The sequence below is a fragment of the Tinamus guttatus genome, unplaced genomic scaffold, assembly GCF_059628265.1.
Source record: "Tinamus guttatus ecotype Peru unplaced genomic scaffold, ASM5962826v1 Tinamus_guttatus_pri_ptg000678l, whole genome shotgun sequence".
In the NCBI taxonomy this organism is placed as follows: domain Eukaryota; kingdom Metazoa; phylum Chordata; class Aves; order Tinamiformes; family Tinamidae; genus Tinamus; species Tinamus guttatus.
Window position 1 is genome coordinate 499,503 of NW_028289212.1, and position 70,245 is coordinate 569,747.

The 70,245-nt window shown below is 57.1% G+C and overlaps 1 protein-coding gene across 1 annotated transcript; it reads left to right on the forward strand.

Moving 5' to 3' along the window:
* Window positions 1–23,750: 23,750 nt before the first annotated feature.
* FOXO6 (forkhead box O6) lies at window positions 23,751–53,247 on the forward strand. Its single transcript, XM_010224197.2, has 2 exons — window positions 23,751–24,246; window positions 51,690–53,247. The coding sequence occupies exons 1-2, from the start codon at window positions 23,836–23,838 to the stop codon at window positions 53,103–53,105; spliced, it is 1,827 nt and encodes a 608-aa protein (XP_010222499.2). The 5' UTR covers window positions 23,751–23,835; the 3' UTR covers window positions 53,106–53,247.
* Window positions 53,248–70,245: the final 16,998 nt, after the last annotated feature.

Genomic DNA, 70,245 nt, shown 5'->3' on the forward strand with positions numbered 1-70,245 from the left:
GATCTCTTCTTGGCATTTCACCTGGGGCATCACTGTGCTCTTAATGATTGTGTTCATTAGGGTGAACTGCTTGGAGTACCCACAGACATAAAACAGAAGTATGCTCTGGATAAAGCCTGCTGTGATCTGCGCTGTTTGTGAAAGAAACTTTGGGCAGGAAAAGTCTGCAGGAGCAGGTTTTACATGCTGTGGTTTGGCACTACCCTGTGTAAACGAAACACAATAAAATGAGAGAAAAAAAGAGCAGAAAATCTTTGTCCCAGCAAATGCCTTCCTTGGCATCACCCTCAGGGCTTTCACAAGTTGAGTGAAATTGCGATCCACTGCTGGCAACTGGCATCTCTTTGCAAAGGGGAGGAATTTCTGGCCATCTTCTGAAATGAGAACACATGCTGTTAGCTGAGGAGACCTTAAGGTTTCTTTCTGCAGAGATGCTACCATCTATATCCATTGGCTCACAGTTTGCACTCCTGGAGAGGGGAATGCACAAGGTACCTGAAGGAGAAAGCCAGGCTAGGAGCATGGGAGTGATTTGGAGAGCAGGTCACTGAAGGGGAGAATCAACTTCCCTGATGATGTGATGCAACAGCATCCTGACATGTTTTCCGGCTTCCAAAACAAGTCCTAAATGTGTGGATAGTGATCAACTTGCCTGGCTTACAGTGGCCCACCAGAAGATGTTCATATGGTCCCTTTCATTAGCTGCTTCTAAGTTGACCTGTGATGTTTTTGGCCACATACAGCATCGTGTGCTCTACACCAGCTTTCTGGCTGGCTCTGTAAAGACATTCAGTGCAAAGGAATGCCCAGAGGTGGCCACAAAGTAATAGCCCTTACAATGGTGAGACTGTCACCTTGGGCACAGCACTGGCCTGTTAATGGGATCCAGGCTGGACTAGCTGGACAGCTATCAAGCCACAGCCCAGCATGTTTTGCTCACCACTGCTTCTTCCACCTCTCTCGAGCTCGTCTGGACTTGGTGCCTAGCACACAAGTTTGCAGACAAGACCAACATGTTTCATCGCAAAAGTGAAGTATTTCACCCTGACGGAAGTTGACTACTGGGTCCTGGTAAGTTGAATGCAGAAAAGGCACTTTCTGAAAAGAAAGGGGGAATCCTACCAGGAGAAACTGCTGCTTATCCTGTCAGGCTTTCCAGCCTGGATTCCACCATAATGACCACAGTGCCATGAGAAGCAGATATTGAGACGTGCATATGTCCCTGTGTTTTGGGACAGCAAGCTGCATCATGGTCTGGGCAAACTATAGCTCTAGGATCAAGCTGCTGAAGGACGAGATACCTTCCTTGAGATCCCTTCCAGGAGAGTCACATGCAGTGGTTCTGGGAAAGGGATTGTGGTCTCTGCAGAAAGCCCCCAGCATGTCCAGTATGGCCAGCACAGGCTTGGTTTGCCTTGCCTTGCATATGTGTCTGCTCAGTGAGTCCTGGCCCTCCTCTCAGCAGTGCGTTTGCAAGGAAAGAGCAGGAGAAGAGTGAATATCTTTTCTGGAAAGAACATCTTCCAGGCTTCTCAGCCTCAGCAACTGGGATAGGGGCTGAAAGACAGAAGCAGGTTGGCTTATTAGTGAGTGCTCAGAGAGCTGGGCCAGGGTCCGGCCCAGGATCTGCTAAAGACCAACTTCCATCATTTTGCTATCCTCAGCACTGATTTACCCTTTCCCTATAATTCCTCCTCTGCTTCTCAGATCCTTCTTCAGCCCAATAGGGTGTCTACAACCCACAGCCTTGCATCAGTCAAGTGGCACCTTTCCCTTGCCCATCCTAATTCTGACCCTGGCCTTGCTGGTCCTCATGGCAGAGGAGGTGTTTGTCTGAAGCAGACTGGACTCTGCAGACAGAGGTGTCTGGAGCTGTAGATGGTTGTGGGCAGCACCCTTGCAGAAAGCTCAGTTCTCCTTCCTCTGCAGGAACCCCCAGTATTTGCACCCAATCAGGGCTTTGTTCCCTGGATCATTCCTGAACAAAGCAATTTTATTTATAGGTGACTCCTGAACACAGGAATTATATATATTTTATTTTTACAGGGGAATTTTAAAAAGGAAGTGAGCCATGTGCTAGGATTGCCCTGCCCTCTGCCCTGCCGGTGGCATCTCCGGTACCACCTTTCCTCATGCTGTGCTGGTGCTTGTGGCTCTCTGAGTTTGAAAACGCAGGGCTGCTGACATCCACTCCCTGCTTGTGGTGAGTTTAGCGCTGATAAATCCCTGGAGTCATGATTAATTCTGCATGGTTTTATTTAACTGCTTGTCAAGGGTTCCCATGGATGACTCTAGGAAGATGAAGATCTGGGGATGGCTTTACCACATTGTGCTCTGATGGGAGCTGCTGGCTTGTGTAGCTCTGTGAGCTGCCGCTTCTGCATCTGGATAATTAAAATAAGGGGCATTAAAGCACAGTGCTCCTGAGCTACATGATCCTATGGTTTAAGCAACCACGCATTCATGGGATCATTACTTCCCATGGCCTTTAGACCAGTGATCCCTAGAAAACTCCAAATTTTAATCACAGGTTCATGCAGACTTTGAAGTCACTTAGATTTCAGTCCTGGCTTCCTACAGTTTAGAGTTCCACACAGGTTTTGCACTTCAGGATTGAGTATTTTATTCCATTATTTCACTTAAAATCATTTGTGTCTTTATGGGGAGAAGCTCCTTAACCCTTTAACAAAGGGCAAGATCTAAAGCAGAACTGATGAGCTTTAATAGTCTCCCCAGTCCTCAGGAAACTGGTGAGTCCCCTCATGCCATTCTCCCCAAGCACCCCCACTTTTCCTTTCCCCATCACCTTTTAAATGCTATTCCCTTCTTTGCAGTCTCATGTGTATTGCAAATCTCTGCTGTTTTTCAGGATTGAGGTGACCAGTTCTTTACCTGCACTCTTGGGTCGTGGTAGCCTGTGATATACAAGGTTGTTACAAATATTATGCTCCAATATCTGCCACCAGCTTTCAGGGGATAGAAAATAGCTGTGCTGGCTGCACAGGATGCTCCTTCTTGGAGAAGAAGAATGCGACTATAGTCTTTAGCATTTGCCTTCCTCTTCCCTGCCCACTGTGATATGTCCTGGTGCTCAGAAACTTTGCCTGAGATCCTGAACAGAGCCTGAATCTCTGAGTTTTCCCCTTCTCTGGCTCATCAAGAACCACCAAAGCCTATTTCCAAGACTGGAATGAAAAAAAAGATGGAAAAAAAAAAGAGAAAGGACAGAAATATCTCTTAGAATACTCCAAAGCACAGCAAGACTCCCAGCTTGCTCACTGCATTCTGGATTTCCTCATGATGGAGCTCCAAGCAGAACGTGGTGTCATGGGTTGGGCAGTAGAAGGCCCATAACCTGCTGTGTGCCCTCAACCTGCTTTGTTGTCTGCAGGGTCTGGAGTACTCAGGTCTTCCCAGGGATGCTCAGCTCCATGCACCCTCTAAGACAGAAGCAGGTGAGCTGTGCACGGTTTTACACCCCCAAAGCACAAAGGAGGACCACAGTTCCCACTGGCCACTGGTGGTGGATGGACAACCTGTGTGCCTGCAAAGTATGAAACTCCATAGAATCATAGAATGCTTAAGGTTGGAAGGGACCTCTAGAGATCATCTAGCCCAACCCCCTGCACACGCAGGGTCACCTAGAGCATGAGGCACAGGACTGCGTCCAAGCGGGTTTTGAAGATCTCCAGAGAAGGAGACTCCACAACCTCTCTGGGCAGCCTGTTCCAGTGCTCTGTCACCCTCACTGTTAAAAAATTTTTCCTTAAGTTCCTGTGGAACTTTTGGTGCTTCAGTTTGTGGCCATTACCTCTAGTTCTGTGGGTGGTCACCAGTGAAAAGAGACCAGCACCATCCTCTGCACTCCCTCCCTTGAGGTACTTACAGATACTGCTTAGGTCCCCTCTCAGCCTTCTCTTCTCCAGGCTGAACAGGCCCAGCTCCCTCAGCCTCTCCTCATAGGGCAGATGTTCCAGGCCCCTGATCATCCTTGTGGCCCTGCACTGGACTGTCTCCACCAGCTCCACATCCCTCTTGTCCTGTGGAGCCCAGAACTGGACACAATACTCCAGATGTGGCCTCACCAGGGCTGAGTAGAGGGGCAGGATCCCCTCCCTCGACCTGCTGGAGACGCTCTTCTTAATGCACCCCTGGATCCCATTGGCCTTCTTGGCCACGAGGGCAACTGCTGCCTCATGGTCAACTTGTCGTCCACCATGACACCCAGGTCTTTCTCCGCAGAGCTGCTCTCCAGAAGGTCGGTCCCCAGCCTGTACTGGTGTCTGGGGTTATTCCTCCCCAGGTGCAGGACCTTGCACTCGGCCTTGTTGAATTTCATGAGGTTTTTCGCCGCCCAGTTGTCCAGTCTGTCCAGGTCCCTCTGGATGGCAGCGCAGCCCTCTGGGGTATCGGCTACTCGTTAATGACATATGACCTTGAACCTTTTGATATAATTTGGCAAAATAAGGAATGAAAGAAGAAAAATCTGACCCAACACTATGGTGATCCCCCCAGGTTTTCAAAGAGAAGTGTGGTATTAACTCTTAAAGTGCCTTGCTGGTATTGCCCTGCCTGTCGCTTCTGTCTTGTTCAAGGTCTGGGCAATAACAGAGATCTTCATTCAAAAAGGAGAACAATTAACAAGAAATAAAATATCACTGAGCCTTGAAAATCACCTGGAAGATAATAAAGCAAAGACAAATCTATCCCTTTCTTTGAGAGCTCTTCTCAGCTCAGCAGATTTATTGTTGGCTTTTTAAATTTTAACAACTTGTGAGACCAATGCACTGACTTCCATTACATTAAAACTTTCGCTTTTCATTCCCTAATTCGAAGCAGAAGGGAAGCTAAATCACTGAGCAGTGAAAGGTTTGCAGTCGACAGGCGCTACTGTGCAGGGAAATAGATTTCTCTTGCAAGAGGACCTGTCTGCTGGGCGGCACTGAGGTACAGGGGAAATTGCCTTCCCCCATTCTTGGGAATGAGCAGGGAGAGAAGCAAGTTCTTGAGACCTCTCAGGGTCCCAGAAAGCAAGTAAGAACTTGCTGTGAAAATCCACTCCAGCATATTGATGCCACGAGATGTGTGTTTCCCAGAACAAGGGCTGGCTGTGGTGAAATGCCTGCTGAGAGACCCAGCATGTCTTAGTACATCCACGTTTGTACTCTGAGATGATTCTGCAGCAGCCAGGTATGTTGCTTTGTGTCTGATCTCACTCAGTGGTGATGAGGCCTCAGTCTAACCAAGACAAGGTGAAAGATGCTGCTCACTTGCTCTTACTGCAGGACCTTGAGAACATGATCCCTTCAAGCATCATCTATGGAAAGGACCAAAAAAAGTTTCTTTCTTGAGGGTCTTAGACGTGTTCTCACTTGTCACTGTTTGGAGTGGACTTCAGGAGCCTCAGAGGGATGGTGATAGGGATTCCCACATCCTGTCTTCATCCAGTATATCCAAGTACATGGCTGCACCCCATGTTTCCCTCTGGGTTCTTCCGATTGGTCCCTTAGGTTCAGAGATAAGTCAGGTCAACACATAGAGGTGCAATGTCTTCCACTGCCTTTAGAAGACCACAGGAACTCAAACAGGTGCCTGATGCTACAAAGGGCATGGCCGTGACTGGGGCATGCAGAGTCTAATACTGATGCGTGGCAATCATCCTGCACTGAAAAAGAAAATTGCACTTAAAGTTGTAAATTCTGTGTGCACCCGCATGTTCCTGGCTCAGTGCATGGGTTTCTTCTGGTCATTAGACTCACTGGGGGCAATTAATGGAAACTGTTGAGCCTGGTGACAATTCAGTGAATGTTTCATTAATGAGAGGATGTGGTTCTGGTAGTCCATCCCACCTGACAAACAGGAGGAAGCAGACGACCCAGGACAGCTAGCCATCCTTGTACACTGTTTTGGAGAGCAGGGACTGCTCACAGTGCTGTGATCATTGCACATCCTGGTGCTCTGCCCTGGCAGCCTCGCCAGCCAGACATTAAATACTGCCCTTCAGATGCAGAACAGCTTGTTCCTGCTGGGCTCTACTTTGCAGTTCTCCAGTAGGTCACAGCAATCCAAAACAAGCACAGATGTTCTCATCTTGGACACTTATGTGGCTAAATCCTGTGGGGTTTTATTTGGCCATAATTCACAGGAAACTCCCAAAAGAACAAGTTTTCCATCCTTCTCCAGCCCCTGTCACTTTTTTTTTTTCCATGTGCCAATACACACCCGCATATCATTTGTCCTCTGGATGCTCTAGTTTATGACCACAGCTTGTACTCCCTCCTTTGACTATACAGGATGGACCCAGCCCAGTGACCACCCTGCAGTAAATCAAGTCTGAGACTGATCTATGGATTTTGATGAGAAATTAGCCTGGGAACAAAGACCAAGCAAGGTCTGTCAATTTTGTTTCCAGCTAGTGTGTATTCAGGGTCACATCCTATTCCTTTATAAGTTAAAGATGCTTCACATGGGAAACAGGTTTTCCTGGCCTGGAAAACCTGATGGCCATAATCCTGCAGGTTCCTTAAGTACTGCATTACCCGTGTGCCAAGGGGATCTGCCAGCACAAAATGAGGGTGATGCCCAGGCTTCAAATTTCATCAGGATGGAAAGGGAAGCGAGATGGCACAAGCAGAGTTTGTGCAATCGTGTGGAGTTACTCATGGTCAGATGCAGCATCAAGAACCTGCTTTTCATGAGGAACTTGACTTGCTAATGAGCCACAAATCTGGGTCAGGCATTTCCCACACTGGGAATGGGTGGACACGGGCACCAGCACTCTACCAGGAACCTGCAGTCATGAAGCAGAACATCTGCGTTGTCTCTTTCTGGGCCAACCACAGGCGAATTTTTCCAAATGGCCCTTGGCTTCTGTGTCCTGCCAGTTTTACCAGGTTGGGGTGTGTGTCTCCCCTGGCTGAGAGCAACCATTTCTCTGAACCTGGCCCTGACATCATCACAGAAACTTGGCTCTTAACTGAAGGTGCCAGATGCACAGTGGGTGCAAGTCCTTTCAGGCCCTGACTCCTCCCGCCACGTGGCTACAGGCTGCGGCTGCCCCTCTCCTAGGAGCAAAGCAAAAGCTGCTTTGGAGATTATTCATTACATTTTTTTAATGCAAGAGCAACTAGACTGTGTGTTGCCCTTCAGGTGGTTTTCATGGGGTGAGGGGTTCACCCAAACTGTGTGTCACAAATCAAAGGCTGGTCCATGTGCTGCAAAAGCAGCTGCTCTCCCAGCTTTGCTGAGCAAACATTTCTGCAGATGGATGGGTCAGCGCAGTTCCGTCCAATCCTCTCCAGCAGCTGGGGCCAGAGGGATGTTCGCTGGTACCTGCGTGAAGGTGGTTCTCTGCATGCCCATGAGGATCCTACCACCACCGTGGGGCTGTTGGGCTGAGGGACTGTCTGCCAGCTCCGACATCGTGTGAGCTCCAGCACCAAGACAGCTCTGCTGAGCTCTCAGGGCTGTTCTACCAAAACCACAGGGAAAAAGACCAGTGGATCTTTCCTCTCTTTTCTGTCCTACACGGGGATGTGTTTATGGTGTTTTATTTTAGTACCACTCAGATCTTTGACTGAAATTTCAGAAATAATGCACAGCAGCCAATTTCATCTGTATGCCTGTCTGGGCACTGGATTTGAATATGAAATTGGTGCACTAAACAGGGGTTAAGGTGCAGGCAAATGGCTAATCAGATCTTTATGCCCTGTGCACATACTGGGATGCCCTTGCCTGATTTGCAGGTTACTCTGCCTTGCAGTCCTTTAATTCCTTGATCCAAGCAGCACATTCAGTGAAAATGAAAGTAAATAAGGCTCCTGTGGCTCTGCCTCTCCCCATCGGAGCCCAGCACTCAAATCAGATGGACCAAAAAAAAAAAAAAAAAGCTCTCAGTGACTTATTTATTTTTTAAAATGAATCCAGCCCAGAGCAGGATTACATGGATTAGCAGCAGAGCATTCCCTTGCCTACAAAACATGCACAGCCAGCCAGCCAGATATTTCCTGATGGGAACCCTGTCCTCCAAACACTACATGTATTTACATGGCCTCTTGGCTGCTTGCATCCAAGCCCATCTGTTCATCTGATTCGGGCTCTGCCCATGCTCCGGATCTGCTTGGACCTCTGCCCCGGCAGGGGGGCACCAGGCACAGTGCTGTAAGCGGGAAGACAGACCCTGCCATGAGTTTCTTTCGCTGTCTGCAGGAGCTCTGCGCGCTGATGCATTGACATGGAGCCAAGCAGAAGGTCTCCTCGGAGCAGGGGGGCGCAGGCGGGCCAGGGCTCCAGCAGAACAGCTGGCATCGTTACAGCTGGATGCCGACGTGGGTGGCATTTCCCTGCACACCCTTGGGGAGGTAAAACACCTGCAGAGGTGGGAAGGAGGATGAAGTGTTGCCTGACGTGGTCAGATCAAGACCCTCACTAGGAGACAAGCACCGGGGCTTTTAAAGTCTCAGACAGCGCACAAGCACCTTGTGCAGGACCATTGCAGGACCATGGTCCAGTCTTGCACAGTGCCATGTGCAATAGTAGAACCAGGCAGAAGGGCTTCTATCTATAAAGAAAAATCTCAGTGAGACTTTCATGGAAATAAGCAATACCCCAACCATCATTGTGAGCAGATGAGTGAAGGACTTCAGTCCTAATGGGCCTGGTGGCTTTGAGCCACCTGGGGCAGCACAGAAAGGGTCTGGATCATACCGGCCCCTGTGAAGGATCAGCCCTGGGCACAGAGCCCACTTGTCCCCGTTGCAGCCCGGGGTGCAGTTTGGGTGGTGAGCGCGTAGGTCTGAGCCACGCAGGTGGACAGGAGCAGGGGGGACGTCTTCATGTGGGATGGGGCAGGCAGGATGGGCCATGGGTGTTGCCAAAGATGCAGGGATGCAAGTGAGCGCTGTGGGGACAGCACCTTATCCTTACAGGCTCCTGCGGATGCCCCGGCAAAGCCTCCTGAGGAGGGACAAGGGACTGTTGACGGTGGAGAAGAAAGGAGGACAGCCTGGAGGGTCTCACCAAACAACTGGTGTTCCAGGCCCCATGCACTGGTTGGTGCTTTGACCAACAATAGGGTCAAGTCCTTTCTCACCTGAACTTGACTTTCATGGATCTTCAGCTCTGTCCCAGCTGCTTAAAAAAGCTGGAATCAGGCTCCGTAAAAGGTTATTGCTCTTCCCCCATCTTTTTTTTTGGTGGAACAAGGCCAAACCGCATGGGTCCCACACTCTTATTCCTGATGCTCCTGTGAAGGAAGGGGTAGCCATGAAGTTGCAGGATGGCTGGCACTACTGGATGCTGAGCCGCTTCAGACAACGCCATTCTCTGCAGCAGTCATCCTGGCTTCCTCTGTGGGATGCACTGCATCCTTCACCTGCACGGCCAGGCTCCCTGCATGGACCTGCCCTGATGTCTTCCCACAGGGCTGCGTCCATCTCTACAAATGCTCCCACACAGGCTTTCCAAGAACTGGCCCCTGAAATTAAAGAATAGTTTTGGGAAGGAAAATAAGTGGGTAGAGGTGACCAGAGATGGCTGGCTGGATGAAAAGACAGAATGATGGACAGAGGAAAGCAGAGAGGATCCCGCTACATTTGAAGGATCCCTTCATTAACATCTTGCTGGGGATCCCTGACATAACAGGTGCCACTTGGGGCCCACCTGCCTTGCTCAGCTTGGACCTGGGCATGACTGAGCCTGTGATTCACCCAACGAGTGCAGAGGAAAAGTATTGAGCAGCTTTGACATTCAAGATTCTTTGCTTTCTTCACTGAAGAAGGGAGAGGTGTGTGCTAATAATCTGGGATCTTGTAATTAAATACCCTGCAGCCTGAATACATATGCGAGCGTGGAGTTATGTTTCCGTGGACGATCTTACTCGTGGCATTTCTGTGGGTTGAAGTTGCTTTGCTTTGCAACCTTAGCACTCGTGTAGGGCTTGCTCTGTATGGCACAGTGTCAATCAAGGGTGTGAAAAATCCCCCAAGCCACCAGAAAATGGAAACAATCTTGAGTGTTCCTGAAGTGAAAGCACAAAGGCATTCCCAAGACAGCAAAATGACTTTTTAAGGAATTCAGATAGAAAATGTAATAAGGGAAAAGCTGTACAGTAAAAGAAAAGCCTGCTACCTGCAGCGACATAGTAACATGGAATAATTCACGGTGGAAGGGACATTTGGGTATCTCTAGTCCAAATTCCTGCTCCAAGCAGGGTCAGACCAGCTTGCTCAAAGCTTTATCCAGTTGAGTTCTTCAAAAACTTGGAAAATCTCTCAGAAAATCTCCAAGAACAGAGACTGCATTAAACACTCTGAACAACCTGCTCCAATGCTTCCCTTTACCTGCAGTAAAAAATAAATAAAAAATACAAAATAAAATTAAAAATCCTGGTTTCAATTTGCAGCTCTGCTGTTTCAGCTTCTCAGCTCTCTTGTTTCACTTCAAAGCCTTTGTTTCACATTCTCTCACTGTACAAAGGCGAAGAGCCTGACTCCATCTTCTTGATGACTTTCCTATGGAAGGCTGCCCCATGAAGGTAAGCACCCCTGAAGATCCCTCTTCCCCAAAGAAAGGTCTCCCGTAAGCCCTCTCATCCACAGACTGAACAAACCCAGGTCCCTCAGCCTCTCCTCACAATGTCATGTACTCCAGACACCTGGCCATCCTGGTGGTCCTCTCCTGCTTGCTTCGGTTTATTGATGTCCTGGTATTGCAGGGCTCAAAACTGAATGCAATATTTAGATATAATCTAATGAGTGCTGAATGGGGGAATAACAAAAGGCCACAGCTACCTTCTAAGCATCTCTAACCCTGGCATCCCTGAGGTGTTCACACAGGCAGGTGACCGGAGGGGGATACAGCACACATATTCCTGGATGTGAGCAGGGCCCTGGAGAAGTGAAAAGCTTGTTGAAAGAGGGCTAAAAACACCCTCTTGGACAGAATGACAACCAAAGGTGTCAACATCATTTTCTGAAGCAGCTGCAGTCTGGGGAGAGGACAATCTGTCCCCTCAGGAACAGCCCACAGCACCTGCCACCCTTCTGAAAGGCTCCAAAGGGAAGTGGGAAGGGATGACACCAGCCAGGGTGGAGATCCTCGGTGTGGGGAAATCAGCTTGGCTGTGGCTTCTCCATGGAAGAGAGAAAGTGCAGCACCACCCTCCCCCAGGGCATGGGGCCAGGGTGTCTGCAAGAGCAGGCAGAGCTTCCTGCACACAAGACACGGCAGCCTTTACTGCAGGGACACTGCTGAAAGCATTAGAAGAGCTTCTCTGCTCTTTATTGCCTCCTGGGAGGCATCTGGCAACTCCGATGTATATACTACTGCACCAGAGGGACCTTGCAGGGGTAATGGTCACGGACCTAAATTCCAGATAAAAATGCTTTAAGTGGGGGCTGCAAAGCGGTTCCTCAGTTACTCACACAGCTGTGGAGGAGCAGAGCCCTGGCTGCGTGCACCAGCTGCGATGGGGTTGCTCAGGCTGTAAGTGATCTCCGTCAAGAATTTATAGCTAATGCTGAGATACTGCAAGCGACTTTGGAGAGCAAAGCCTGCAGCTGCCACCCAATCCCTCTTTCTTACGGGAGGAGGAGTAGCACTCCAAAGACCTCAGAGCAACAGTGACAATGTTGCCCTAAACCAGTACAAATGGGGTTCCTGTAAGTCTGCTTTGTTTATTTATGTGTTTATCTATTTATCTGATATGGAATATTCTTGGAAGTTGGTTGCAGCTGTTGGAGCAATAGGAGGTCTGCACAGAGCTCTCCCCATGCCTGCAGGATGAAATTACTACTATTACTACTTCTGTTTAGGGGCTTTATGTGCTGCCGTTATCAGAAGTGATCCCTCACTGTCTTCTCTGCTGTCCTTCATATTTGCAGAAGGCCTGGAGACATTGAGCTCTCCCATTGCTGTTGTTCAGGTCCCTCTCCTCTTCTTCATTGCCTGTAGCCCTCAGCATGATGAAGCCGCTGCTCTAGAAGACCCTTTGCTCCCAGTGCTGCCCATTTCTGTTTGTACTGGGGGCATCTCTGTGCAGGGAACGAGGCAGATGCTGCAGTGTTTGCACCCCACATAACTGTGATGAAAGCACCTTTGCAAGGGCAAAGGAGCAGTCATTGCATGATTATCATTGCATGCATTGCATGTAGAGTTCCTCCTTGGCTTTCTTAAGTACCTGACAGACACATGTTGTTACAGTAAGTAGCAAAATGGGTGTATTGACCAAGGTTTTTCTAAGAGAAACCTGTCAGCTCTCCAGTGATGGAAAGCTCCTCCATCACTCCTGTTCATGCTCAGAGCTGGGGCGAGTGTTTGGTGTGCGCTCCAAAACTGTCACTACCAGCTACCCATTGCACACACATTGCCTAGCCAGCTTGTCTACGGCTGTCCAGCCCTCACCTTTTCATCCTGGGGCACTGGTGTGTGCAGGATCTATATGCAGATTGCCTGGCACTGAAATACTTCTTTTCATACTCATTGGTGCCTAAAGAGTTCTGCAAATTGTCCAGCTTTTAAGCAGTTAATTGCAGAGCTATTGGCAGGTCTGCAGTGCACCAGAGATGGGAAACAGTCGTTTTGTCGTGGGCCTACTGAAGACTAGATAATTCATCCAGGTTTGATGACAAGAACACACTTTGACACAGACTCCCTAGCTCATTCCCAAAGCAAGCCAAGACCCTGGTAGGAAAGAGAAACCTTTTTAGGTAAGTGCAGCCTACGCACTGGGCCTTGGAGAAAGGTATAGCAAAGGAACATTCCTTATGAAGCCCAGGCACATTGCTTATGAAGCCCAGACATTGATCAACTTCACTTTTCCTCCATCATTTGGGGAAAAACAGTCACAAAATGATTCCCTCCAAGTTTACTCATTCATCAGGAGAGTGGTTCCAAATCGCCAAGCCCCAGAGTGGCCTGCGCTGCTGGCCAGGAGGGAGTTGGGCCTAATTTGTCTCCTAATTGACCCACTTTGCTCTGTCAACTGCCCACAAGAGGAGGAAGCAGAAGACACTTGCTGTGGGGCTGGCCTGGTTAGAGCTAATAGCGAATGTCCTGGTTTGCCAGCGCTTGCACAAGGCGCATCACGATGGAGATACCCTCCCACCAATGCCTTCCCCATAGCGTCACCCCAGGCCAAGCAGGAGCAGGGCCCTCCAGGTCTCCTCCTGCTTCCCAAGGAACACGAGCCTTTCCTCACATCACAGGTGCCCAGGGCATGGCGGGTGCAGGACACAGTGCCAGCATGAGCATGTCCAGAACGTGCATGCTCTGTGGCTGGGAACTCGCTGGCCTCCTCTCACCCTGTCACCACTTGGTCCCGCAGTGCTGCCCCTTGCTCTGTGCTGCATCCACAGGTCTCCTCCATGCGGGATGGGAGCTGGGCAGTGGGAGAAGGGATTCAAGCAACGCTGTTTATCCACATTGCTCTTGCAGTGGAGCAGGCGAGGGCGCTCGGCCGTGATCTCAGGAAAGCCCTGGACACGGCTGCTTCTTGGGATGTCCAGGGAAGGACACAGGGCAGTGTGGGGCAGCCCTGGGGGCGCCGCGCGGGAGATCAGCATTCCTCCTGTTTGGAAAGCCGGCCGTGCGGGTTTTATTTTCCCTCCCTGTGGGCAGAAGCCGAGAACTGAATGTCCTGGCGGAGCCGGCCACTCCTCCGGGGTCAGCAGGTCTGGCAGCCGGAGCCGCAGGAATGCCGGAGCGCAGCCCGCTCGCATGTCCTGCAATGTAGCTTCCGCCCCAGCGCGCTGCGCTCGCTTAAAAATATCCTCTGACAAATACCGGCCCCAAACCAGGGGGGAAAAATACCTCCTAGTGCTTAAAAAAAAAAAAAAAAAGCATCTGTATTTTTCCATAAGACGGAGATCCGCTTTTGGCATCCCTGCTTTGCGGCTGCTCCGAGGTGCTTGGCCCACCGCCCGGGGCTGCAGCCCCTGGGGATCCCCCAGATGCTCCAGCATCCAGTCGATCCGTGGTACCCTGCGGCATTCTCGTGCCGCCTGCTCCTGGTTATGCCCATGGAGCTGGTCGGGCTCCCAGCGCCCTGCTCCTCACCTCCATCCCACCGGCAGCCACGAGGGCCTTTCGCATTCCCACGGGCAAGGGCTGAGCTGGGTTTGGAGCTGGAAGGATGCTCAGGGAAGCAACCTAAAATTGGATGCAGTGTTTGCAGGGAGGAAATGACGGGATTTAATGTCTGGGTGCCCCTGTTACATCCCAGAACCACTTTTCTGCACTAAAACTGTTTTACTAGGATGAGAAAATCCCAGTGCTCCAGTGGACCTTAATCCAATAGAGCAAGAAGAAACTCAGCCCAAGGGGATTGTGCAGCCTTGAGGACACAAGGGGGCTGCACAGAAGCACTGGGGAAGAGCCAGAGGGTGGTTCAGAGGCAGGACCAAGGTGTCCAAAGTGCTGGTCACCCCCCAAAAAGCCTGGCCTGCTTCAGGGGACATGAAGGGTCTGGGAAGACACTGCCAAGGACGCTTCACTCGGGCATCGCGGAGCTCCCCAATGCACTGGGAGACCCCCAGCTCCCCAGACCAGCCCCATCTCCCGTGCGGGCTCGCAGCAGGTTGCAGCGCGTGCAGCCGCCTGTTCTTCCCCTCCGGCTGAGCTCCCTTCTGCACGCCCTGTCTTGCTGGGTCCTCCCAGCTCTGCCTGGCAGCAGCCCCAGGGAGCAAGGACCTCTGCGCCATCCATGTGGCTCCAGGAGCAGGAGAGGGCATGGACCCGCATGCAGAGCATGGACCCAACGGCAGGAGTGCAGAGCCCTGGAACACATCCCATGGTGCAGCTGGCAGGGAGGGCAGGGATGCTCTCAGCCTCCCGTCTGCTGATGTGCAGCCACGGGACAGTCCCACAATCACTTCGAGGGCAGTGGTTTGTGCAGGGGAGGCAATTCCCCTCCACGTAGCCCCCGGCCGCGCCGTCGGCTGCTCCGAGTGGGCAGCGCATCAACCCGCGCTCTGCTCTCGTCTCAGAGCTGCAACCCCTACAGCCCCCATTCCGTGAATGAGAACCTCGCTCCCTGCACCGCGGTGCCAGCTCCCTTCCTCCTGTGCACAGAGGATGCTCTGGGTATCCAGACCATGCATCCGTAATTCCTGTTCCCAGCTCATGAGAGAGCTGCCTGACAGACACGCACGGCCTGGCTGAGGTGCGAAGTGCCATGACCAGTGTGAAGCTGGAGCTCTCCTCTGTGGATCAAATCTGATCAACTCTGCAGGAAAATGGTGCCTGCAGAGTGGCAAAGGGGTGAGCTCTCCTCGTGGGACAAGTCCCTGATGCTGGATTCCAGTCTGCATGTGGAAGGGCATGTGAAGACCTGGAGAAAGGGTTCTCCAAGGGTCTTGGAAGTTTTGAAGTGCTTTTGTCCTCCGCTTGACCATGGTGGGAACAGCAAGAATGGTCTCCAGAGCCCTGTGGACAAAAGAAACCTGCTTCGAAAGTGTCACAGCTCTGTCACCAGATCTACAAGTGATCTAAAGGAGCCTAAGAGATCCCTGGCTCTGGGATTGAGTCCACCAAGGCTCAAGGAAGCAGCACCTCCAAACATGGGCATGTGGATGTTTGCACGTCACGTGTCCATGTCCATAGGTGTGTGTATGTATAGGCATGGGGACACCTGCATATGTGAGTGCATGCATGTTTGTGCACATGCACGTGTGTGCAGGTGTGTGCATGCATATCAACACACAGCAAGCGTGTGCATGCATGCATGCCCATGCACGCTCCTGCTTCCTTGGAAATGCAGGTATTTATGTGTGAAAATACGGGCACATATTCCCTCCCTGCTCAGTGACCTTCAAAACCATCCGGCAAATTCAGCTTGGACACGGAGCCCGGCCAGATGGCCCCTCTCGAGCGTGTTGGCCGCGCAGACCGGGGTTTTACTCTGGGCTCCCGCTCCAAGGCAGCTCGCGCCGCGGCGCGCTCAGTATGTGCTCTGGGAAGGCGGCCACGGAGCCGGGCTCCACGGAGGAGGATGTGGGGCGAGCGCCAAGCCGGGCTGGAGAGGGAGGCGGGGAAGAGGCGATGCCGCCAGCGCCCAAGCGGCTTCGGGATTCACCATTGAAACGTGCAGCGTGGAGCTAAGTTTGGGGAATCCAAACAACCCCAGGGCTCGGAGGAGGAGGAGGAAGCGGGGCCATGGCTGTGCAGTTGGAAGCCCCGGATGAACTGGGAAGGGGAGGCCACATGCACCCCCAGGGCCGTCCCCATCCTCTGCGGCTGCAGGAATGCGTGGGCAAGGCGGGAGTGATGGGAGACATCCCTGATGCTGGTGGAGAGGAGCCCAGGCAGGGTGGCTGGGGCGCCCTGGCCAAGGGTGCTCCACCGTGGGGAGCCGGTCCTGGAGTCCTTCTCATGGCAGGCTCCATCCCCTCCAGCTTCTCACCATGGGGCAGGGGCCTTCCTGGTGCTGGGAACACCACAGCTCAGCTGCACAGGCTGATCGCGCTCCTGGGCCTGCAGACCCTCATGAAAAGCTGTGCCCCGCTCCAGGGGGGCTCCAAACCCAGATCCCTGAGGAGCCCCATGATCCTGCACCCTGGGAGAGAGGAAAACCAAAGCAAAATGAAGCAACCTAATGGAAGGGAAGAGTTAAAAGACCTGACAGAACTGCAGCTCTCTGGAAACATGGGAGACAGCTGGAAAAGATTTAAATAACTCTTTGCTGTGTTTCTGCAAGCCGTGGGTGCCAGCGAAAGGTAGTCTTATTTCTGATAATATCTGGTCTGACACACTCAATGTGTTTAACAGTTTTCAGTTCACTCAGGCAGATGAGACTAACTAGGAAGCTATAAAGCAGGAATTCCTGGATGCCGCATTAAAATGCAGTCTCTGAGAGAAATATTTTCAACTCTACATGCAAATAGAGGCAGAAACTATTGAAGAATCTGTGACTGATCTGGGCCTAGAGAATAAATTGTGCAAGTTCAGGAGTAACCAGGTTCCCAGCATGAACGTGATCGTGCTAGGAGCCAGAACGAAGCCGGATGGAGAGAAATCCGGGAGCCCCAATGTGACCCTTAGAGAGACAGTCCTGAATGAAGGGCAGTGCTTCATGCAGGAGAAGGGAGATCCTTGGATGCTCTGGCTGCATTGGATTTCTGGGACTGAGAATCCAAGGAAAGGGAAAAACCACTGATGAAAAGAGTGAGAGGAATCTAAAGAAAAGAGGAGCTGAACTGTCCGTGCACAGTGCAAGGGAGCCTTCCTGCAGGATGCAGCGAGAGGGGCAAGAACTGCCCAGACAAGTCCTGAGGGGCCCCTCACGGGTGGCTCCATTTCCCATGTGATGGCCCCACGTTCCCCTGGAAGCACCAGGTCTTCTCTAAGCTCCCCATGGGGCCATGGGGCCATGGGGCCATGGGGATGGCCCTGATGGGGAAGATGCTGCCTGGGCAATGGGGAAAGGTCCAGTTCTACAGCCCGCCAAAAGCCCCAGACGTGAAATGGGGCTGGCTGCTGCATCCTCAGGGGAGACACCGTGGGGAAAGTGGCTGATGCCGGCTATTTCCTCTACATATGGTAAAAGCAGAGCTTACTGACATGGGACATGATCCTGCAAGGTGCAAAGGGCTCCTTGGAGGAGGTGCCATGTGGAAAGCTCTGATGCTCCTTCCTAAAGGCTTCCTTTGGGATTGGCACAGCCCTGTTCCGCAGCATTTCCCAATCCCAGACCTGCTCCCTCATGCACTGTGGATGCTAAGGACACATTCATGCACTCAAGTCAGGCTCTGGAGATGGTCTCGTACCCTCCTCTGTGGGAACACCAGCATGGTCTGGAGCTGATCATATCCCACTAAGAGCTCTTGCCAAAAACGTCCTCATTGGAGATGGGAAACTCTGCCCAGGGAACCAGGAATTTTAACAAGTGATCAGGAGCTGTTCAGATTATGCTGTGGATGGAGGAACTGATGCAATATTTTGCTATAGAAATAGGGGAATGTAGTACTGGCCTGGACAGATTTTATTGCCTTTGTGTTTGGCAGTGGTGACTATGCCAGGAGGTGAGATTAGAGGGTTCACGAACTTGTTATACGACATACACTATTTTCTATCGAGCAAAGATATTTTTAATCACATGGAATTAGTACCAGGAATTAGCACTGAAAACTATTATTAAGCTTTACTATTATTAAAGAGCAGCTACAATGTGTTCCCTAAGTGCCGTTCTGCAGCAGAATGTAATAGTAAAAACGTGCATCAAAGGTTGGTCAGAAATTTTCCATCCAAATCATAAAAAAAGGATTTATTGGTGACATGAGACTATTTATGAAGTGTCTGCTTGCTTTTTCATCAAAGGCCCAGAAACTGAAAATGCAAAAATTTCCATTTTTAGCCCAAAATTTTTGTCAGTGAAATTTCTCCAAAGAAAGGTAGGAAAATTTAGTTTCACTAAACTTAGTTCCACTAAATTTTAGTGCCCTTTCCCTTAGACATGAAGGAGATGATAAACCCTGATGCTTGCTGCTGGTCGGCCTATGCCCCCTTCCCAGACTAAATTCCTTGCCTCTGCAAAGGGGACAGATGGAGGTGGGTGACTTTCAAATGAGTGACATGACTCTTGACTAAAACCCTCTCTAAGTAGTGCTGAAAGAAAACATTATCTGAAATGATTTTCCATCAGAAAACATGGTTTTATTGAAATCAAAGCTTTCCCTGAGAACTCGTTGATTTTTATGCCATTTTCTACAGGAAAAAAGTCTTAGCAGAATCACTTTGACTTTCTTGTTTCAGCAGTGTCAAAATGTTTATTCTGATCATGTCAAAACACCAAACTCATTTCAGGAAAGTAAAAATATTTCATTTTGACTTTATCATTTCATTCGCTTAACTTCAAGTTTATGTTCCGTGAAAGTATTTTTTAATATGCACCGCTCGAAATCTTTTTGCACGGGAATGTGCAAATTCTCTGAGAAGAGACAACTTGGTATTGTCACACACAACTTTTCAAAGGCCTGAATTAGTATTCAGGCGAATTTTCATTTCACAGGACATGCTTAAAGTGTGGCTTTTCCTTTTAATGCAGAACAGATTCTTTTATTATTATTTTCTGCAAAACTGCTGGAATTTTCTCAGAACAGAAGTTCCTCCTGGCACTCTGCAGAAACCCATGGGAAATCCTGTTAGCCGGTTCCCATTAGGCCTGGGTTTGTGCTGAGCCCCTGGTGAGGGTGCTGGGCTGTGGTGTTGGACGAGCAGCCAGGAGATGATGGGGATCTCACCCTGGCCGGAACTTCTTCTCATCCCACCTGGTCCCAGGGAAGCTCACGCTGAAGCTCACACAGCTTGTTTTGACCCTGGAAGATGAATTTCTCTTTGGCAGTGAAAGAAACTGGTAACCAATGTGTTTTTTGGATCCTGATGGTGTTTTTGCATGGATATATTGCATGGAAGCCAGCACTGGGCAGATATCCCCATCTGTCTCTGCCACTCCCCAGCACGGTCCTCCTTGGCTGCCACACGGGTCCACGGGAGCATCCTTGTTCTGCCAGGGACAGCTCTGGGCCCTGTGTTGCTGGGACTCCTCCAGAAGCAACAGTGAAGGGGACAGTGGTTTCCAAACAGCCCTGAAGCGCCAAATGTCCTCAGTGGCCCCCAGCACGGGGAGGCTGGAGGAGCTTGGCCATGAGTAGCCAATAGTCATGGCCACGGGTAGCCAACGGCCACGGTAGGGTGGTGGTGAGCGGCCTAGGCTGGCTGCACCCCGCCGCAATTAAAAGCCAGGTGGAAATGAAGAAAGTGTAAAGAGGGATGGGGAGACAGAAGCGTAGAGGAGATGGTGGTCCAAGAGGTCTCCCTGCTGTGGACCCTGTGGAGACCATTTAGCCCAATTTTGCAGGTGACTTGGAGCAGACGAGACCCAGATGAGGCTGGAGGCAGGAAAGCATCTATCTGCTGACTGCTGCCCTCCTTGTCCCCACCGCACGTCTGCTTTCCCCTTCCCCGCTGGGCATGCCAGGCACCTTAGTGAAGCTGGATGCGTCCAAGGAGAACATCCCCTCCTGAGGTCCATGTGACAACGCATGGTGCTGAGTGGCATCATCATCAGGGCAAAACTGGCTCTTCTGCTCCTGTCCCGGAGCCAAGGGGAATCACAGGAGCACGTTTCCCAGCTGGGAACAGGGGAGGTGAGCACCACACCCCAACGGAAAGCGCTTTCCCAGAGCCAGGAGGGAGATGACAGGTTTGGCAGGCAGAGGGGCACCTGGCCCCTGGGAACGCAGGGATCACTCAGCACCCAGCCAGCTCCAAAGGCTGCAACCGCCCTCTTCCTGACGAGACGTTTCCACACTGCTCCCAGAAGCTGGAAGGAGGCCCAGGCTGTGCTGCGCCCAGCGCTAACCCTGTGGCGGGGGCACCCACGAAGGGCGAGGAAAAATGAGGATATTACCCCTCGCAATTAGGACATGGGTCAGTGACGGAGGTCAGACCATCCCGTGTGATCCTGGGCCTGCCGCTTGGGTGCCCTTTTGGAAGACACTGGCTCTGATGGCACAGCCGCTCCTGAGGTTATCGATAGGCCGCAATCGCTAGTGGAGCTGCAACGAGTCGTAGAAGGAGGTGGTATCTGGGAGCTTTGATGCCTGGACCCCTCGAGCCCGACCACCAAGCAGTGCTGCCTTTCCTGTTTCCATTGCACAGATGGACTTGGGTCTGCGAGAATATGGCTAGAGGGTGGCCCTCAAAAGCCTCTGCTGCAGCGCTCTCCTTGGCCATCCTTGCGATCCCAGCACTCGCTCTGCAGAGCTCATCCACCTCCCTCGATACAGCGACGTGGTGATGGGAGCACCAGTCTGGTAAGGCAATGGAGCCAAAGCACGTGAAATGGGACTGGATCCAGGGGGGGCCTAGCAGCCTTCCCCCTCCCGGCTCCTCTCCCCGCTACAACGTTCAGTGAAGGAGCATCGAGACCTGCTGCTTTGCTACAGTGTCAGCGTGCAGCTGGCTTCATAGAGATGCTCTTGCCGTGTGTCAGGATGTTAAGTGATAATTAAGCAGGCGCTGCGGAAGGCGATGCTGGAAGTCAGCCACGCGCTGCTCCTGAGCGTGCACCATGCCCCAGACTTGTGGGTTGGAGCTGCCCCTAGCTGTGTTTTGTGCCCAAAATATACCAGCCTGTGCTCCCAGAGGCCTTTTCCATTTGTTCAGGCTGCATTTCCAGCTTTCTGCCCCACAAAGGCCAGGCAGGACAGCATATCTGCCAGAAGTGGAACCCCAGCAAACCAGGCTTTGGGGAACTTCGATTGCTTTTAGTTGCAAGAAGAAGTTACAAAGCTAGACAGCAAGTACACATCATCTTCATCACAGCAGTGAGCAATCACATGGGGCTTGTCACTGCTGGATTGCAAGATAAGTGCTGTGGGGGAAACGAGGCATCAGGTGAGCAAGAACGGCGGATTTCTGCAATGTTGGATATTGATGAAAACACCATTTGACCTGACAGCACGGACTTGGACGTCTGGATGCTGTTGCCCAAGAGGTTAGGAAGCTTGAAGGCCACGTAGTGCATGAGATGGACTTGTGCTGCAGCCCAGGCAGAGAAACGCTGTCTGGGCTGTATGGGGAACGGAGTAGTCCTCATGAGGAAGGACACTGGGGTTGGCTTTTGCAGAAGGAGTGCAGCAAGGGGAAGCCATCCCCGTCAGCATCACCTGGACCTTCAGGCTGGAATCCTGCTGCCCTTTCTGGCAGAGATGGGTCTGGCAATGGCTGGACAGAGGCCAGAGGGAGCACCAGGAGGTCTGGAAAAACAGGGCTCCAGCAGAGAATGAGCAATGTAGGAGTGTTTTGACTCATAAAGTTAAGACTACACCACCAGGCTCCAAGTGGGCAAAAATGCTTCTGATAGACGAAGGAATGATCCTCCCCCAGGCCCTCAGGGCAGGTGAAATATATCGCGGGTCTGCACCAAACCAAGGCAGACGTAGAAGAAAAGTGCTCCAGTGAGGACGGCAGGCTTATGTGGAGGCTGAGCCTTCATTCCGGAGGTCTGTAAGCAGAGAGTTCCCACCTGGAGCGGACCCAGCCATGAGGTCATCCCCGCTGGCTTTGGGGCTCCTGTGCCTCCCGTTTTTGGGTTTGTCACCCACATTCATTCAGACTGTCCATGGGCAACAAGCATGAGGGCCAGGTCAACCTGAAGCCTTCCCCACCTTGGGTGGTTGGATTGGGGTTGGAAAAGGTGCCTTGAATTCCAGCCCAGCCGAGCTCAATATTCAATTGATGATGCTATACGATATTATATTATATTATATTATATTATATTATATTATATTATATTATATTATATTATATTATATTATATTATATTATATTATATTATATTATATTATATCATATCATATCATATCATATCATATCATATCATATCATATTATATTATATCATATTGCTATATTATATCATATTGCTATATTATATCATATCACTTTATATCATTTTATATCATATTATATTCAGTGTGTCATGAACAAAGGCTCAAACACAGGCAGGATGGAGGTGGTGCAGGGGACACGGGGGACACCGGAGCCCCGACTGGGGCCACGCCGGGACAGGGTGCGCCAAGAGGGCGTGGCTTTCGGGAGGGGCGTGGCTTTTGCCGAAGGGGGCGGGGCTTGAGCGGCGGGTGTGCCAGGGCGCGCAGAGGGCGGGGCTCTGCTCTCGGCGGGGGCGTGGCCGGAGGTTGAGGGCGGGGCCTCGCGCGTGCTGGGGTCTCCCCGCCGCCGCCGCCGGGGGCGTGACCGCTGGGGGGCGTGTCCGTAGTAAAAAAGGGGCGGGGCTCGGTGCGGCGGCCGCGTTGCCCGGGGCGACGCGCGGCTCCCCTGACGTCACCCCTGGGGTGGCCAGAGGAGGGGGCGCCCCCCGCGCGGCTCCCCGGCGCCCCCCGCCGGCGCGGAGCCAATGGGCGCGAGGCGGGGGCGTGGCCTGAGGCCGCCCTCCGCCAATGAGGCGGCGGCGCCGCGGGCCGCCGGGGGGCAACGATGGGGGGCGCTCGGGGCGCACGTGGGGCAGGCGCGCGCGCGGGGGGCAACAACGGGGGGCGCGCGCGGGGCGGGCCCGCGGGAGCGCCCGGGACGGGCCGCGGTCCCCGGGGCGCCGCCAGCGCCGCCCCGCGCGCGGAGCCCTCCGCGCCGCCCCGCGCGCGCCCCTGCCGGGCCCTCCCCCCGTGTCACGGCGGCGCTCGCGGCGGCGGCCCCGGCGCGGCGGCAGCGCGGGGCAGGTGCGCGCCCGCTGCGCGCCCGCTGAAGCGCGGGGCGGGGAGCGGGGGGGCGGGGAGCCGCCTGCCCGCCCGCCTTCCTCCTCCTCCTCCTCCTCCTCCTGCTGCTGCCGCTGCTGCTGCTTCGCGGCGCTGTCAGGTGCGCCCGCCCGCATGGCTCCGCCGCGCCGGACTTAGCGCCGGGCCGCCCGCTGCCGCTCCGCGCGCCCACGATGCCGCTCGCCGCCGCCGCCGCTCGCCTCCTGCCGCCCGAGCCGCCGCCGCCGATGGAGGCGGCCGCAGCCGCCGCTGCCCGCGGCGCCGGGGAGCAGCGCGCCCGCTGAGAAGCGCCCGAGCCTCCCCAGCAACATGCGGCCCCGGCGCGTCCCCCCCGGCCGCCTCCCGCCGCCCTAGAGCTGCGCTCCGCGGGCCGCCTCCTGCCGCCCCCTCTTTGCACCTCGAGGATCCGGAGCGGCTCCCCCCTCCCCGCCCCCCTGCTCTTCACACTCATTTTTTCTTTTCTTTCTGTTTTTTTTTCTTCTTTTGGGGTGGAAACCGACAGAAACTCCGACGGGGAGGGAGAGGGGGGGAAGCGCGGGGTGGGAGGGGGGAGCCGGCGCAGGACCATGGAAGAGAAGCTGCAGGCGCATCAGGTGGAGATCGACCCGGATTTCGAGCCGCGCAGCCGGCCGCGCTCCTGCACTTGGCCGCTGCCGCAGCCGGACTTCGCGGGCGACGAGGAGGGCGGCGGCGCGGCCGGAGCCCCCGCGGCGGGAGAGGAGGCGGCGGCGGCGGGCGCGGAGCGCAGAGCGGCCGCGGCGCCGCCGCCGCCCGGCGCCGACCTGGGCCCGCTGCGCAAGGCGAAGACGTCGCGCCGCAACGCCTGGGGCAACCTCTCCTACGCCGACCTCATCACCAAAGCCATCGAGAGCTCCCCGGAGAAGCGGCTCACGCTCTCGCAGATCTACGACTGGATGGTGCGATACGTGCCCTACTTTAAGGATAAAGGCGACAGCAACAGCTCCGCCGGATGGAAGGTACCCGCTTGTCCCCCTCTTTTATTCCCCGTGCTCCCCCCGGTGCAACTTGGCACTGTGTCCCCACTGTCTTCCCCGCTGTCACCCCCTCGCCGCGGTGCTGGGTGAGCTGGGGCCGCTCGCGCCCTTTGGGGATAAGGGAAAGTGTCGGTCAAGTTTTGGGGAGGGGCGTGCGGAAGGGTGAGTCTCTGAGCCCTGTGTGACCAGGACAAGGGACATCATGGATCCCACTCCGCTGGCGCCAGGCGGGTGGCCGTGGCTGCTTCTGGCACATGAACATCCCCAAGGACAGTCCCGCTGCCCACCCGCACGCGTGGGACACCCGAAACCGTCCTGGCCGCCTCGTCTGGGGATCCCCGCGTGCCGAGCAAGGGCTTTCCCCAAGCAGGTGGCTCCCGTCAGCTCCTGCTCTGCCGCTCCCTGTCCCAGCTCTGCAGCCTCTCCGGGAATTATCCCGGGAGCCACGCTGGGAAGAGAGGAGGGGGAGAGCCCGCCTTGTGTCCAGATGGTGTCAGTAAAAAGGAGCCGGTTTCTCTCCTAAGCCCTCCCCTAAGCCCTGTCACCTCCGGAGTGATTAGCGCGGCTAACGAGGCTGGTGGCCTCCGACGTCGGCCTCATGCCACCTGCACCGGCCAACCCCTGCCCTGCCCCCTGGGCACCAGCTCACCCGGGGGCTTGTTCGGTGGCACATGGGGCTGCCCTGTCCCCCCTCGTGTCCCCGGGCAGGCAGGGACGCTGGTGGTGCTGTGGCTGAGTGGCAGGGGCTGTTGTTGCGGTGCTTGTGCGGAGGGGACAGTGCGCTGTCCTGGGGTGCCTGGGGCAGGCGCTGCCATCCCCGGAGTCCCCGTGTGGTGACTCTGGAGTGTGGGAAGGTGTCAGGATCAGCGGAGGTCAGACCTTTGTCTCTGGAGACGCCTCGGATGTGCGCTGCAGGTGGGGGGTCTCGTGCCCGTCGGTGGCAGCTGGCGCTGATGGAGTCGGAGCGGGCTCTGGAACACGAGGGGTTTGGGAGATGCTTGTCAGGACTCCGCACTGGTGGCCGGGAGCACCAGGGTGCCCACGGGAGGTGGGATTGGCACGTGAGCAGATGCCGAGCAAGCTCCTCTCCATGGTGGTGAGGCCCTGGCTCGGGGCGGCCACTGGGATGGGAGCCCTTCTCAAACGTGACCTGCCTGTCACATGCGAGTGGCATCCGGTGGCTTTCAGGGTGGAGAGGCGGCTGGTGGGTGTCCTCGGGGAGTGTGAGGGCCGTGCCGTGATGGGGACACTTGGCAACGTGCAAGGTGGCTTCCCATCCTACGCACACCAGCGGGGGCGGCAGCTTCTGGCCTCTGGGCAACAGGTTTTGGGGCTGGCTTTGCCTTCCGGGAGGAGTCCTGGGAAGAGGGGACCTTCCAGGTCCCTCCACCCGCGACCGGCTGCTCCCGCTTTGGCCCAGTCACCTGGGCATCCCCTACCTGCGCTGGGTGCCACCGGGGACCGCTGGCTCCCGAGCCAACACCCTTCACACCGGAGCCTCCACCAGGGAGCGTGTGGGAGCAATCCCACTTCTCCAGCACTGTCCCTTGCCCCTGTGCTGTTCCCAAGCGTCCCTCGCTCCTGGGGGTGGATACGGTGCCTGGCACCTGTCTGTGCAGCCCTGGGACCCCTTGATGCCAAGGGGACCGCAGTTGTCGTGAGTGGGTGGCATTAGAGGAGGAAGGGCACAACACGGAGGATGCGCGGGCAAGCTCGGGTGGCGAAACAGGGTGGCACCTCCCTGCAGGGTGACACTGTGACAGTGCCAGCGCGAGGAGATGGTGACACCTTTGGGGCCGTGGAGGCATGGGGAGAGCAGGGACACGGCCTCGCTTCATGCTGCATGAGGACAGAGGAGAGTCCCGAGGTCCGGATGCTGCCGGGCGCAAGAGGGTATTTCCATGGGCAGCCTGCTCGGATCCACCCGTGTGAGCGGAGGCTTGTTGGGACCCGGCCTTCCCCATGGTGCTGCTGCGCTCTTCCAGGGCAGTGCCGCCCGCTGCTTCATGCCACACGGGGACAGAGTGTCCCCGTGCTCTGGGGGTGGTGACAAAGCAGGGCAGGATGCACCGGGCCAGGAGCCCCCTGCACTTTGCTCCATGGGTCTTGCTGCTGCTGGCGCCAGCTCTGTGTTCCTCCTGGCTCCCCCTGTCCTGCACTGCCCAGCAGGGTCCCTGCTTTGTCCCCTCCCTGCACAGTTCTTGGTGCTGCGGAGCCCCCGGAGCACCGGACAGTCAATTTTGTCCTAACGAGCCATTTGCAGCTTATTAAAGAGCCCCTGGAGATCCTGCATCCCTCCTTCCCCAGGGCCGCACAGGAGCGTCGTGGATTGAAAGCGGTGGCAGACGGGGAGTCTCTGGGAATGGGCTCTTCCCTTAACGAGCTCCTTGGAAGCATCTCTATTCCGGATGGGTGCTGGAGACATGACATCCTCCATGTCCGGAGCTGCCGCTCCTGACTGTTCCCTATGTAGGTGCCAGAGCTGGAGCTCCCGGCAGGACCTTGATCCCGATCCCAGCTGGGGGCACGAGCCCATGGGCTTCCTGTGCCCGTGCCCAGCCGAGGGGCCGCTAGGTGACCCGACATCCATCGGGGACTGAAGTCCCCTCGAGGCCGGGGATTTATGTGTTGGGGAAGGGGAAGACGCCAGCCCTGGGCGTCGTGACGTGCACCGGGAGCCGCCGTTCCCGGGCGCGGGGCAGCGGGCGCCCGTGACTGACAGTTCTGCTTAATTAGGGAGTTGTTATTTTATCAGTTCCTCGGCGCTGGAAGTTTTCTGCTCTGGCTCACGCTTCCTGCTTGTTAATGGGAAACCAACACCCTCCGTCAAGGCGGCAGCCGCGCTGATGCGTTTTTAAAGGTTCTGCTCGCGCCGCGTTGACATCCAAAATACAACAATCAAGCAATCAGCTGGCGGGCGCCTCTTTGATGGGGCTCTGACAGGGCTGAAAACCTTAATTTCCCAGCCCTGCCCTCCACCTCCTCCTCCTTCCGACGGCTGTGCCGCAGGAGTGGCTGCTCCCGCGGCCCTGCGATCTCCAGGGCTGGTGCAGCGGGGCGATCAGGACGTGGGATCTCCCCGTCCCGCATGGAGATCCCCATCCTGCCCTTTAGCAAGGGGAGGGAAAGCTTCAGTGCTGGCCCGGAGCGTGGCCATGCAAACGGCAGGAGGATCCTTTGGCAGAGCTTGGCCCCAGGCTCCGGGGGCTTTTGCCTATACAGGGGTGTTGCCCTATGGGGCTGGATGGGCTTGGAGCCTGTAGGGACACGGGGGTGACTTTCCCCCCAGGAGGGCAGCCGAGGTCTAGGGAGCCGATGGGGTGGATGGGGGCTGGATACTGTGGCCAAGGGCAGAGCTCCCTTTGGCCCTGGGACTTGGAGCGGCCTGGAGGGAGCCCTGCGGAGCATCCCGACCTCACCATATATGGAGATTTCCAGCGGCGGATGGAGAGCCCAGCGTTCCCAGAGAGCCCGGGGCTCCCCTCTGGGAATGGGAGCAGGCGAGAGGCACCAGGGTTGGCTTGTCCCAGGTCGCCGGGAGGGGAATCCCATCCACTTCATCCCACAAACGGCTCCGGAGAAGCTGCGAGTGCAGAGCTGCTGGGTCACTGGGGACCCCGTCCTATTCCCATGGGATGTGGCCTCTCCATGCAGCCCATTCCCACTGGATCCATCATGTCCTAGCCTGTGGCAGTTGTTTGTTGCCCGTCTGGGCATCCTGTCCCAGGGCTTTTCCTTGCTCCATGTGGATCCCCCGTCGTGGGGATCCCCTGGGCTGTTCTCCTCCTCTCTGCCTTGTTCTGCTCTCTCCTTTTGGAGATTTTTCATCTTCCCTTTCTCCCTTTTTTTTTTTTTTTATTCTTTCTCCCTCTCTGTCTCTTCTGGAATTGCTTTTCATGCAGCGCTAACTGCTGAAGTAACACAAACCTGCTAAATGGTCCGGCTTTATGATAGCATAAAAATGATACTACAGCAGTGAGTGGGGCTTTATTAAACCCCAGGGAAAGGCTCCAAATGAGCAGCTTGCTCTGCTCTTACCCCCCCACCCCTTTATTTTTAATAACCGCTGGAATATAAACTACAGTTAAGACGCCGTGGACTGGAAGAGCTGTCACTCGCCATCCCTGCGTGTCCTCCTGCCCTCCCTCTTGCTCCTTGCTGCCGGTGCTGTGATGCTAGTGCTGGATTACTGGGCTGGGATATGGATTTCCTTTGGATTTATATGGCAAAACCCTTGTAAACAGTTTGCAAGGGTGCCGGAGCGCTGGCGGAGCGGGACGAGCTCCATGTAGGAGCAGCCTGAAGCTCTCGGAGCCCCGGGAGCTCCTGGGCCCAGGTCCGTTTGGTGATGGGATCCTCACTGAGATGCTCCCAAACAGGGATGCTCGGGGACCCTGGCAGCATGCAGGAGCAGGATTTTAGTCCTGGATCCCGATTTTTCCATCGTGGAGGCAGCAAGTGGGAAGGGGTTGAATCTCCCCTCATTCCTCCCCACTGCTGCATGCAGCAGGGACGGAGCTGGGTCCTTGTGCTGCATCCCTGGCTCTGATGCTGGGGGAGGGAGGCTCCTTTGGGTTCCCACTTGGATGTGGCCCCCAGGGGTGCTGGTGCTCGGCCCTTCGCGTGGGGGCTGTTTGGGGGCGCGATCTGCTCCCCTGGCCCCAACTGCTTTTAATTAGCCAGACGCTTCCCGGCCGCTCCGCTCTCCCGCTGAAGGTGCCTGATTAGTGCCGAGGTGAAAGGCACTTTGGGTTACGGAAGGACACGGGCGATGGGCTCGCCTGTCTGCTGCCGGAGCTCGTTTTGGACAGCATCTGTTCATTATTATGTGTCGCCTTGGCGGCGCGCCAGCGAGGAGGCCTGGAAGCGCCGCACAAAGATTCCTTTCACCCGCCGCACGCGGAGGAGGAGGAGGAGGAGAAGGAGGCAGCCCGCGCCAGGAGGGGGCACAGCCGGAGAGGCAGCACCCACTGCATCCCGGGCACCCCCAGCGCTCCCCGTCGCTCTGTCTTGGCCACGGGGCATCCTGTCCCACTGGGATGAGGAAGCCACGAGCGGAACTGGGCGATTGCACAGGAATGGGATGCTCCATGCAACCTGCTCCTGCCGGGACGCAGGCACCGGTGCTGCGGGGTGGGTGAGCGGGGACCCCTCCTGTGCCCAGCGCTGCCAGCACCTTCCTGGGTACCGCAGGCTCAGGGGACTCAGCCTACAGGGGGTCACAGCAAAGGTGCAGACGGGCCCACGTGGGCGCACGCGTTGCACCCGCGCATGCCCACGGGCACCCAGGGTGTCTGCGTGTCCCTGCGCACGCTCGGGTGCGTCGGGCGCTGCGCACGCGCGCGCTGCCCTCCCCACTGCCGCTCCGGGGTGCGTGGACACGTGCGCGGGCACCGCCGCGCGCATCCCCACTCGCCTTCCCTTGGCCTCGTGCTGGGCTCGTCCTGCGCCCCGGTTGTCCTCAGAGCAGCGGGCCTGGCGGGGAGGGATATTTGCTCCGGGGGTGGGTAGGAATGAAAAAAAAAGCAAAAAAATAAAATACATAAAAATAAAAAAAATTACGCGAGGGTTGTGAGGAGCCGCCTGCCACCTGGCGCTGTGCCAGCCCGGGGACGCTCCGCCGCAGACATGCCAAGCTGTAATTGCAGACAGACTCATTTCAAGAGACGAGACGGTTATTTTTAACTCGCGTTAAGGTAATGCACGGCTCTCCAGCCGCTTGGTTCAAAAGTTCAGGTCCCCCCCACCGTTCCCTTCCCACCCCAAACTGCTGCCCCCGGCCGGGCGCTCGCCGACATCCCGGTGCCGCCGTCCTCCTCAGAGACGCCTCTGCGGGCTCCATGCTCTGTGGGAGACGCGGAGCATCCCGGGATGCGGAGCATCCCGGTTCGGCCCTGCAGCCCTGGGTTCCCCCTCCCAGATGGCTGCACTGGAGGGTGATGACATGGGCGCCCTCCTCCATCCCGCGGCTCCTACACCCTTGGGGTGTGAAGGCCCTGTCATGGGATATCTCCACTGCAGATTCCCTGGAGGTGATGGGGACCGGGTTAATAACTGTGCTCCCCTCTGATGGCCAAGGGACCGTGAGTGGCAGCACTGGTGGGACCCAAATGGTGCTGCTTTCTTGTCCCAAGAACCTCTGAGAAGCCCACATGAAGCGTGAGCTCTTGCACGCATGGGATTGAGACCTGTAATAGCTTTAATTAATCCTTTGGCCCCCGGCGGCCACCCCGGCAAGCACTGTGGATATCAGGAGCTGGAAGGAGCGAAAGCTCCTGGTGCGCCTGTGTGCTGGCGGAGTGTCGGTCCATCTGTCCCTGCCTGCCCTCTCTCTCTGCTAGCCCCGGGTTGTGTCATCAGCACTTGGCGAGACATCTGGGAGGTCCCTGCAGGGCCGAGGTGACTGAGATCCGCGGCTCTCACGGGGCCGTGGTGATGCAGGTACCATCCTGCTCCCTACAGGGATGCTGGAGGCAGGCGCCCTGACTGCTCCCTGCAGGGATGTCGGATGCAGGTCCCATGGCTGCTCCCTGCAGGGATGCTGGATGCAGGTGCCATCCTGCTCCTTGCAGGGATGTCGGATGCAGGTCCCATGGCTGCTCCCTGCAGGGATGCTGGATGCAGGTGCCATCCTGCTCCTTGCAGGGATGTCGGATGCAGGTACCACGGCTTCTCCTTGCGGGGATGCTGGATGCAGGCACCACCACTGCTCCCTGCAGGGATGCTGGATGCAGGTAACATGACTGCTCCCTGCAGGGATGCTGGATGCAGGTACCATCCTGCTCCCTGCAGGGATGCTGGATGCAGGCGCCACCGCTGCTCCCTGCAAGGAGGCTGCCTCCCGGCTCCTCCCCAAGCCCCATATCCGCGTGTGGTCACTACTGTCATTTGGCATTGCCCTCTGCTCTCCCTTCCTGCACGGCGGCACTTGTGTCACCACTGGAGCTGCTTTTGGGGATGTCAAGAGGAGCACGGAGGGTTGGGGCCCTCTAGGACCTGAGCATGACCGTGCAGGCGCCAGCGGGGGAGAGACCCGCAGGACTAGGGATGCTGAACGGGGACCATCATCCGCAAGGGTCCAACCGGGACAGCCAGGCACAACCCTGGAGGAACCCAGCACCTCCTGTTTGGGATCCCACCGTCCGGCAGGCTGGCCCATGGATCCCGACACGCCTGGGGTGGAGGAAGGGATGAACCCGCTTGTTGTGGAGCGACGGGCTCATAAATTGCGGAAGGTTTTTTGAGGCTGTCAAACCTATGTCTGTCCCAGGGATGTAAGACAGCGCTTTATTGCTGCCGGCTTGATGGTTGTTCCCTTCTCCTCTGCTGCGGTGATTTATCTCTGCACTTTGCGCTGATTGGATTAGAAGTTTAAATGCTAAGGGTGCATAACAATATATTTTTCTTATTAATATTAAAAAATCATTATTGGATTTTTTATAGTTCTGTTTTGAATTGAATCCCCCTTGCTTGATTTATCCTCGCTCCCCGAGTAGAATTTAATGCTAATAGGAACAATCATGGCTTTGTTTTGAATCGTGGACTGTTTGGAAAACTTTCCCCACAAAGGGAAATTACAGTGTTATTAAGAGTCCATTAAAAGAGGGTTTGCCCATTCCCGGCTATTACCTGCAAACTAGCAAGAAAATACAACACAAAAAAGCAAAGACAAAGAGTCGGCTTTGCAGCGCTCCCTGCTTACCCCTTCCCAAGGTGCATCCTCGTTATTATGCCAATTACTGTAATCAGCCCTATTATGTTGCAGGTATTAATTGGCGGTCCTCTTGGTGGGGTTTCTTGGGGGACGCCCAGCGGAAAGCGTCGCCCCATCGGGGACCACAGGAGAGGCTACATGGGGCTTGGTGGCCAGTGGCTGCTGTGGCCGGGCCACCCCACAGGGCTCCTCAGGGTCCTGGCAAAGATCGGGTCCAGTGCGTGGCTTTTGTCCCGCTGCCTGTGCTTGGATGGCATTCCCGGTGGGAGCGACTCTCCGGGATGCCCTGGGATCTCCCTCTTCCATGGCCTCTGTTTGTGAAGAGAGTTGATTTTTCCACCGCCGTGGCAAGTGCATGTGACAAAACAGGAGCCCTGGGTATGAGCAGCAGATACCAGACGGGTGCGTCAGAGGCAGGGCTGGTCTGAGCTCGCCCGGGCGCGCGGGATGGTCTGGATACCCCGGGGCAGGACGCGAGGAGGTGCCGTCTCCAGCCGCCTCTGGAACTGCGGGATGGGTCCCGGGCAGCGGCTGCCCCGGCTCTGACACTCGCTCCGAGCGCTCCAGCTCCGTGCTGCGCTGGAACGGCCGCGGGGACAGCGGTGCCGGGTCCCGGTGCGTCCTGGCCTGTGTGCGTGCACGTGCGTGAGCCTGTGTGCTGGCAACGGGAAAGGCACCGTGCAAACACGCTGTGCACGTGCAGCATGTATGTGCACCGTACATGTACACTGTGCACACACACTGTGCACCCACACCGTGCACATACACCATGCACACATGCTGTGCACGCACACACTGTGCACACACAACGTACACACACACTGTGCATGTACAGCATGTACACACATCATGCACATACTCCATGCACACACACCTTACACACACACCATGCACACACACCGTGCACACACTGTGCACACACACCGTTCATGCACACCATGTACACAGACCATGCACATAGACCATGCACACACCATACACACACATCGTGCACACACATTGTGCACACCCGCTGTGTATGTATACCATGCATGCAGACCATACACACTGATCATGCACACACACTGTGCACATGCACTGTGCATGTACACCATGCAAACAGACCTTGCACCCACACCGTGCACACACACCATGCACACATCCCTTGCACACACACTGTGCACACACCCTTTGCACACACATCTTGCACATACACTGTGCACACACACTGTGCACACACACCATGCACACACCCCTTGCACACACACCATGCACACACACCTTGCGCACACACCATGCACACACCCCTTGCACACAGACCATGCACGCACCTCTTGCACATACACCATGCACACACACCTTGCGCACACACCTTGCATACACACCATGCACACAGACCATGCACACACACCATGCACACACACCGTGCACACACGCCTTGCACATAGACCATGTGCACACACACCATGCACACACACCGTGCACACACACAGTCAGCTGCCAGGCGCCAGGGACCCCCGCGTGGCACCCCAGCTAGCCAAGCAGCATGTCCTCAGGCGTCCTCCCGCCAGCAGTGGCCATATGGCCTGGGCTTCCCGGCACCCAGTTCACGGCCAGGTCGCTCTGGAATCCCGGCAATAGGATCCGCTCACCCTCCGCACGCACTCTTGGCTGACTTGCTCTTGTTTTCGCCGTATCCCGGAGCCGGAGCGCGCCAGCCGAGCCGTGGCCATGCAGGGAGGCTGCGTGCCAGGTCCCCGGGCCAGCTGTGAGGCCGCAGGGTTGGTGGCAGTCACAGCCCCGTGGTGGGGTAGTGATGACAGGTCAGGTTTGAGCATGGCAGGAGGGTCCTGCGGATGCACAGCGCGATGCTGGCAGCGCCCCAGGCATCGCAGCAGCTGCCACGGGCTGGGGGCTTGGACCAGGGCTCCAGGAGGTGCTGGGTGGCACGTTATGTGACATGAGCTGTGCTTCAGTGTCCCATCACATCATACTCTACCCCAGGGTACTGCCCTTGGGCGCCTTGTGCATATCTGGGGTGCAAACCTATAATTCTCATTGCGCTCCGAATAATCCATGGCCGCGTTGCTCCGGCGGAGCCTCTTGCAGCCTGCGCTCCCTGCCTGGCCAGTGGCCACCCGACCCTGCGTCCCCACGGCTGGAATGCTGCCCTGGGTGTCCCCTGCCGCCCGTGGGGGTCTCGGCGGGGACCTTGGGGACGGGGGTGCTGGGCAGGATGGCAGCTCCTGGTGCGGAGCAGCACCGAGAGCCGTGAGGGGTTAAATGAAACGAAGCCACCGCGAAAGTTTTGGCTCAGGAGCCGCAGGCAGAAAGTGCATTTGTAGCCGCAAGTGGCCGCCTTGAAGACGATCCAGATCTGTCTGGGAGCCGTCTGCTGCTAAAACCCTTTGATCCACTTACTGCTCTCCGGGGAGCTCCCCGCAGCGCTGGTGCTAATGCCCCCGTGGCGACAGGGGATTAGCTGCCAGACGGATGCAGGGAAGACCCCCCCGATCCCTCGGCAGGGAAACGGCAGCAGAAAGCGGGAGAGGGACAGGGGGGCTTGGAGAGGGCACCCCCAGGCTTCACCGTTGTGGGACCAGAGTGAGGGGATGTGAACCTGGGAATCTGGATGGCCCTGAGTATTTCCAGGTTATATGAGCAGCTCCTGCGAACCTGTGGGTGCTGGCAGCCCTTTTTGGGTGTCAGCCACAAGGCCAGGGTGATGGTCGGAGTGAGGGTTTTGTGTCCCTGGTAGGTCCCAAATCCCGGGAATGGGACACAAGCCTCCCAGGGCTGGCAAGGCAGCGTCGGGATATGCTGGTGTTGGGATGTTCCGGGTGGTGGGATTCCCACCCGTCCTCACCCCGCTGCGGCCCCACGCACGGGATTTGGGAGGCAGGAGGAGTGACCGGGTCCGGGAGGACTGGACCCGGCTGCACGCGAGGGGCTGGGGTTACTCCGTGCCCTTTTCCAAAGTGTCCGGCCCTGTGCTCCCTATGCCAAACCACAGGGGTAGCGGCGGTGGGATCAGTGAGGATGAGAGCTGGGTTCAGAGGCAGTGGGTAACGTGTCTGGGTGAGAAATGGCCTCACAGGACAAACACAGTTTTGGGTCATCTGGCCCAGATAGCACATTCAACCTGAGGTCTGCCAAATGGACCAGTTTAGAAGGAAGGAAAAGCAGGAAAACCAGCAGTGCTGGACATACAGTTTCCTGCTCCAGCAGGGGATGAAACTGGGGGAATTTGGGAATGCAGAGATTGTTCTGATTTTACCCTGGGTCCTATTTAATGGGAGCTGAGAGCGGCTCCCGCTCATCCCTTCCAAGGGGCTCCAGGAGCGCTGATGGCTGAAAAGATGCTGCACGGGATGCAGTAACGCTCCAGGGGCTGGGACGGCTGCTCTGGGGGTCGGGGAGTGTTGGTGACACTGCGCACGGGTGTAGCACGCGTGGGGACAGCGCCACCAGCCCCGGGCCATGCCCTGAGCCGCTCAGCATGCAGCAGGATGCGGATGCACGCGGAGCAGGGGAGGGATCCCACGCTGTTCCCGCCTGGATGGGGTCCTGGGTGTTGGACATTGGTCACGGGATGGTCCCGGCGGGGGCTGCAAGAAGGACAGAGCCGACAGGGCGACCACAGAGGTGCGAAAGGAGGAGGTGGCCACGGCAGCAGCGCTCACAAAGGCTCCATTGAGGGAGGGCGCTTGGCTCTGCGCGGAGCAGGAGGCCGGCCAGGAAAAACAGGGCCCGGAGCGGGGAGCACATCGTGTCCCTGGCGGCAGCCGCCGGCGCGCGGTACATTCCGCAGCGGAGGAAGCCGCGCGCGCCAGGAGGCTCCGGCCAGCGCAGCCGCCCTGCGGAGCCCCGCGTGGGGCGGCCCCTCGCCCGGGGGCCGGGGGCTGCTCCGACCTCCGTGGGGAGCGGAGGGGATGCAGCAGGGTGGGGGTGGCCGCGGCAGCGGGCGGGCGCCGTGCCCAGGAATTCGGGGATGGTTTGCAGGCTGCTCAGCCGCGGCGGCAGCGTCTAATTCCATTAGGACGCAGTGTCACGAAGGTGGCAGCGCAGGACATGCGAGCAGGGGCGGACAGGGCTCCTGGGAGACACCGGCACTGGCACCGGCACCGGCACCGGCACCGGCAGGGTGGTGCGTGGAGGTCCCGGGTGCCCCCGTGTGGGTTTGGAGGTGCCCGGGGATGGCAGAGCTGTGATGGAGCTGCCTTCCTACAGTGACACGTGGCCTCGCGGGGCTCCCGTCCTTCCCTGCACATCCCCAGGACGCAGGTCTGGGTGGCCAGCAAGTGTCTCCCGAGCCAAAGCATCTTCTCCCTCATCCCATAGGTGCTTTCCCTGTGCTCCTGCATGCCCCAGCATCCCGCACGCTGGCATCCTCCATTACCCCCCTACCCTGTGCAAGGACCTGGAGCGCTTTGTGGTCCCCTGCAATCGAGTGTCCCTGGCCTGAAAACACACTAAAGTCAGCTTCAGTGACCATAAGGTTTGCAGAAGGTGGTTGAAACCATCTGGTTCAGGTATAGGTCAGCCATTCCCCACGGTCCAGGACACGTTTGTTGCTCCCGGCACAAGCCTGGGCTCCGTTTCTTCCTTCCCATTAGCTGGATATTTTGTGATCCTTCTCGGGGCCTTGCTGGTTCCTCCAGCTGGAAGCCAAGATGCAGAATGGACCCAAAGGTGGCCTGGGGGCCACGCAACACCTTCCGCAGGGACTGGAGGAGCCCAGCACCGGTGCCGGGCACACGTGGGCACTGCCGGACACAGGGACACTGGGTTTCGAAGCGTTTCCCTCAATTCGATCCGGAGAGACCCACTCAATCCCGAGAGATGGCTCTGCCGGGCCCCGTGTGGAGCATCTCCGCCTGCTTCCCGGGTCAGAGCAGGGTCCCCTGGCAGCCCCCCTTGCTCCTGGTGGCCCTGCTGTGCAGGGCTCTCCGGCAGCACCAGCTCCTCCCTCCAGAAGCACCGGGACCGGCTGCTCCAGCAGCCTCCGGGTGATGCAATTTTCGCCATTACCGGTAAAGCTGCTGAGCCCCGGGGGGCCGCGCAGCTCCGGGCTGCGCCGTGTTGTGCTCCCGTTGCTGTGTGACCTGCTGATGGGAAACCTGCCGCCTCCCCAGGTGCCCGGGGCTCCTTGTGGGGTTGTCTGGGCCCAGGATTTGGTTGCCAAACCGAGGGGGGATTTTGGAAGCCATTTTGGGGGTGTGAGAGGGTCTCACGGCATTTCCCCCACACCAGCGACCTCCCTCCCTTCCCTTTGCTGCTCTGGTTGTCCTGGGTTGGTGCATGGCTTGGAGGCTCCGGTGCCTTGTCCCAGCGGGTGTGTGGGCTGTGATGGGACAGGACGCGGGGGAGATCCTGCCGGGCAGGATGACCCATTCCTGAGGAGTCCGGGCTGCCCAGATTTACAAACGGGCAAGTTTAGGGCATCTGTGGCAACCTTTGGAATGTCTGTGGTGCCCCTGAACCCTTGGAGAGAGACCTGGAGGCTGTGATTAGTGTAAGGAGGGCCCGGGTGCCAGGACCCTGCGAGGAGGAGGAGGAGGACGGGGATGCAGACAAAGCCGGGCTCCACCTGCGCTACCTGCGGGATGCAGCGCGGGGCTCGCCGTTTCCGTGGCAACGGCAGATGGCATCCCTGGCTCCGAGAGCGGGAGGTTCCCCGCCTCGCTCCGATGTCATCGGCCGTTTCCCCGGTAACCCCGAATCCGGAAGCTGGTCCTGGCGGGCAGGGAGGGGAGGACCTCGGCCGCCACCTTCCCCCGGTACCCGCTGCCGCTTCCAGACCCAGCGGCTGCGTGGAGCAGGGATGGAAGGATGAGCAGCCTGGTCCGGCGGGGGAGCAGGTGGCCCTGCCCATGGAAAAGATGCCAAGTCCTGTCCAGGCTTTGCCTCTGGGGCCTTCCTTGCACTTGGCAATGCTGTGAATAGGAGACTGGGGTGTTTGGGACAAAAGTGACACCTGTCCTGGTGTCCTGGGGATGTGGCAGTGCTGCCAACCTGCTGACCCACTTCCCGTCTCCTTATTCTAATGGACAGACTTCTGGGGAGTCTCCCAGAAAGGGAGAAAACCCAAGAGAAGTGGGAATATATCTGGATCAGTTGGTAATTCCCTTTTTTTGAGCAACTACTCTCAGGCAGTTGCTGGCTGGGGCCATTAACCCACCAGGTGCCCCTGGGCGGGCACTGATGGGCATGAAGTGGCTGGGGATCCCGCTCCATGCTGCTCCTGGGAACATTTTCCTCCAGCAGTTCCGCTCGTGCCGTGAGCCTGTCCCGGGTGGTAGTGCCCATGGGAAAGCAGCCTGCTCACCCTAGCTGTTTTGTGCCTCTTTTATTTTATATAAACAGATTTGTTGCTTATCTCCCAAGGCTTAGCCCCATCCCAGGTCCAAGCGGCCAATCCCTCCATCCAAGAAAAGCCAGAGGTCCAGCTAAATCTGTCCGCAGGAGGGTTGGTCCAAAACGGCCTGCCAGGAAGCACATGCTCACATCGTGTGTCCTCGGCACGGTGCTGTCCCTGGCACGGTGGTGGCCCCGGGTCCTTTCTCTGCCAGGAGAGTCCCTTGCGAAGGCAGCAGTTGTCAGCCCTGCCCCAGCTGGCCCGGCTGAGCAGGGCGCTTATATTGGCACCAAATCGGATCCCGTAGTGCGGCAGCTGCCAGGATCTCCGTGCAGATCCCATGCTCCCTGTGGATCCCGTGCTCCCTGCGGATCCTGTGCTTTGGGAACAGAGAGGTGACAGGAGGCAGTGGCAGCTCCCTGGTGCCATCGGGGTGAACTTGCTCCACCGGATGCTTTCTCCTTGTGGCCCGTGTGCCGGGCAAGGTGGCAGGGAGCCTGGCGACCCACAAGGAGCCCGTGAGAACCCGGGGCTCCCCAGGGTGCCAGAGGAAGCTGCTTTTCCCTGTGCTGGGGGGTGGGCAGTGCCAGGAGGAAGGAATGACCCGAGTCGCTTGCCAGGACGCCGGGGCCCCGCAGCGTCCCCGGGCGCCCGCGTGACTCGGCAGCCCGTGCGTGCGTGGGAGCTCCGTGTGCTGTGAGTAATCCCGGGCTGGCGAGGCCCTGGAGAGGAGCCGAGGGGGCGGCGGGCTGTAATTAGCAGGTGCAAAAGGAGCTGCTGCCGCGGGGCCGGCTGAGTCACCGCGGGGATCGCGTGGGCGCCCGGCCCGCACGGACCGCCCGGGCGCGGGGCCTGGCGGGGACAAGGGCGGATTGAGGCGGGTTGGGGCACGCGGGGCTCTGCGCCAACGTGGGAAACCCCCTGGGGACCCAGGGGGCTGCACTGGTCATCCTGGCTATTGCTGCCTCCCTTTTCTCCATGCTGGGAAGATGAGGATTTATCTGTCCCCCCTGGAAAGATCCTTGTTTTTTGGCTCCCATTCAGCATCCAGAGGACCTCTCTGTGTTGCAGGTTGGAGCCATGGGAGCTCTTTGGCTTTTCCTGGTGGGAAGGACGCTCCTTGGCGCCCTCGATGTGCCCTGGGGAGACCCTCCAGGCACCTCGGGGACCTCGGTCCTCTCTGTGGGTCAGTGCTAGGTCCTGCCTGCAGCTCTCTGAGGCCCTGGGCTGGGTCGGAGGAGCTGAGCGAGTGCTAGGGATGCTCTGCTCCCCAGAGACCATGATCAGAACAGGAGCGGTTCATCCCAGACAGGTGTTTGGGGGAATAAGGCTCCAGGGCCACTGCACATCCCTCGGGATGCCCCGCACGGGCTCCCCGGAGCTGCCTGGGGCCATGTGGGGACCACAGCCCGGTGTCTTCCCGGCCTCCCGCTGCTTTCGTTGGGACCTTCCCGTTTTTCTGCAGCATCTGGCTCAGGTTTCTCCTCCGCACCCCTCCTCCTGTCCCAGCTGGGCTGGGTTGGTGGCACTGGCCACCAGCCTCTGTCCCCCAAATCCCTCTGACCCCATCACTGGTAGGGAGGGCATCCTCCAGCCCCGAGCAAGTGGGCCCAGACGCTGGAGTTTGTTGGAAATTGTAAGTTATTTTTGCAGATGCTTTGGAAAGAGAGTGTCTTTCTGCAGCCGTTCTCTATTGTGCCATGCTGCAGGTACCCGTAACAGATATTTTCTCTTCTAACCCAAAGGCCTTCTGCTCCTGACCTCCTTGCCTTTGGGGTGTAAAATGTGCAAACGGGTACGAATATTTCTATTTTTCTCAAATGACTGGGAAATTTTTATCAAAATAAAATTGTTCATCCAAGCATGTTGTGAGGGAGAAATTCAGCCTGAGTCTTGTACCCCTTTCTGGTCCCCATCCATCTCAGAGCTGAGCACCCCAGTGATCCCAAGGCTTCCCAGGCTGGACACACTCTCCATCTAAGGGCGGAGGATCTGTCCTTTGGATGGAGCCGGAGGGCAGAGTGCGAAGGCCACACCGTGCTGGTACCAGGAGGGTGCTGGGACACCTAAAGGGACAACCTGTAGCCGGGCCTCCTTCCTCCTGCAAGTCTTCGGGGGGTGCCTGAGCCCCAGTGCATGGCCCCGTGCCCGGCTGTCTGCGCTTTTTGGGGTAGGATCCCCCCTTGGAGCTGTTGTCTTCTCAGCGCATGCACCGTTGCATGAAGCTGCATGGGGCAGGCTGGACTCTGCCGTTTTCCTCGTCTTCCCTCTGCAGACCGAGAGGAGGTGATGAGGGTGCAGGTGGTTTCCTCGCCAGGAGCTGCTGCTTTTGGAGCTCCATAGGGGCTGATTTTCCTGTTTTGAGCGTCTTGTGTGTCTCTCCTGGAGACTGGCTCTCCCCAGGGTGTTCCCTGCTTCCAGGTGCGGAGCAGCTCCGCTTCGCTCAGCCCTGGTCGGTGTGGGCCCTGGCTGGGCAGTGCGCGGGTGTTGGGGCCGTGTCCGCTGCTCCAGCACGGGCTGTGCTGCCGTCCCCGCTCCCAGCAGAGCACGCGAGCAGGAACAGCCCCGTTCAGGGGGGATTTTGCAGACACGGAGCTCCGGGGGCCCTGGCAGGGCTGGGGGTGGTGAGCAGGGCCACATGGCTCCCCCCGGCCGGCAGGGCCGTGGGACGCGCGCGGAGCCCGCGGATCCGGGATCCCTTTGGGGATGCTGCAGTGGGGACCGCGAGCCCACGTCCTCGCTCCGTCCCACCGCTTCCTTGCTCCGTGACTTGCCACCTCCGCGGCCACTGGTGGCCCTGGCACCCAAGCGGCGGCGGGAAGCAGTCAGCGGGGAATTGAACCGCTACCTGAGGAAAAGGGAGCACTGCTGCTTTAATTATTTGGCTGTGGTAAGAACTTGGTGTGGAAGAAATTGAACCCAGGGGAAAAAATACTGTAATTTCATGCAAAAATTACATGGCAGCTCTGTGTGATTTACTGCAGCTATTTTGGTGGCCAACTCTGGGGTGTAATTAGAGTATTACTGTATAAGTGGCTGATACCAGAAAGGGTCTTTCCAAGGCATCTCAGCTGGTTTGCCCTGCTGGGGAAGGGGTCCAAGAGGGCTGGGCCTGGGGCGCTCCAAGGGGACATCTCGCTGCCTCCTAGGGATTCCAGCCCTGGGAGCAGACACCTTGGAGAGCATCCCCAGATGGGCAGATGCTTCATGATTCCCCAGCACCCATGGGACATCTGAAGAGACACCAGGGTCTCCTCGAGCTCTGAGGCTGCTGGTTTGGGGCCAGTGGAACAGCTTTGGAGGAGTGGTGCTGATGGGGTTTTCTTGCATCTCCTGAGTCTTGGTGCCACGGCAGGAGCCGAGGAGCCGGGATGGGATGTGATTTCCCGTTGTGGGTGTCAGTGTGCTGAGTTCCGGGTTGGCTTTTTGTCCGCAACTCGTACACAAGGATAGGGTGGCGGGGGATGCGTGGGGCGTCCTGGCCTGCTGCAGAAAGCAAAGCTCAGTGCTGCCAACCCCAGCGCCCAGCCGAGCATCCCTGCGGGGACCGGGGCGAGAAGCCGGAGCCCGCGACTGGGTGAACAGGAGTGTCTGGCACAGGCCCCGTCCAGAGGGATCGTCCCGGATTGTGCCCAGCCTGTCAGCTCCGTGCCCAGGAGCCCTCGGGATGGCCACCGTGATGTCCCCTTGCCATCTGGAGCCAGCCTGGAGCTGCGAGACGCGTCGTCTGCTCCAGCACCCACCGAGCCCCTCCTGTGGCACCGTGCCGTGGGGCAGGGATAGGGCACGCGAGCCCGTGCCATGGGCTCCTCTGCTTCCCGCCGGTGAGCAGGTCGTTGCAGCTCTGCGTGCGGAGCCTGTGCATGTCGGAGGCCCCCAGAGGCAGCGGGAGCCCTCAGCCGGCTCCATGCCCGCCGTGCATCCTGATTTCCCATGTGCGCCTCCCTCCTGCATGTCCGGCCCCTGCGCTGGGTGAGCTGCAGCTCCCGGGGGAGCATCCGCAACTCCCAGGCTGCTCCCGCGCTGCCGGCTCTCCAGCCGCCTTCCCGAGGAGGCGCGTTCGTTATCTGTGGCGGCCGTGTTGCCCTCTAATGAGCCCTTTGGAGAGCACGTGGGGCGGCACAGACAGCTCTGGGGGTTTGAGGACACCGCGTTGCTGCCGGGGGAGCAGGGGGATTGCTGCGTTACGCTGGCACAGGGCTTCCCCCCGACGCGCTCCATCCCCACGGGCATGGGCACGAGGGACCTGCCATGGCTGGGGTGTCTGCAGGGTGCTGAGTGCCAGGCCCTAGCGATGGAGACTGCAGAAAGCAGCTCCTTGCCCTGGAAATGCCCTGAATTCAGCCCGTGACCTGCTGAAGGGGCACAGTGAGAGGTGACCACAGAGCCCTCCTGCTCCTCGGCCTTGTCCAGGGCAGCCTGGCTGGGAAGGCACCGCTGCTCCCGTCAGGGTGAGGGGCTGGACCGGCCGGCAGGTTGGGACTTGGCTCTGTGGCCTCTCAGGCTCAGGCACATTTGGGCATCTCTGCTGTGACAGGGATGGTTGCTCAGACCTGGCATTTGGTGGGGGACCAGGCCCCAGAACCAAATGAGTCGGTTTTGTCCTCTCCACGGTCTCCTTGTTGGGGCTTGTGCATATCACCCTGCTGCACGTCAAGCCCTGGAGCCATCCTAGACACCCGCTCCGCGTCTCTCAGGGCATGTCTTGGCCTCTCAGGTCCTGAATTTACCATCCAGATGTTGTGAAGTCACCTGCTGCCAGTGCTGGTCCAACCCCTGTGCCAGCAGCCCCGTCCCCTAGGCTGGTAGGACCTTTCAGCTGGGCCGTGTCACCAGGATTTGGTGGCCAAGACGTGTTGATGGCAATGGCTGTAGCAGTAAGTGGGGAAGATGCTGGTGCTGCAATTGTCCCTTGTGGGCTTGGAGCTGGCGCGTCAGGATGGGGGCTGCTCCCTGGGCTCACGACAGGGCGCTCTGGGGACAGGGACAAGGTGGGAGCTGGGGCTGCTCTGCCCTCTGCCCGGGGCAGGGACGATGCTCCGTGTGCGGCGTTTCCAGAGGGGACGTGGAGGGATGGCAGCCGGCTCCAATAAATGTGCTGCCATGGCAACGGGAACACTCCCCGCGCAGCGCTCGCCGCGAGCGGCTGTTGGCAGCGAGGGGGACGCTCGGCCTCCGCGCGCCCGTCAGCCCGGCCCGCCGCGCACCCGGGAGCACCCTGGTGCCGAGGAGATGTCCTCCTATGGAGGAGCTGTCCTCCACCACCCTGGCATGTCCCACTTGGTTGGTGGAGACCTGGCTTGTGCAGAAAGGGCTGAGTCCAGCATCCCCGTGTGGGATGGGATGCCCAAGCAACCCCGTGGCACTGCCAGGGCCTGGCACCTGTTGGTCTCCAGCACGTCCCTGCACTGAGCCATGGAGGCCACCAGACTGGGACCTCCAAGTGGGCATCCCTAGCCATGACCCCCGGTGCCGAGACGGGCTGCGGAGCCAGCCCTGGGCACGGGGGACAGCCTGGGGCCACGGGGGTGGGCACTGCGGTTGGGTTGGCGTTGCTTGCTCCTCCTGCTCGTTTGAAAATAACTTGCACAGCTCATAGTCAGGAGGCACCAAGCCAACTGCAAAATGCGGCCTCGCTGCCAAGTCCGCAGGGGTGTGAGGGGGAGCATCGTGCCAGGGCCTGCGGCCCGGGCTGCTCCGCTGCATCCACATTTGCCCCGTGTCTGCAAGGACCCAGGCACGGGCAGGGAAGGGCAGAGGTGGGACCAGGTTGTAGACCCGATGTCAGCCAGGACCTTCTCCTGCAGCAACATGGTGCCAACCAGGGGATGCGCTTTACCTGGAGACCTGTCTCGCCACTACCCTGCTCATCCCTGTCCTGGAACACGGCCACCAGCCCAGGTAGCCACCGCCAGGCTCCTCTTGGCCTTGAGACGGGGGAGTCCTGGCTGTGCATGAGGATCGTGGTGGCCGGGCTGCTGCAGGAGGGCTTGCTGGGAGGCAGAGGGGTGTGCGGTACGGACAGGGCAGGCGAGGGCCGGCCAGGCGTGTGGTGCAGGCTGCACCCCATGGCATGGGAGATGGGCCTGCGCCCCAGGGCGTGAGGAGAGCCGTCCCCTGCCCCACGGCAGCACAGACCTACAGCACAGGGCAGCAGGGCACTGCTGTCCCCGCTGGCCTCGGCGCCTCGGGCTCCGTCCTGGGGCAGAGGAGGGACGTGCAGAGGAGGAGGCTGCAGCCTGGCGGGGAGGGTCCCTGCATGTCCCCTCCTTGCCGTGTCCCCCATCCCTGCATCCCCCTCGGCACCAGCTCCCCCCGCGCCAGTGCAATCCCGGGCAGGGGGGTCCATGAGCCACCCCGATGATCTGGGTGACATCCTGGCGCCAGCCACGGTGCGTGACGAGGCGGGGGACGCGCTGGGCAGCCCGCGCTGGCACCCGCCGCTGCCTCCAAGCTGCCGCCTGAGCCACCTGCGCCGGCGGCGGCGCCGCGGCCTGTCACGCCGCTCATGGGCGTTTGGTTCAATTAGTGGCGCGTCGGGCCGGCTGGGCTCCGGAGAAGCACTGACCCGAATGCGGCGGCCTCCCCTCGGCAGCTCCCGGCGGGAGCCTCGCTGCAGGGAGCCGCCGTCGCTGCACGGGGCCGCGGCGGCCCCCGGTGCTCCCGGCGCCTCCGCAGTGCCCTTCCCGGGGGCACCCGGCGCAGCACCCCCCTTCCCGGCTCTGGAACCCCTGGAGCACAGGGAGAGCCCCGGCTTCGCAAGCAGGGAGCAGTGGGAGGGTGCAGAGGGCTCGCTGGGGGTTGCTGTGGGACAGGAGTAGCCTCTCTGATCCCACGGAAGCCCCAGGGAGCTGGGGACAGAGGCCAGCGGGAATTAAATTCATGGTCCTCTTGAGCCCGTTGTGCTGCCACTGCCGGGTCATGTCCTGTCCCCAGGGAGATGGAGAAACCTCGTCATGTGTTAGCCGGGATTTACTGCGGCTCCACTGCCCTGTCCCCGCTGCTCACCTCTCCAAGTGCCACTCGTGACCGGGAGCTGGTGCCACTGGGGCGCGTTGGGGACCCGGTGCACCAAGGTGCTCCGCAGAGCTCGTGTGACAGCGAGCGAGCGCTGCAGCCGCAGGAGGTGGCACGGGCAGCGGGCTCCGAGGAGCGCTGCTTTCAGCACCATCTGTCTGGGAGGCTGCCAGGAGGTGCCGTGAGCGGCTGGGGCCCTTCCTGTGCCGCTGGCACGGTGCATCCCCTCTGCCCGCGGAGCAGGCGTGGGCTGCGCTCAGGATGGGGCACTTTGGTGCCAAGGCTGGCACTAGCCTATTTTATTTGGGATGGAGGGGATGTCACGGTGACACCAGGAGCAGTGCGTTGGGTAGGGCTCCCAGGGGGTGACGCCAGGAGGCCACGGTGATGGCCAGCGCTTAGGTAACTTCACGCAGGAGCCGCTGTGCATGGGAAGTGCCGTTTCATGGGCGAGGAGGATTGCTTGGGTCCTCTCAGCAAGGCTGCTGTGGGGCGATGCCTTGAGGCAGTGCCCTCCGCCACCACTGGCCTCTCCATCAGCCCTAGTGGCGCCTCCTGGGACGGGGCACCACTGGGCAGCCCGTGGCCCTTGGAATATTTCCTGCAATTCCATGTGCGTGTATGTGTGTGCGTGTGTGTGTCTGTGTGTGTGCAAGGAGTAAATAAGGATCAATTAACCCCCAGAGCCATGCTCATGCTGCTGGAGAGCACCCGGCAGAGCTCTCATTAGTGGCCCTGTCACTGCTTCCTCTTGTTAACTCGCATGCGAGTCCCGGCCAGGTAATGGGCTCATTAGCCGACCCGAGCAACAGCCAGACCAGATGTGCAGCCCCCAGCAGGGCCACCCCGGCGGCTGGGCCGCGCGCAGGGGGGACCGGGACGTTTTCCTGGGAACGCGGAGGCTCTCGTGCTGCCAGGCCGCTCGGCCAAGACAAACAGCGCGGCGCTTGGCGCGGCTCTGCGGCGCTCGCCCCGCGCTCGCCCCGGCGCTACTCCCTTGGCAGCCACCGCGAGCGCTGCCCCCGGCCTGGCGGGTGCTGCCGACGGCGCTTCCCGTGCATCTCGGAGCCGGCAGCGGGAATCGGCCGTGGGACGGGGAGAAGCAGGTTTGCGACGGGACACATCCAGGATGAGGCCATGCTGCTGGTTTCCTTGTTGTTTTGTTTTGGGTTTTTTTGCATTTGTGCTCTGGAAGATCCCAGGCTGTGTGTGGAGAGCATGAACGAGTGGCACAGCAGGGGATGGTGACGGGGACAGCCCATAGGTGCAGGGTTTGTAGCGAGGGACATGGCAGGTCAGCAGGGCTTGGACACAAGCCAGCTGCCCTGCATTGTCCCTGTTCTGGTATTAGGAAAGCACTTGCACGAGTCTCCGGTCTGTGTTAGCAGATAACAGGCTGGGGATGGGGATGGGACATGGTGCTGTGCGCTGGAGAGGACCATATAGGTCAGCAAATCAGGTGTCCTGCAAGGACAGAGGACAGAGAGTGGCTGTGGCCCAGGCTACTGTCCAGGTTGGACCACCAGATTGGTCCACCAGGTTGGACCTGCAGATCTGCCACAGGGCTTGGAGCTCCATAGGATGGAGGATCCAGCCCTTTCCAGGCCTGGAGCTCAGCAGGGCCAGTGCCATGGTCATTGACACTTGGGGCACCACCAACACGTCAGTTGAATTTGCTTGATGCCAAACTCCATCCACCAACTCTCGTTGATGTCTCACCCCCATCCCAATTAGCAAGCAAGGTAATGGTGGGTTTATGGTTGGACGTGATGACCTTGAAGGTCTTTTCCAACCATAATGACTGTGATTTGGTGATCCCCGGGCGAGCCCGGTCCAGCTTCCCAGCGGTTCATCCCAGGGCGCGCACGTGGGGACGCGCGGGGGCCCCGCTGCCGCTGGCGAGGGAGCTGGCTTCCCTCCCAGCGCAGGGGACAGGAATGAGCAGAGGGCGGCACCAGCGCAGGACGGGGCCTGCCCAGGCGCTGGCGCGCGGCCCGCGGCCCAGCACCTGCCTCCCCGCCCTCGCTCCGGCTGCGCGGCTTGTGCCATCCTGCTCGCGCTCGAAATGCCCTTGGATTGTCCCCCCGCAGCCTCCCCTCGGCTCCTTGGGGGCCGGGAGACACAGGCAGGACGCTCGGTTCCCTGTTTCACCTTGAGCATACCCAGGATAGGGGATGTGTGACGTGGGTTTTGCGAGGTGGCCGCAGGGCTGAGCGAGACCATTGGGGTCTAAAGCAGAGGCCTCCCGTGGTGCTGAGGACCGGCAGCCCTTTGGAGGGGGCTCCGCGCGGTGCTGGGAGGGCAGATGGCTGGCGGTGGAGCCGGTGGGTGCCCAGCTGCCCTTCGGAGAGCGCCGCGGGTCTGAGCCGCCCCTTCCCAGCCCTGGCGCTGGCTCCCGCCACCCAGCCCTCCCTGCCAGCTCCCAGCGAGGATGCCAGGGGCGGCCTCGCCAGACAGTGTCTGTCCGGTCAAAAGGACACGGAGAGGGGGGGAAAAAATGCTCCGAGTGCCACAGGCTGCCAGATGCAAATTGATAGTCGAGTCACTCATCCAAACAATGGGGTCCGGCTAATCCTTTTACAATGGGACTAATTGCTAATCACACCGATTTCACACTGGCTGTTCCCCTGACAATGAGGCTCCGTGGAGAAGGGCTCCTGGCAGGGGGTGCGGGGGCTTCCTGGGAGCTCCGTGGCTCCCGCTGGGTCCTGCACGGGCGGCCGTCTGGGCCAGCGCGGAGCAGACGGGCACCGGGATGGCACCGGGCGCCGGGAAAGCCTCCGGCAGCCAAATGCTGGGAGCTCCTTGTTCCCGCTGGCCCTGGCGCCTCGGGCTCCGCTCTCCAGCTGCTGTGGGCTGGGGTGATGCTCACCGCCCCCGCAGGCCTGTGTGATGAACTGGCAGTTCTTTGGCTGTGCCCACGAGGAGCCACGCGCAGGTCTGTGCTTGTCCAGGCAGGACCTGCGCGGCAGCCTCCTGTGCCACCCCTGGGGGCAGGGAGCAGGCGCCGTGCTCAGCTGTGGGGACAGGCAGGCAGGGAGGGAGACAGGCTCTAGGGACACGCATGGAGACGGGGTCCCCTTCGCTGGCTGCAGTCCTGCTGCCTGCCTGGATGGCAGAGCGGGGCACAGGGTCCAAAGTACAGCAGGGCACTGGCCCCGGCTTTGCTTCCCGCTGCCAGCGCCGCCAGAGCCCTGCACACATCCCAGCTAACGCAGATGTTGTGCGGGGCGACCAGCAGCCCCTTTGCGGGTGACACGCCGCGCGCATCGCTGCATCGCCCGGGAGCGCAGCCCAGGTTTTCAGCGTGTGCAATCAGTACTTTCCAGGGGTGTCTTAGCCCAGGGTGGCTCCTGGAGCTGCCTGGAGCGGGGGACGTCTGGGGCAGCTCGGTGTCTGGCTCCGGGTGCTAATCAGCTCTTGGCCCGCCTCCGTGTAGCCGGCTGCCCTGCCGAGGGGCACCCCGAGCCGCGCGGCCGGGTGCTAATGAGGAGAGCTCCAGACTTGCCCGCGCCTCGCGCTTAATTGCTTCTGTCTTTTGGCTCTTAATGAAGCTCTGCGGCTGCCGCTCTCCGCTCCCCTCCCGAGCCGCAGGCAGCCTGACCCGGCGGCTGCCCCCGCGCGGCTCCGTCCCCAGCCTGACGCCAGCCCGGCCCCGGCTCCAGCCTGGGTGCTGCCTGGGGCCCCGGCTTGGCACGGGGCTGGCGCTTGGGGCTGGCGCTTGGGGCACGTCCTGGTGCTGGCCTGACGCTCGCCCCGGGGCAGGGCAAGGCTGGCAGCTCTTGTCCCCTCCGGCCGCTGCTGGCTGAGGGGATGCTGTGCCCTGTCCTTGTCTCGGGGCAAGGAGCGCTGTCTCACTGCAGCTGGAGGCTCTCCGGGCTCTGTAGCTGCAGCCTGGCGCCTTGTGCATGGGCAGACCTGGTGTCCCCCAGCCTCATGTGCCGGCGGGGCACAGGGCATTTCATTCCCGGAGCAGAAAGGAAAGCCTGGAGCTTCCTCCCTTCCTTTCCAGCAAGTGGGCAACCCCAGGCAGGCTGCTCTGCGCAGCACCCAGGTGTCCCCTGCACCCAGGTGTGTGTGTGTGTCTGTGTGTGACATTGCCATGGGGCTGCCCCTGCAGATGTGCGTTGGCCCCGCGACGCACAAGGCAGCAGCACCGCTCGCATCCCTCCCTCCTCCCGAGCCCTGGCAGCCCCAGCCTGCCCTCTCGCCGGCTGCACCGCGCAGCAAGGGGTTAACGGCTAGCCCGTACCTGCAGTTGCATTTTAAAGATGTGAAATTAAAGCCCGTAATTTATTCTCCCCACACACGAAGGAGCAATTAGTTCTAAACACGGCTTAATCAGTCAGCGCGAGATTGATTTCTGTAGACTTGGATTTGGTGGCTGCTGGCGAGGAGCCAGCCTGGGAGCAATCTCCAAATAAATGAAGTGCAGAGAAGTAAGCCATTACATAATATGATAGATGAGGCTGGAACTCACTCGCCTCTTCATTAGTATTCCTCTGTACGCCGGCAAAGGCACCAAACTTTCTCCTCAGCACCTTGGCTTTCCCACCTCCACCTCTGTCTGACCCTCCTGCAGCTCCACTGGGGCTGATCTTGGGCAGAAGGAGGCCAAGTGCCTCCCTTTGGTGGCCCATGTCTCCTCTCTGCACCAGGCAGCTCCAGCACAAGGATTTCTGAATCTTGCACCTATTCCTCTCTGCTCTGCTCTTCCCTGGGCTCTTCAACTTGCCTTTCCTCTTTGAACACTTGGGAAACTGAGGCACAGGGTACTGGGAGAGCTTCCAGTGAGCTACATCGAAGCAGCAGGCAAGAGCTGGACGTCCTCAGCAGCTCTGGACATCAGTGCATCATCTGAGCATCACCTGAGCCCATCGCCCCACAGCAGAGCGGGCAAGACCCCAGGCTGCTGGGTGCTTGTGGCCTTGGGGTTGATTCCCACCTGGAAACCAGCCTGCGATGGGCTCAGGAATGCATGGGCAGTGGCCAGACCTGGCATAGCTGGAGGATCCTGGTCTGCCCTGTCCTGCAGGGGCTGCAGCAGCTCGTGTATTTCCCCGCTGAGCTCTTGGTGCTCATGTGGATGAGCTGGGCATGCTTGCATTGGGAAGGGCCCTCGTGTGCTTCAAGAAGCTCCCTGCTGCAGCTGGTTGTCTGAGCTGTAGCAATGACACAGAACGAGAGGAGCAGAATATTGCCCTCAGTAAGAAATCCCCTTGTGGTGCTGGGTGTAGATCCAGGAGGCCGGAGGTGGGGAACGCATTCCCTGGGCAGCCCTCGTGTTGGCAGTGGGCTTTGCAGCTGCAAATCCTCGTTGTGGTGGGGTCAGGCTCCCGGGGCCTGTGGAGAGCTGCCTGTCCTCTCGAGGGGCGGCGCCTGCCCGGCCGCCAGCGCGCGGCTCTCTGCGCTCCGGGTTTGTGCAAGGCTCTCCGTGCATTGCTGGTTTCTACGTGTGCTGCAGGGGTCGAGACCGTGGCCTCTTCTCAGCCATGGCTCCAGCTCTGTGCGAGTCCCATGTGCTTTCTGTGTGTGCCCCCGAGCCTAAGCCTGTTCTCGGGAAATCACATTTCTTTCTTCCCAGTAATGCAGGAGCTCATGACACCAGGTAGTGAAGGTGGTTTGGAGCCAGCATGGATTGCAGTCCTGTGCGTTTGGTGCCCTGCAGCGTTTGGGGGGTGAACGGTGGCTTGTCTGCCCACGGGGCTGGTGAGGGAGCTGGCCCCAGGCCATGGTGCTGCCTGGCAGCGTTCAAGCAGTGCGGGACCTCTGCAGAGATGACAGCTTGCTGGGCTCTGCTGGGAGCGTCCTGGCGAGCTCTTCAGGGCTGTGTGGGTGGCTGGAGCTGGGCAGGAGAGACAAGTCCAGAACCTCCTCGTTGGCATCCCTGGCCGCAGTGAGGAAATGGGCCCGATGGTCTCTGCTCTTGCTGCCTCTGGCACCTTTTTCCTCCTGTGGCTCCAGCAGGACCACTCCTGACTCCTGCCAGTGCAGTGGAACTCCCCAACATCTGCTCTGCCTGTTGTGAGGCTGGAGCAGGTCCCCCTGGCATGTAAAGACTCCCCTCACACTCTCAACTGGGAGATTCCCTAGCTGATAGATGCAACCAAGAGCCAAGGACCACTGGTCCTGGAGGTGAAATGCCTCGTAGCACCATGGGTGAGACCTTCCAGCTGAGTCCTTGGTGCCCGAACAGAACAAAGACCCTCTGCCTCAGGAAACTGTGGCAGCGCAGGAGATGGAGCCCAGGTTCCCTGAACCACCTTGTGTCCTCTCCAGCCCTGCAGGCAGCCCCCACTGCGCCCGTGGTGCTGGAGCTGGTGCTGAGCGGCTCTTCTGTGCTTGTTGTCTCTGCAGAACTCCATCCGGCACAACCTCTCGCTGCACACCCGCTTCATCCGCGTGCAGAACGAGGGCACTGGCAAGAGCTCCTGGTGGATGCTGAACCCCGAGGGTGGTAAGACGGGAAAGACGCCCCGCCGGCGGGCAGTCTCCATGGACAACAACAGCAAGTTCCTGCGGATCAAGGGGAAGGCCAGCAAGAAGAAGCAGCTGCAGGTGACGCAGGAGCGCGGGGACGACAGCCCTTCCTCCCAGCAGGCCAAGTGGTCCGAGAGCCCCGCTTCCCATGCCAGCGATGAGTACGACGCCTGGGCAGACTTCCGGACACGGGCCAACTCCTCAGCCAGCACGCTGAGCGGGCGCCTCTCGCCCATCATGTCCAACCACGAGCCGGATGACTTGGAGGAGGACGATGGTACCCCGTCCTCTCCCCTGATGTACCCCAGTCCCTCCAGCACCATGTCTCCTTCCTTGAACGCCCGTTGCTCTGTGGAGCTGCCCCGGCTGACCGATCTGACTGGCACCATCAGCCTGAACGAGAGCCTCGGGGAGAGCTTACTGGACGACCTGCAGGATGGCTACAACATGAGCCCTTCGCAGCAGCTTCCCCCGGCCGCCTTGCGGCAGCGGAGCTCCAGTTTCACCTTCAACTCCAAGTGCTCCACCATGGGGGCCGCCACCAACACGTACTGCGGGACTATCTACAGCCAGCCGGCCATGAGCCTTATGCGGCGCCTGCCCATGCAGACCATCCAGGAGAACAAGCAAGCCACCTTCTCGCCCGTCAACTCCTACAGGAACGCCTCACTGCAGGACCTGCTCTCCTCCATCTCCTACGCGCACAAGGAGAGCATGGTCCAGGGGGACCTGTCCCTGCCGCAGGCCAGCCCCATGGTGCCGGCCCGTGGCCACAGACAGAACCCACTCCTGTGCGGGAGCGGGGAGCAGGGCTTGTCCTCTTACCCAGCCCACTCGGCCTCTCTCATGAAGAGCAACACTTTGTACCACCACCCGTCACCAGCCAGTCACCACCCTGCGGTCAACACCAGTGCCTTAGCTAATCCTGTCAGCCTTATGAGCTTGCCCAGTGACACATGCAGCATGACAGCCATGCCGCACCATGGGCATCTGCATTCCTACGCTAATAACCAAGGGGCACACATGAGCTTGCTGGATTCACTGCAGGGCCCCTACCCGGGGGCTGTCCACCCCCCTGTGTTGGGCCAAGACAGGTTCCCAGCAGATCTGGACCTGGATATGTTCAACGGGAGCTTGGAGTGTGACGTGGAGTCAATTATCCTGAATGACTTTATGGACAGCGATGAGATGGACTTCAACTTCGACTCAGCTCTTCCGCCGCAGAACGCACTCAACATGCCCACACTGCCCGGGGGCCCGCAGCCCACTAATCAGAGCTGGGTGCCTGGGTGACGCGTGCCCAGACACTCGCCACCGAGAAGTCACAAGGGGAACATTGAGACTAACTTTTTTTTTTCCTTTCTCTTCTGCCTTTATTTGTTAAGATGGGTTAGAGCCATCGGTTTAAACTTGAGATCAACACTAAACACAAACCATAGGGTCAAATATTGATAGAGGCGTAGGGCCCCTAGCCAGCCAGATGGGAATGGCTGGGCATGCCATGACGCTAGCGCCTGATCTGGTGGGGTCCGCTGCTCTGTCGGGTCCTCCCGCTAGGACTCGCTGGAGGAAGCAGGGTGAGGAGGCAGGAGAGGCAGCTGGAGCCACGTGCTGTTCTCCGGGGCATGCATGGGGGAGCAGGAAGGAAAAGCCTTCCCGGGCAGTTCAGATGTCCCGTTGTGCTGGTTGGATTTCTCCTTGTGTTGGTTGTCCTCGGGCTGGGTGATGGAGCAGTGATGCCTGGTGGTGGAGAATCCCCCTATTGTGGGCTTGCTTAGTGCAGCCCTATCTGGAAAGGGACCCTTTTCTCTGTGCCACCTCAGAAAATTAAGCCTCCAGGTGGAAATGTCAGGAGTAGGAAATCTGCTTAGGGGCAAGGGGCCTCACCACCATCCAAATCCTTATGAGATCCTTATGGGATCTATCCCTCAGGCTCTTCTGCTCGCACACCCAGTCCACATGCACTGCAGCGGTTTCCTTGTACAGCTCCAGACAGGTTTTCTTACCAAATAATGAGAAGGAGGGAGTAGTGATGGTGGGAAGAGTACGAGCTCTGCAGCAGTAGCAGCTGGGGCAGCATTTGGGCAGCCAGTGTGTGCACCAGCCTATCCCAGTGCTAGCCCGTGGCTCGGGATGCCGCGGTCACAGGCCTGTGTGTCTGCAGGGAAAGAGGAGTACCAAAAGCACATGTGTGCACATACACGTGTGTAACGTGGTCCTGCCGGGAGTGATGTGCTGCTAGCCTGGATGCCCTGTGCCAGAGGCGGACCACGGGGACCTCACAGGGTCGGGGAGGGGGGTGTATTTATTTGATTTCATGCACTCTTTTGCCATTGAGTTACTGCATTGGGAGAAAGAGTCCAGCTTAGGGAGAGAGGAGAGCCCGTGGGCAATGCACGTGTCCATCATAAGTCCCATCTTGGCTCAGCCGTGGCTTGGGTGTTTGGTGCTGGGGCCTTTAACAGGATCTGCGGGACTGCGATGCCGCTCGTCCTTGGGAAAGGTGCCTGTGTGTGTGCGTGTGCGTCAGGAGGGATGTCAGGGCCAGGCCTCTAAGAGAGCACAGTGTGTGAACTGCCATGAGTAGGGACCCCAGGACTGCTCAGCGTGTGTGCCCCACACTGCTCATCCCCGTGCTCCGTTGGGAGCTCCTGGAGGTCGTTACCTGCTCCAAGAGTGACTGCAGGTGAGAGCCAGCATCCCTGTGGCCTCACCACTCTGCTCTTGGGCTGGCAGGAGAGCTGGCCAGGGAGGGTGTCAGTAGGAGTGGGCCAGCTCTGCAGGGCTTAATCCATCAGTCTGATGAGGGCCGGTGTCCCACGAGTCAAACATGCCCCTACTGTGTGTTGGGTGCCCAGCTTAGCCTCACACTCTTCTTCAGGGCAGGGATGAAGCAGAGTCCTGGTCTCATGAACCTTTGCCATCCTGCAGAGCTGGTCTGAGGGCTCCCTGCTCGGGGACAGCCCTGCTGCAGATGCACCAGGACATCTGCCGTTGTCTTTGGAGCACGGCAGCGGGCAGTCCCATGGGCAGCCGGAGAGGAGATGCAGGGACGGGGAGGAGAGAGCTGCTACTCCATCCTGCCGGGCTCTCCGTGCAGCCTGTCTTCCTCTTGGGCACCACAGGCTTTCTCTTACCCCCGCTCCCGACTCCGCTAGGTTATTCCTCTGCGTTGGCACGTGTCCCCGGCCCAGCTCCCTCCCTCCGCAGCACCACCGAGCTATCGTGGCCCGAGCGCCAGGTCCCACCGAGCCATAGGGGAGGTGCAGCCGCTCGGAGCAGGGCCGGAGGGACCGGTGGGTGGGCGCCCCTCTCGCCGCTCTCCTCCCCTGTGCCCCGTGCGTGTCTGCGGCACAGGGTGACGGGGCGGCCCCGCGGGCCACCGCTCCCCTCCGCCCCTGGCACGCAGCGGGCAGAGTCTCTGAAGACATCCTTACAGGTTAATTATGTTTACATTATTTGATCATGTACAGAATTTAATATATTCTATTATATATAATCTTTCTTGAATGCTTTTTTTAAGAAAAAAAGAAAAAAAAAGAGAAAGAGGATTATTCTTTGGTCGAGATCATCGTTACCGCTTTTGTTTTATACACAGCACCTCTCGTTTCAGGCATATTTCAACCATGGGAAACCGATTACGGTTGCAAGTGGCTGTTTCCTACCCGGTGCTGCACATGGGGTGCGAAGGGTTTTGGTGATGGAAGGAAGGGAGGGCGCATTGGAGGAGGCCGCTCGCTCCGTTGGGCACGTTGTGCAAACGGGGCGAGCGGAGGACCTGGTGTCTGAGGCTCTTTTCCAGCGCAGCCTCGCAGCTCCAGGTTGCCCATCCCTGTGGAGGGGAAGCCACGTCAGGAGAACCCCCCGGGCGGCCCTGCGCCGTGGCTGCCCTGCTGCCCCCGCTCGCCTCACCCTGCCCCGCAGCGTGTGCGCCCGGGCCTCCACGCCCAGGGCCCGTCGTATTGCCAAGGTGTCTCTGTGGTTCGTGACCGTGGGGTTGTCGTGTGTGCGGTGCAGTCGTGTTGGTTAGCGTCGTGTGTACAGTCGTCGTGCGGTGCGAGGGACGGCGGGCGGGCGTGCAGCGGGCGGGCCCGGCTGTTCCCTGCCTCACACACACACAGGGGAGCGGGACCCCAGCGAGGGGCTGTGCGGGAGCCGTGGGGACGGTGGCACGGGCTGGCCCCGCGGAGCCAGGACACCTGAGGCAGCGCCTCGGGGGCCGTTCCCTCCACTCCGGCCACCTCGCTCCTGGCACTGGGATGAGAAGGGGAAAACGGGGCTCTTCCCCGCTGCCTCGGGAGCACGGAGCCAGCGGCAGAGGCTCGAGGTTTCACCTCCACAAGCCCCGGCTGTCTCATGGCATCTCGCTTGACTTCGGCCTCCCCGCGCTCCATGCTGGCCTCTGCCTGTCCCGTCCATCCTGGGCAGCCCCATCCCAGAGCCGCTGGGGGCAGGAAGCCTCCATGCCTGCTCCCTGCCTGGAGCACGGAGCCAGGGGACGCTGCTGGGACGCCAGCATTTTGCCTCATACGGCGGTTTCGGTTCGTTCTTTCCCTCGTATTTATAACTGTACAGGCTAGGGGGGAGGGTCTCTGACAGGCGTCATCTCTCACCACACATCTATCGTAGGCAATGGTAACTTTCTTGGTTGTGCTATTAGAGTTTGTGTATGTGGCAATGTAAAGAACTGTGTATAGTGCATTGTACAGCATATTTTCATGAATAAAATTGTTTTAAATATTACAAGGCTGGGCTGCTGGCATCAATGCTTGTGTGCGGCCGGGTTGCGCATGGCGGGACAGCACCGGACTGGAGGGTGAAGCTGGAGGGGCCTGGGAACATCTGAGCCTGCCAAGGAGAGGACGTGATATGTGGTCAAATGGAGCTGGCCCCCACACCGGCGACAACAGAGCTGTGCTGTGGAGAGCCCCAGGTAGCCCTGCTTGGTGGATCACATGGAGGACACAGAGTGTGTCCCATGGCTCGCCCAGCCTGGGGCACGAGCAGTGGAAGAGGACTGGCCCTGCCTGGGAGAGGCTCTCCCTGTGCGAGAACCTTTCCAGCCAGGTCATCTTGGGTGGGATGCTGCTGAGGGTTGAGAAGGACCCACCATCCCAGTCGCAAAGCCATCACACGTGCCCAAAACTTGTGGGAGAAATAGTTTTCTATATCATCTTGACATTGTTATTGATATCAAACATATAAATATATATTTAAATAGCAGACTTTAAAATTTACGAACACTTTGGGACAAGGGCAACGGACTTCCATGGAGCACCAGCCTGTGTTGTCCTTTGGGTTGCGTGCTGGGCTGTGCAGCTGGGTCATGGTAGGAAGACAGCTCTTGAGGAGGGGATAGTGTCCAAGGGATGGTGCAGAGATAAGACAAGATGAACCAAGAAAGGTCTGGGAATATGCCCCAGGGGGTTCAGGGCTTGTGTACAGGGATGTGTCTCTGCACTAAGACTGTGCTGCATGCGTGGGGCTGATATGGATGAAACTTGTCCCATGTGGTGGCTAGCACAAGGTCCCATTGCTTATTCAAAGAAGCACCTGAGAGGTCCTTAGGCCCAGAAAGCAGAATACCACCCTGAAATGAGACAGCAAGTAGGACAGGGACAGTCCACTCCAGAAACCCCTGAGCCACATGTGACTGTCAGCTGTGTGGACAAACATCTCTCTACCTCATGAGGGCAGGACGCACTGGGTGAGGTGATGGTCCTGCCCAGACCCTCTCCATTAGCACCTGAGCTCCCAGCTCAAGACAAGACTTGAATTCAGCTTCTCTCCCGATAAGCTGCAAAAGAACATGTGTGGAAACTGAGGCAGTCACAGTGCTTCTAAAACCCACTTCAACATACTCTCACCTTCTTCACACCTGTGCAGTGCTCATGGGCAAGGGCCTGTTGACTGCAATTTGCAGGAGTCAACGCATACAGCTGAAAGCATCTGAACTATGTGCCTTTAGCCTATTGCACCCCAATGTCACCAGTTCATCTACTGCCACTAGCTGATATTGTATGCAGGGTGTTTTTTTCCTTCTGCATTTGTGGACTTAGCACTGTCCCCATGCCAAACCTCAAGCACAGGAATCCTGATTGGGAGACTTGAGAGACCCAGTTCTCCTCCACTGATTTACTTTTTTTTTTTTCATTTTGTGGAAATGTCATCAGTGTGGCAGAGTGGGACTGTCTCACACGTTTTCCCAAAGGCCCCTCAAACCCCATAGGCTGTTTCCAGTGGGGCAATCCTGGACAAAATGATGAAAGGGAAGGAGAGGGTTCGATTACTAAAAACTTTCCCGTGAGAGTGTGATTGAAGAGGAACATAACTGCCACAGGCAAGGATTGCTTTATGGAAAATTGCAGCTCCTGACACAGCCCTGAGCTTGGCTCCACATTGGCCTTTGCCCCATGTGAGCTTGGTATTGCCCACCCTTACGGGTGCCATCGCGACAGCTCCCACCACACTGTGACCCAAGGTCTGAGCTGAGGGCAACTGCAAGGCAAAGCACCGTTGGCACTAAAAAACCCATGTTTGGAGCGAGGGGAAGTGGGGGGGTGCCGTCAACCAGCCCCCTTGTGCAGTGGAGCCAGGCACCTTCTGCTGGCACTGCCAACTGTGAGGAGTAAGTGACAGACAAAGCAGGTGCCCGTGGCTCGTGCAAGTGCAGACAACCAGGTCTGTCCCAGAGTTCCCTTCCCCCAGCCAACTAAATCTAGTTGAAATGGAGCCGGTGCAGATGAAGGTCCACCTGTCACAACGGGCCCATGTGTGCTCATGCTCTGGCGTTGTGAGTGATGCTGTCATGGGGCATATGGGCCTCCCGAGGACCTGGCACGGCTGTGCTATGGTGTGTGATGGAGCTCTGTGCACCCCAGGAGCTACTTTAGAGCTCACAAGCTTCCACAGGAGGGGTAATTCCGAGTGGGGAAGGTTGGAAAAAGAGCGTTTCTATGAGATTGGAGGAGATTTGATGCAGAAGGGGCTTTATGCCATTCTAGGAGAGAAGCAGAGGGGTACTCAGTCTTTGAATGGGTTTCCATAACCTGTCATTTGCACGAGACTGCTGTGGGACAGATTATGGCATGCATGGTCCAGAGCGGGCAGGAGCGTAGCCGGAGTGTTATCTGGAGAAACTCACTGGGAATCGGGTGATTTTCATAGATTTCTGCAAGAATTTGAGCTTGACCTAGATCTTCTAAATATTCCTCATAAAAAACTCCACCACATAACACAAGATTCCCCACTGAGAGCTCCTACAGAGGTTACAGAGCTGGCAAGATATAATATCTGCAGAAAGCGATCAGATATGCATCCCAGCTCAGCGTTGTATAGGACCAAGCAGAAGAGCCTAAGCTGGTGTAATCAGATCCATGTCAACAGAGATGCCAGGAAGTGTTTGGGGGCCAGAGAAGCTCATCAAGAGCCCCCACTGCAAGGCAGGGGCCAGAGTGACTGCAAATGGGGCCCTGAGGAACAGGGATCTCCTCTAGCATTCCTTTAAACAGATGGGAGAGATCATGAGCACCAAGATGAGCACAGAGCAAGGGCAACACAGCACAGAGCAAGCTACTGGAAACCAATACAAGGCAAATCACAGCTCACATGAACCCTGTCTTTCCCCTGGTGATAAATGTTGGTCATCTTCACAAAAACAGTTTTGAATTCAAGCTTTCCTGTAATCCTATGCTCTCCCAGATAATGGGGTCGGGAGGGCTTAGTGACAGCCCACATAGACTGTTGGACTTCTCTATGCTTGTGCTTAGAGAGCTGAGGATTGTTCCATGGCTGGCAGGGGAGCGTGGCACGACTGTCCTCATGGCTTATCAGGCGAGGGGTGAGCTCAGGCCATGACTTGTGGTGGTTTGTAGGCACAAGTTCCTCTGGGTTGGCTGTGCCCCATGGGATCCTGCCTCACTGGAGGCAGGAAATCATCCAGGATAAGTCTTGCTGCTAGGACTGGAGAAACGACTGACGAAAGTACCACCTGGAGGGGGCATAACTTTTATTCACATTGTCCCTTTCCATGGGCAATATTCATCCCATGACTGCAATTTGATACAAAGTCCTCCTGGTTCTGTGAACCACCACCTAAATCCCCAGCCCTGCAGGGTCACTTCTTGTCAGGAGCTCCATCCACAGAGGCAGACCCCTGGTAACCTCCGCTGCTCTATACTGTCACTGCACAACCAAACCCTTGACTTACTTACCCAGTCTGAAACCTACTCATGTGCGTGACTTGGGTTTCATATTTTTATGAGAGAACATCACAAGGTACCCAGGTGACCTGTTACTGTTTTATGTATCCTCAGTGAACCCCTCTACCTCACTAGGGAAACTTGTAATCCTGTTTTTTTTTAAAAAAAAAAGAAAAGAAAAAAAGAAAAAAGAAAAAAAACAGGAAGAAAGACATCGAGCTGGTTTGACAGGATCTGTTTTCCATAAATCCCCGTTGATTGGCATTAATTATATCACCCTCTCTGATTCTTTATTCATTGCATTCCATATCAGCCATTCCATTATTTTGCCTGAGATCAATGTCAGGCTGACAGACTTGTAATTACCCATGTCGTCCTGTTTCCCCTTTTAAAATATTAGGCCAACCTCCACTGAAAAAGTGGGAAAACCAGGGCCCTGGAAATTCCTGTGTGGTATGCCACATCGAAACCCAATGAAAGTAAGTGGTCCATGATGTTCTTCTGACAAGCCTTTTAGGACTTGTGGATGATGGTTATCCCCCCTGGAAGCTCCTCCAGATCTTTGTTCTCTGCGATCTTCTACAACAACCGGTCTTCATCCAAATACCCGGCAGAACAGCACGCTGACAGCTCCTGTCTTCTCTGCACTGACTGACCTTCTCCCAGTGCCATCTTGCAATGCCAACACTGCCGCAAGGAGCCCGGTAGGCTCAGCATTCACACAGATCACAGCGCATGGACAATCCTTATGCAAACACAAGTTCCAAACATCTGTGAGGGTGGGATTTGCTATTATATCAGGAGGTCAAGACGGGTCAATGGCCTTTCTGGTCTGAAATACGCTGAAAATACAGCCTGGCTCACTTTGCTCCCAAATTCACTCCTGCTCTAGTGACATCCTCATCTCCTCTCCATCATCTGCCTTCTCACAAAATAGGCGACTTTTCTGCACTCATTTTGGATCAAATTTGACCTCTCTCCACCAGCAGTATCTTTTATTCCCACACTCCAGGCTGTTGTCAGAGGTGTTCTCCGTCTCCAGCTCTCTGCGCCATGGCTGCTCTCATGTCCTTCTATTCTTTCCTGCAGGCCTCCCTTCTCCTGACACTCTCTCATCCTCACCACACAAGTTGGGAAGATGACTGTCACAATAGCAGGATGAAGAATTGTACCTTTGCCAGGGGGGCACAGGAACCATGAAGCAGGCAGCCCGTGAGGCAATGCTAGGAAGCCAGGGTGCCAGAAGTACCCTTTGGTCCCAGTCCATGGATGACCCTTTCCAGCCACAAGCTCATGGACATGGTGTAAATGAACAAGGCCAGCAGTGACACATTTTCCTCAGTGTGACTCAGGGGTTTCATTTCAGAGTATGGATGATTTCCCTCTGACTGTAAAAATAGACTGCTCTGAACAAGTCCTACCCACTGTCCTGGGGATTGGGAAGAGGAGGAGCAGACAGCAGCAGCTCTGTCCTTTGTTGGGGACAAGACCCTGCCCTGCTCCCACAGCCATGAGTGACACAAGGATGCTGCTCTCATGGCTACAGGGAGAGCAGCTCTGCCGCTGCCCCCCATGCCCTAGCCCTGAACAAATCCACAGCAAGGATCTGCAGCAAGGACAGACATTAAACCTGCTGCTCTTGAGCAGGAGGAAGGCCAGGCTCATCCTCTTGGCCCCCTCAGGACATGGCCACCTGAGGTGGGACATTATCCCTTATCCCTCCCCATCCCGGAGCATGCAGCAGGCACATGAGGAAAGACAGAGCCATCAAGGCCCGGGCAGTGGTGGAGAGGTTGACATCCCTGCAGCCGCTCTGCATCTCTCCAGCCTGATACTTTCTCCAGAGGGACAGGGCCAGCTCCGCAGGGTGAAGGGGCACAGCTGGAGCTGCACAGACATTTGTCTTCGTTTACAGGCTTTGGCTGGGAGGCCGGGGGGTGTCCAGCCCATGAAGACTTCTGGGGTTGTCCCTCTGACCCTTCCCAGCCCCTCCTCCCTGCCAGCCCAGCCTCGCACGGAGACGGAGCCCGGGCTGGCTGCAGGCTTGTCCTGAGAGGATGCTTTGACATATTTTACTCTTATACGAGATAACTGGCACTTGAGAGGCTTAATTGGAGAGCTGCAAAAGTGTGCTGCTTCTTATTCCTTTGAAGAAACCAGTCCCTGCGTGGCCGTGAATACTCTCTCGACTGCACCAGTGGCCTCCCCATTACCCCTGTGTTTCATTAACTCAGTTTCTCAAAGCTCCTAGATGAGCTCGGGGGGAACCAGCCCACGGGTTCAGCTTTGCTTTACCCCCGCAGCTGCAGGCCGGGTCCTGGGGAGGGCACAGCGGCTGCTGGGGGGACCTGTGGGACGGGAGCCAAGCCAGGGCCCTGCATCCACATCCCCACACTCCCACGGGCAGATGCATCCACAGGCACCCTCGGAGCATGCGGAAGAGGATGAGGACAGAAGGCTATAGACAAATAAGGAGGAAAGCCTTCAGGAGCATGTGTCTGTCATAAGATATTCCCTCGCAGAAATCTTGGAAACCTTAGAAAGAGTTTTTGCTCAATGTTATTAATTAAGGCAAAAGAATCCCCATATGGAAAGAGAAACAGTCAAGTTATATTTTTGCTAAATACGCAGCACCATATGGTAACATACAGAAAATTGGCCACATAGGCAGCCTAGAATATATGTTACCATATGTTCATATGTACTTTATAATTTCTTTGTTTTTGAAAGAGGGCATTGTCTTATGGGGCAAAAATGAGCAGCCCACCCCAGGGAGAAGGAGAAACATCACAAGCTGCTATTGCTGAAACAAGCCCAAGGAAGCAACCCAACCACCTGGCCTGGGGGCTGCCGGTGCAGACAGGACGGACCAGGCAGCACGAGGGCAGTGGGAGCCTCTGCCTTGTCCCAGCTCCTCAGCGCGGCCACCGGAGCTGGGGAGACCCCAACAAGAGGAGCGAGGAGCCTCCCTTTGTGCTCTTCTCAGGAAAGCTTAATTTCCCTGCAGAAAAGGAGAGAGAGAGGAAAAGATCCAGCAGGGAAAGCAGCGGCGAGAGCGGCCTTGGGAAATGCGAAGATCCCGGGTCTGGGCTTGGGTGCAGAGCAGGTCCTGCGTGCGGGGGTGCAGGGTGTTGCTGGGGGTTGCAGAGGGGGCTTGCAGGCTGTCTCACGCTGCATTTGTGCGTTCGGCCCCCTTGCACCAGTGTGTGCTTGCTCGGGAAGGTGGGAGGTGCACGTTTTGCGCTGGCTGCATGTGCATCCACCAGTATACGCTCAGAACACGTTCACGTCAGCTGTGTAGCATCTCGCAGCTCATTGAGGGCGTTTTGCTGAGCAGTTGGGTGAGAAGCCAGTGCAAAGAGATTCAAGCTCCATCCAGAGCCTCCAAAGTCACGCTCTCACTCTCGTTCTGGTGACTGCATGTGCCATGGGCAGGGCAATGGGTGTCTGCGTGGACAGGGGTGGCTTTGAGGCTCTGTCTGCATGTATCGAGCTCCCACTGAGCTTCTCCCCAAAGCCACTGGATTGAGGGTCTCCTAACTGTGGTGAGCACTTGTACCTATGTGTGCAGAGGAATATGTGCTTGCAGGGAGGTGTCAATTACACTGCGAGGTGGCTGACACCAGTGACGTGATGGGCACAATGTCCCCAGAGACCAGCCTGCTTGCAGAGCCCAAACTAGGGCACTGGAGACCAGGGGTGATCACATCCAAGGATGTTTCTGGAGGGCTTATACGGGGACAACCAGCATCCTGCAGCAACAGCCAGAGCCTGCCAAGAGCAGCAGAGCTGTCACATGGACCCTGCAGCCTCCGCGGGCCACCCAGCGTCACTGGGATCGCATCCAGCCATTTGGGACCCATTTGCTGTCCCTGCCAGCCGGGCTGTGCAGACCCGCTGGCCCTGCTGCACTGCTGCGCTGTCCCCAGGACCCCTCAGCTCTGGTACCTCAGGTAGCATGAGGAGGGCAGTACCAGCTCCCCAATACCTCCCTGAGGGCAATAGTAAAGGTGTAAAGGAACCTCTGTGTAAAGGGGTTCCAAGATTTGACCCTTCTTGATACAGCCCTTTACTGACTATTTTTATGCTCCTTTTTCCTCCCTCCGTCTACCCTTAATGCTTCTCAAAGGACAGGCTTTATTCTCTTTTTCCCATTGCGCAGTGTTAACCTCCAGGCTGCGGCACACAACCCTCCGCGCTCCGGCAGCACCCAGCTGGCTCTGGCGAGCCGGTGCCCTACAGTTCCTCACAAAGCCGTAATTTAATTCCCAGACCTGAGAGCAGGGTTTCAGGGCTCGTGGCTGACTGATTAATAGGCAGTGAGTCTGCAGGCTTGTGGCCTTCCTGACTCCGCTGTGTTGTTGCAGCTGCAGAGATTTTCGTGCAGAGCTCCGGAGGGCATCGCCTCCCCGGGCTGGCGGCGGGTGCTGCAGGCGACGCTCGCCGGGAGACGGCTCCAAACCTGAGAGCACCTGCAGCTCTGGGGCGATCATCCGCCACTGCTGCAGGCTGGGCACCGTGGTTGGCATCCAGCCGGGCCAGGGCAGCGCTCTCCTGCTCGACACCTCTCGTGGCTGCAGGTTCAACCACGTGCAGCTCTGCTGCACAACCCGCCCTTGCCACGGCTCAGCGCTCTGCTGCGGATACCTGGCAGCTGCTGAGCACTCGCTTTCAAAGGAAACCTCCTCCCCGTGTCCAGCACCTGCCTCTCTCTTGCCGGAGGCTGCCTGGGTTGTCTTGGCTGGCTGCCCCGCTCCCGTGCGCAGAAAAGATTCAATTGCAAGAGCACCCCTTGGCTCTGGGAAAGGGGAGGCTGCAGGGGCTGCCCCTGTCTCAGGACGAGCTGAGGGGGTGACATCTCGAGCCCTCGTCACATTCAGCACTGTGGAGGCTGCAGCTGTCCCCCACTGTGCTGCCTTCCTCCTGGAATGGAGCGGGACACGTGCAGGAACGGAGTGGGACACGTGCAGGGAAGTTCCTCTATCCAGGAGCATGTCATGAGCTGAATGGTCTCAGGCATCTGGTCTCAGGGGACAGCAGAGGGATGAGGGGGCCTGGATGCTGCCTCCCTAGCTTGAAACTTCATGGTTATAACAACCTCGACTTGTCCAGAGGGATGCACCAAGATCCTTGACCTCCTCTGCAACCACTGGCCTGAAAATGGAAATCCCCACTATGGACAGGGAGATAGGGAAAAATAATATTGGGGCAATATCAGTCAAAAAACTTCCAAAACCTCCAAAATGTGGTGGCCCCGAAGAATGGGGGGAGCTATGGGTCCAGGAACATTTGGCCAGTTGCCATTTGGGTGCTGGGAGATGGATCCTGAGCTCTTTGCATGAGACTGTGCAAGCATGGGAAGGAGCAGCTCTTTCTCACTGGCTCCGTGCACTTGCAATGGGGGATCTGCGTCCCAAGGAGGGCTAACTGCATCCCGAGGGGGGCTAACTGCATCTCGAGAAGGGCTTGTGCATCCTGAGGAGGGCTCGCTACACCCTGAGCGGGGCTAACTGCACCCCGGGGAGGACTTGCTGCAGCCCGAGGAGGGCTTGCTGTGTCCCAAGGAGGGCTCGCTGTGTCCCAAGGAGGGCTTGTGCATCCTGAGGAGGGCTACCTGCATGCCGAGGAGGGCTTGCTGTGTCCCAAGGAGGGCTCGCCGGGGCAGTCTGTCCCCAGGCTGCCCAGACCATGTTCTCCCTGGAAAGCTGCATCCAGCCCTGCGGCTGTGGCCCAGCACGATTGCTCCCAGGCCTGCAGAGCCACAGCAGGACCCCCCAGCCAGGCCAGGCTGCCAGGAAGGATTACTGGGGTTTTATAAAGCGGCTGCGTGCGTGTTCGTCACCCCAGAGGGGAGACACGTACGGGAGCAGCGGGGTCTGGAAGGAGCCGCGGTCAAGCAGAGACCTTCTGCCAGCACGGAGCAGCGCTCAGCCTCGCACTGAGCCAACCCCCCTCTGCGCTCACGCTGGCCTTGAAGGCCACCAGGACCTCCCTCCCCGCCAGGCCAGCCTGTCCCCGCACGCGGTGCAGCTGCGAGCCCTTTGTGCTGGGGCCTGGGTGGCTAGTGCCGCCCAGGCCGCGCCAGCCCGCCCGCCCCGCGCGCCGGGCTGCACACACGCAAAGGCAGGGCTTGTTTCCAGCACCACTTCTAAGCCCCCCCTCGGCTTGGAGGAGCTTCATTAAAAGGAAACACAAACCAGAAGCAGAAGGAAGCACTTTTAAGTTGCTGGCAGCTTTGCCTGTCTATGAGTTATGAGGTCTTGCTTTATTCATGGGGCAGAAAAAATGCTTATCTCCTAAGAGTCCATTATGTTTCATTTGGAGCCCTAGTGCAATCGGTGCTTTGGCAGAAATATCCCCCTGCCCCGCTCGCCCTCCCGAAACTTTATCTCCCTATTTCATTACTGGGAGTTGCACTCACCCTGGTTTATCAGTGGTGATGGAGTGGATTGCTGACTTCTCTGCTGTCCTAGCAAAAATGAGGATGGAGACATTCTACTCCAGGTTCCTGCTATTTTCAGAGACCTTGGCTGCATGATTTATTCATAAAAAAGCCATTATTTATGCCAAAGAAAGAAGACAGAATGGGTTAGCTTTTTAAGTGCTTATAATGCATTATATGGTACCTTAGCCTGCCAGACATCATTTATAATTGTAGAATCCCTTAACCTCCTTTTTCTCTTTTTCCTATCCTTCACATCAGTGCGGAGGGTGATAGCAAACTCGGTAATTAGCAGAAGTTGACAGATGTGGCAAGGAGAGGTAAGGTGAAATATCATCGAAGGAGACATTTCTCCAGCACCTAAGTGAAGAAAGACCCTCCCTCCTCCCAGCCTTGATCTCCCAGCACAAGCAGTGCAGGAAATTGAATGCTACGAAGGAGGCATTAGCTTGCACTGGTATCCATCCAAACCATCAGTCCAGCTTCATGCTTGGCCTTTCCTCTTTCTTTTCTGGTGGCCCAAAGGTCACCTAGATGTTTCCCATCTTGAAGAAGGACCTGGAAAACCCATCCCTGTTGTTGCTATGACCCAGCAGGTTCTGGTTCTACAACTCCCCTTGCCTGCCTCGAGCATCCCAGGCTCACGGCAGGGTCAGCCCAACTCTGTGGCATCCCAGGCACCTGCTCTGACATGGATGTTGTGGGGTCCTACCAACAACTGACCCTCACTGCAGTCTCAGGGTGGCCTCAGGCCCCAAACCCGCCTTCCTCAACTCTTCTGTTAGCTCTCACACAAGGAAAAGGAATGTTGGGGCAGTATCTGTCAAAAAACTTCCAAAACCTCCAAAATGTAGCAGCCCTGAGGAGTGGAAGGAGCTCTGGGCCAAGGAACACTTGGCCAGAAGAGCTCATGGGCTCATGCAGCCCTATCTCAGTCAGTGGAGAGGCTCTTGTCTGCCTCAGTAGTCAATAAAGTCTGATACTGACTCAGATTGAAACGGGGAAACCCTCAAGGAGCATGGGAAGAGGTGGGTATGCAGGGCCAGGCGCCCCAGCCATCACTCACACCTCATCCATCTTCCACATTACATGACTTTTGGGCCACGGTTTCTCACCAAATGGAGGCTCTGGGAGCAAAGTTTTATTCGTGCAACTTAGAGCACTTTTGACCTGGTTGTCTGAGTTCTTGAGAGGTCCCTTCTGATAAAAAGGCTCCTTCATCATTATTTTCTACCTGTAGCCTTGTCTACATAGAGAGAAGTGCCTTTTCGGGCAGTGGGCCAAACATCAGCTTGATCCCCTGTCTTCATGGATATCTTATCTCAAGCAGAAGAGGGACCAAATAAGATTTTAAATATCTTTACGTTTCCTGCGTCTTCTGGTTTGATATAGTCTGTGCTGCACATCACTACTAAGGGCCCCATGCGAACAGAAAACAGGGAGAAAGGGAATTATTGTATCCAGGGTTTTGGCAGAAACTGTCACATTCGCAGTATCACCATTCTAGGATGAGTACGGAGATACTTCCTAGAAGCTACTTGATTCTCAGGAACCAACTATACTGTGTGACATTGGAGAGGGCAGTGTTGGAGGAAAGACTTGCCTTAGAAGTTGACCTGGATCCAGCCTTTGCAAGGGTGAAAGGAGGGAAGAGGCTTTTCCCGGCAAAGGAGGGGATGTGGAGGAGAGAAAGGACCATTTTCCTGGGTTGCAGAGTCAGCAGGACTTCCCGATGCATTCTGCATGGAGGTGCAATGTGATGCCCAGGGGGAACAAGCCCACCTGCAGGCCAGGTGGCCCCAAAGCAGGGAGGCTGTGCTGTGCCGTGTGTGTTCCCACCCGGCACGGTGAGACGAAACGCTGGAAAAAACAATTAGGAACTTGGAGGTGAGAGGCAGTCTCCCCCTCCGGCTCCTCTTCTAAGCTGGTTCCAAGCAGAAGAAAATCCCCATTAAAAGGTACTGCCATTTCCAGGATCCATTAGTTCAAAAGCAGAGACAGAGTCTCAGCTCTGATTTTGATTTTTAAGCCCAAGATAAATAAAAATGTAAGAGACGGGGAAATAATGTGATGTAATCATCAAGGAGAAGAGAAACCAAAGGCTCCACTCTCTCACACACATGCAAATATAAACATATACACAGAACACATTTTAAAACCAATTAAAATCCCTTTGCAGAGAAAGCTCTTTCACCCACTCTCCGGGATACAGGCTATCTGCTTCCTTGGCGCGCTGTATATGAATAATTAAAAGCTAAACATATGTTAAAAAATACAAACAGTACATGATCCTGGAAACTTCTCCTACTTATTATTATTTCCATGAGAAAGCTGCTAAATGGTTATAAAACTCGTGAAATACGCCAACCTTGGCATCTCGTGCAATTCCCTGGTTTGGCTAAGAAGGAGTTAAAACCATTTGGCAGAGACTAACCCATTAGGCCTAATAATTATGAAATTATAGAGGTACTCAGGTGACTGTTAATTTCACACATACTGTTCAGCTCTGTGGCTAATGAGAGCCTGAAGAACTCAAGTGCCTCATCTTTCTTGTTGAATGGTGACCTGCAATTAATGAGCTTCTGCAAGAAAAGGCAGCATTTTGCACTTGGGGCTAATAAGATGGCTTTTGTGCAGCAGCATTGTGATACCAGGAGCTTTCGAATGAAGATTAAGAACTTTTCCCCTTATTTATTTATGAGCGCTATGCAGTCCAAGAGACCACACATGCAGAGAAGCAGCCCTGGTGTGAGTCTTGGAACAAACTTGAGAGCACAGTTGCTCCGAGGCAACGGCAAGAATCTTCTGTCTCCTGTGAGGGGTAATAACAAGAAGGAGATAGCAAAAAAACAATTGCAATGTGATCACCCATGATGAGGAGGAGCAGAGGAGGGTTAGTTTTAGGAAAAAGAAACTTGCCAAGAACTGCCCCTGCTCCCTCCTGTACATATGCAAACATGCTCAGAGTGGCTCGTGCACACACACATGTCCATCCATCACAACAAAAAGCCCAGCTGTGAGATAAACCCCAACAACTCCAAGCAAACTAGCATTGCTCCTGCATTTGCAGTGTTCTCCAGGGCATCAGTTTGAGGCCTGCACGAAGACCCTAAGATCAATTCCAGGGATTTCCAGAGACACTGGCACAATTGCAGCCTGTTGCAAGCAGTGTTAAGGTGGCTGGGATGTGCATGCACGAATCCTTATCCTTTAGCTGCTGGACAGCAGCAATCCGGTTATTCAGCTAGACGGTCCGAGACTAAACCCATCCACTGGCTGCAGTTCTCTAAGTTTATAGCTCAGTTTGAAACTGGGATCTCTCTGCCCTCACCCTGTGAGTGTTTGTATGGTTATACATGGTGGCAGCGTTATCATAATCGTTATTATTAACAACACTTCTGCCTTTAAATGCTTGCTTGCAGTGACATTTGCTTTACACACATGCACATAGACAGTAATAAACCTCTGCTAGCTGAAGCCAATGAGCCATTTCAGGGTACTCACTCAATCACCCGTATTTGAGGTAGCTCAGAAATGCCTCCTTCAACAGTCCTGACCATTTTCTTCTCCATCTGGGTCAGTCTTGACCCCCCTTCAATGTCTGAGCCTCAGCAGAAAGAGAAGAAGCTGGCCCAGGACACAGGTACGTGGAGCAGCAAACTGGTGCCCAGGAGTCTCGGGATCTCTCCCTGGCTCATGCAAAGGCTGGCTGTGCATCCACAAAGATCCGATGTCGCCTGGCATTTGCTCATACTCCTGCACTTCCCATTACTAAAGCATGTGGCATCTC

Bases quoted from the DNA above. Each gene is read 5' to 3' on its own strand.
- FOXO6 (XM_010224197.2), top strand. From the start codon at position 23,836: ATGGAAGAGAAGCTGCAGGCGCATCAGGTGGAGATCGACCCGGATTTC. The intron at 24,247-51,689 runs GTACCCGCTTGT...TTGTCTCTGCAG, and splicing joins ACAGCTCCGCCGGATGGAAG to AACTCCATCCGGCACAACCT.